The sequence below is a fragment of the Peromyscus maniculatus genome, chromosome 1, assembly GCF_049852395.1.
Source record: "Peromyscus maniculatus bairdii isolate BWxNUB_F1_BW_parent chromosome 1, HU_Pman_BW_mat_3.1, whole genome shotgun sequence".
Lineage (NCBI taxonomy): Eukaryota > Metazoa > Chordata > Mammalia > Rodentia > Cricetidae > Peromyscus > Peromyscus maniculatus.
In genome coordinates, this window is record NC_134852.1 from 141,331,424 (window position 1) to 141,388,652 (window position 57,229).

General features: G+C 41.1%; 1 protein-coding gene across 8 annotated transcripts; it reads left to right on the forward strand.

Moving 5' to 3' along the window:
- The first annotated feature begins 540 nt into the window (after window positions 1–540).
- On the forward strand, window positions 541–49,230 carry Plekha1 (pleckstrin homology domain containing A1). 8 transcript variants are annotated; one of them, XM_006976973.4, is made up of 13 exons: window positions 541–680; window positions 13,144–13,304; window positions 17,301–17,357; window positions 18,588–18,633; window positions 26,634–26,731; window positions 32,504–32,629; window positions 35,955–36,098; window positions 38,835–38,903; window positions 41,938–42,002; window positions 42,569–42,632; window positions 46,063–46,152; window positions 47,329–47,399; window positions 48,578–49,230. In XM_006976973.4, the coding sequence occupies exons 2-13, from the start codon at window positions 13,164–13,166 to the stop codon at window positions 48,786–48,788; spliced, it is 1,182 nt and encodes a 393-aa protein (XP_006977035.2). In that variant the 5' UTR covers window positions 541–680; window positions 13,144–13,163; the 3' UTR covers window positions 48,789–49,230. The 8 variants fall into 8 exon arrangements, with proteins under 8 accessions (XP_006977035.2, XP_006977034.1, XP_015851357.1 ...); XM_006976972.4 differs by having other exon boundaries at window positions 47,329–47,369; XM_015995871.3 differs by having other exon boundaries at window positions 47,329–47,476; window positions 48,578–48,714.
- The last annotated feature ends 7,999 nt before the right edge of the window (window positions 49,231–57,229 follow it).

Here is a 57,229-nt window from a genome sequence, read left to right on the forward strand (position 1 = left end):
CTCCACGAGGGCAGAGGCTTCATACCCTGTAGTTGCTCAACAAATATGTTGAGTATTTCTAAATATCTCTCTGAACGGGTTTTGACCAATTCTTTAAATTTCTTTGGCCTCTTACACTATTAACACCATTGTAAGGATGAGGCGAAATTGCATTTCGAGAAAGAAATGGTTATGAGTTGAAAAAAACTGGTGCGCAACCGGTGAATTTTATGCTTCTTGAACCAACTGCGGGGACCGCTTGAAAATTATCTGCAAAGGAACCAAGCCTATTTTTAAAGATCCCCTGCGCCTCGCAGCTCTAGGTGATGACATCAGAGAACCCGGAGTTCCACGTCCCAAGCCAAGCCTCGTGGTCCTCGAAAACTGCAAGCCCCAAGATGCAGCGCGGCACAGGGACCCAGCGCCCCGCGCGCGGACGCGAGCCACCGCCCTAGAACTAGGAAGACGCCCGACTCCTTTGCCCGCCACGCCGCCGGGCGCGCGCGGAGCCTGCCGGGACTTGTAGTGCCCGCGGCTGGGAGTGCCCGCTCCGGAATCTCAGTCGCCGTCTGGTGGGGTAGAGGCGGCGCGTGCACGCGTGCGCAGTGCGCGGGCGGGCCGTCGTGGGCGCCGCTCCCGGCAGCTGAGTGCCTGAAGGAGCCGGGTCCGCGGCGGCGCGGGTGCTCCGGGCGGAGGCCGCGGTAAAGTGGGGCGCGAGGCGCGCAGCTCGGGTGTGGGTGTGTGGATGGGGGAAAGCGGGACGAGGGACGCGAGGCTGAGGCGAGTGTGAGGCGGCCACCGGCGGCTGAGGGGGCGCGGGGCCGCGCCTCGTCCGTCGCACGTCCGCGGGAGCGCGTGCACCTGGGCGAGGCCGGGCTCACCTGTGCACGGGCTCCTTTGCGCCCCGCGGCCCTCCCTGCGGGGGTGCCCGCCAAGGCCCACCGCCCCTCGGGTCCTCGCTCTCGCCGCCAGGGCTCGGCCCCTGTCCGGGATCCCGGCGACGACGCCTGTCGGAGCGGCACGGCTCCTGGGCCGGGTCCGCCTCATCCCTGCCGCTCGCTCCGGTACAGCCCGGCTTCCCCGCGTGTGCGGACAGCGGGTGGCAAGATCGGGAGTGCCTCGGCCAAGGTCACGCGGGTGGGACCCGAACCCGGGGCTCGGGACTTGGAGGAGGGTAGCCTCGGGGGGCGGCTCTGGCCGGCTGGGGGTCCCTTTCAGATGCTCTCTAGGGACCCTCCCGGGAGAGCGTCCGGGAAGAAAGTGGTGTCAGGTTGAAAGCGCCCTGCTGGTCGTGCTGCTCCGCCTTTGCTAGAATCCCCGTTCTGCTACGACAGCCAGGCAGAGCCTCGAGCGAGGCCAAGTCAGTTCAGAAAGTGACTTGCTGTTTGGGGTCAGGTCCCGAGGACAGGTTTAAGGAACAGGTGGTTTATGGCATTTCGTTTTCGAGTTCGCCTTCCCATCCTTTCTAATACTTGCTTGGATGAGTTGACTGTTACCTATTTTAATAAGATTTTCTGTACTCTAATGAAGTCGTTGCCCTTTGTAAATTAGTTTTCTAACTAGAAAAGCTTATTTCCTGTGTGCTTTATGACCGGAACAAATAGCCCACTCCAAGGTTTATACCATTGTCTTTTATCTTAAAACTGTAGAGCAGGCTGCTTTATTTCCCTCCTAGGAGCTAGCATCCATGCTTTCTGCGTTGACTGCCACTGGAAGAATCTCCTGCAAAGTTGAGGAGAAAGTTCAGTGACTCAAGCTTTGCGGGTAAAAATGAAAAACCATTTTTAGTTTACAGCTGGAGTTGAGGAACTATTATTTCAAAACTAGTAACATGCATTTTGAATACAGTGCGTGCGTCTTAGTTTTTCTTACCAACACACTTGTGGCAAGCATTTCCCCCTCAAATTTAAATATTCCATATTTTGTACTAACTCTCTTAGGGAAAGTTAATTTTTTTTTAAGAGCAGGGATACGTTTAAACAAGATATTAAATCAGGCAGAATTCAAATTAATAGTTTATTTTATAGTGTTATAAGCCCTACAGTGTGTCAACTGACGTTTCTCCTGAAAAACCCTGTGTCGATGGACATACGGTGAATCTGCTTGTAGTAAAGCCACTGCAGGGAAGCGATGTGGACATGTTGCTTTCTATCTCCCTTATCTTGTTCGCTAATAGTTTCACTGTTGCTCTTGGGGGAAGAGGAGCAGGTTTGTATCTTTTTTTCTGTCTCGGTTTAGCAGTGTAGCAAAAGAGGAAAGAGGTGCTGTGTACATCTGTTTGGCGGAGACTGAGACAGTGGGACAGGATAAGTATACAATTGTGAGGAAACGGCCATGAGTTCATAAGCAGGAAGGACCTTTTTAGAAGTATTTAAGGATGTTAAGAATAGCATTGGATTCTTTTCTTTAAACAGTAATTGTGGGCAGTATTCAAAGATGGGATAAGATGCTGTAGGCAGTGCCCAGGAAGATACTCCAGGAACGTAGAAACTTACATCTTTATGTGGACTCTCCCACTGAAAAACTGGCTTCTGGGCCTAAGGCCGAATGAAAGTTCTTTACTATTCCGCACCTAGTCAGATTGCAGATCCCACTCTTTCCCCCTGTATAATTTGTAAGCCAGAAGGAAATCGAAGAAATAATTTATGAGTATGATTTAAGTCGGACTTTGTCACGGGCATGTTGTGTGGCGTGCACTTGTTCTTGTCTAAATAGCTGTCGTACAGGAATGAGGAAGATGGCCTTTTGGTGGACTGTAGTGACTGGACAGATGTGCTAGGAGCAGCTCTGCTGTGACTGGAAAGTTTCAAGCGCTGCGGTAGTGATGCTTTTAAGCACCCAGAGGATGCCAGCTGTTAGCTGAAGATACACAAATAATCACCTTCCACATGCCCAAGCAATGCATTTTTTTTGGCATAACAAGACTAAAATTTCAAAAATTATTTCAGATCTACAATAATGAAATACGATTGGTTCGGTACGAGAGAAACATCAAATTTTAGTTTTATTAGTTAATTTATTCATTTATTCCGACTATTCATGAGTATGCAGCAGATTGACTTTGTATGAAATTACTTCATGTGGCAGAAACATTAAGTAGCTTTAGATGTTTGCCTATAATACTCAGTTGTTTTTAGAAATACTTGCGTGGAATGTTTTCATATAAGAAAAAGACATCCCATTCAGGCTGCCTTTAAACTCAGCACTTGAGAGGCAGAGGTAGGTGGATCTCTGTGAGTTCCAGGCCAGCCTGATTTACATAGTGAGTTCCAAGACTCAGGACAGCCAGAGCCACATAATAGAAAGAACTTGTCTTAAGAAAAAAAAAAAAAAAAAAGACATCCTGCTGATAACTTGCTACATAACTAGGACTCTGTTACAATTAAAGAGTAACTGAACAATTTAAGAATTAGTAGTTTTCCTTGGAGGCTCTGTGTGATTCCTAGAATATATTTAAGTGAACATTTGTTTGATGAGCCATTGGACAAATTGAATAGCTTTGATTTTAAATGATAGTGTTTTGGCAATTTTTATATCACACTTTCTTTGGACTGGAATTTTTCTTGAATGTAAAAGAAAATTAGAGTCATTTAGAATTTGAGTGTTTTTTAGAATAAAATACTGTTTCCAAATAAAACTCTTAATTTGACTTGTCAGTCTGATAGCTTTACACTCCAAAAGTTGTGATAATGCCCTTAGGCAACCTTGCTTCTTTTAGTTTCACCAGTGAGTTCTTGGTTCTGGATTCTGTTTCTCCTTTTGAAGAAGAGATAGTGGTTAGCAGTGCCAGAGTTAGGAGTGATCTCAGAGGACTTCTGATGCAGCTTTCTAGCAGGTACAGTAAATCCTCCCTGAGAATTTCCATGTCAGGAAATTCCCATTACTAAGGGTGGTTATGCAGGTCCATATGCCATTAGATTATTGAGAAGTCTGAGCTAGCGACAGTAAACGTAAGACAGTTTTAATGTTCACTATTTCAGTCGTGTTTGAAGGATCTTTCTCTTTTTCCCTCGTATCCCACGAGTAAGGATAGTTTTTCTATCAGTACAGCTATTAAAAACTCAAATCAGAGCCGGGTGTAGTGGCATACTCCTTCAATCCTAGCACTTGGGAGGCAGAGGTGGGCAGATCTCTGTGAGTTCCAGGATAACCTGGTCTATATAGTTCCAGGACAGCCAGAACTACATAGTGAGACCCTGTCTAGAACTCCCCCACTCCCCCCAAAAGCTCTAGTCGAATCTATTCCAATTTAAAACATCAGTCTGATACTCAGTTTAGAACTCATTTCCTCTTACCCAGAGTCTGACTGCTCTTGGGATACAGAGGGATTGCTGTTTGCTACTCTGTAACCTTTTGCTGTTTCTCTTTGGGGATCTGCTTGGATAGGGACTGGTCAGAAGACTGGAAAAATGCACTTATTCCTTATCTGTTTCTCTTTAGTGGCAGGTCTGAGACACAAGCTGATATTTCTGGTGAGATTTTGCACTTTCTATGGCACAGTTTTGGTGTATGAAATTTCTGTGGCCAAACCTTTTCTGTTCCTCACTTTTCCATTCCTCACCAGCTTGTTCCCTGTGTGGGGACGAAGAGGATTAAGGATCCTTTTCTCTGTAGTCAGGTTTTTTGATAATGCCAAGACCACTTGAGTACCGGTATGCCTACAGTTGCCACACAGTCCACTGGAAACTCACTTCTTTGCTTGTAGGCTGCCTAAGACTGCCTTTCTGTGCCCTGCTGCTTTTATTAAGAAAAGAAAAAAAATTTATACTCCATTCTCATTGTTCCCTTGCTCAGGGAGGCAGAATCTGTTGCTTGGTCTATTAAGCAGGCTGAAATTGAATTGGAAGATGCAACACCAGTCTCCCTGTCTCCTAGACATTCAAAGTTTTAGTGAATAGAATACCTTAGAGCCGGCGGTGGTGGCACACGCCTTTAATCCCAGCACTTGGGAGGCAGAGGCAGGTGGATCTCTGTGAATTCGAGGCCAGCCTGGTTTCCAAAGCGAGTTCCAGGAAAGGCGCAAAGCTACACAGAGAGACCCTGTCTCGGAAAAAAAAAAAGAAAGAAAAAAAAAAAAGAAGAATATCTTGGAGACCCCTACCACTATTAAGTGGTGAATTCTTTCTGTCTTGTTCTCTCTGAAGATGTAGAACATTTCTTTCCTTTCTCTCTCTCTCTCTCTCTCTCTCTCTCTCTCTCTCTCTCTCTCTCTCTCTCTCTCTTTCCTCTCTCCTCTCTCCTCTCTCCTCTCTCCTCTCTCCTCTCTCCTCTCTCCTCTCTCAGTTGCTTCTATTAAAGAAAAGGATGTTAAGGTGGTACTCCAAGTGCCAGAGCCCTGAGAGCTAATGTGACAGGTAGGTGAAAGCCATGCCTAACTGTATAGATGTCTGTACAATGTAGACTCTTTGTCCACAAATTGAGCCACCTATAGATTGAAAGGATTTCATCTGTTGTAAGCATGCACAGGTTTTTTCTTGTCATATTGCTATATTAACAGTCATTTATATATCTGTACATATGTATTTATATGTGTTCAGTGTTGTAAGTAATCTAGAGGTGCTGTGCAGCAGCAGGAGAAGGCATGTGAATTATGTGGAAATACTGTGCCACTTCACATAGGGCCTTGAGCAGCACAGACCTTGGTGTCAGTGGGGGTCCTGAATCCTCATGGGTAAGGGAGGACAACTGAATGTTTCAGCTTTGTCTGTGTGGGATTCTGGTCCATAGAGCACCTAATTAACAAATACTATGACATTCTGAGGAGGTCTTTCAGTATAACATTTACATTTTCCTTCCTCTTTCCTCTTCTCTGTCTGATTTTGTTTTGTGTCTTGCCTTTGCTTTTTGGTTTCCAACTGATGAGATGGCAACTGTGAATGTTAATTTGTGACTGAATTTTAAATCCATCTATGTCTTAGTACATGTATCAAGCTGAAAAATAGGTTTGAGAAGGTGGGTTGATCATGTAATTTTATGTTTTTTTCTGATACTTGCTTTACTGAGACTATAAATTCAGATATGAATATAGATAGTACTGGGGCCTTTTTCTTTCTGCCAACTAAACAAACCAGTTAAATCTGGTACACAACTTTTTATCTGATGAGGAAAAAGCAGCTTTGTATCTGGAAACCCTGAGCATTTGATGCAGTAATTATGAGTTACTTCACACTTCATTCAGAAGGGAGTTTGTGAACACCTTCCACCACGCTGTTGTAGATTTTGGAGAAACAGCAATGAGTTAACAAAAACAAAAATCCCTGCTCTCATGAAGGTTGCATTCCGGAGTGGGGAAATAGACAAGATGCGGGTAAAAAAATAAGCCCTCATCTGCTAGATGTCGATATGTGCTAAAGAGAAGAATGAAGCAGGGAGGGGATGAGAAGTGGGTTTGGAGGCTCTGCAACTGTAGCTTTGTTCTTAGGGATGTCTTCACTGGAGGAAGTGAAGTTGAGCTAAGAGGCCCTTCCCTGCCCTGTGCTGGGAGCTTGTTGGGTTAGTCTGATGACAGATGAATGAGTGGGGGGGTGGGGGGTGTACTGGGACGGCAGCGAACAGGTCTTTGTAAAGGCCCGGGTTCTTACTCTGAGTGACTTGGGATCCTGTTGAAATGACAGTGTTTCAGAAGCCTTGAGTGAACGGGAAGGTACTGGTGACTGGATTTAATCCCAGAATCTCCTCTGTAGTTGGTCTTGAGGAGCTAGAGTTGGGCATCATCAGGCCATCCAAGGCATCAGGGTTTTCAGAGATTCGGAGGTAATTTTACTAAACAGCTGAGGTTGGCATCCACTTTACTGCAGCTTTTTGAGTAGTAAGAGATACTATGTAGTATTAGGGGACATGGGCTCCCCTGATTTGAATCCTGGCTCCTGCCTCTTCCCAACCCTGTGGCCTTGGGCTATGATTTTCTCATCTGTAATACTGTTATAAGGATTAAACTAATATTTATTTATAACAGCACCTAAAAAGAGGCAAATATCTGTTTTAATTGAGTAAACACTTGAATTGTGTTTTATGAAATTATGGGATTGCTTTGATTGTGGTTTGGGGAACTGGTTGCAGTGGGGCAAAGACTAAAGAATCAAGGCAGTCCATGCAGTAATCCAGGTAGCAGCAAGAATGGAAAGTGGAAGGAATCTGTATATACTTAAAAGATGGAACCAACAGGGTTTATTGATGTATTGGACATGGAGTGAGAAGGGAGAACTTTAATCAAGTGTGACTGTGAGATACTTTGCTGGAACTATTAGAAGAAGGGCATGCTGGTTTTCTTAGATGAACAAGACAAGAGGGTCAGGTTTATGAGGGGAGTGTGTAGGTTCAGTTCTGTGAGTTGGAGATGTATGTTAGGGAAGTAAGTGGGTTCTATAGTGTAGGCAGTGTATCCATGAGTCTAGAGTTCAAGGATATTTAAAACTGAAGGTAACAGTCTGGAACCTTTACTATTTAGACATGTGAAAGTGAGCTCACCAAGAGACCAGGTTTAAGTAGAAATGAAGCCTTAGACCATACCATCATTCACAGGTCTGGGAGAGGAAATAGCCCTGAGGATTTCTGATGCTCTCTAGGATGAAAGACAATCATAATTATTTCATTTTTAAAAGAGGCTTTATTTAGCTATGACTCAGTATAATTCATCTGCTTAACGTACAGTTCATTGATTTTACCAGAATTTTGAATATTTGTATCACCCCCGCCTCCAAAAAAAAAAAACAAAAACAAAAACCACATACCTTCCCATCCTCATTTTCTCATTTCCTGCCCACCCTCCTGTAAGTAGACAACTGCTAATCTACTTGCTTTATTCTGGGTATTTCATACCAGTAGAATCGTACAGTGTACTCTGAGAGAGGAGCCATATCCATTAAGACCAAGTTCCTGGATTCATTAGATTTTAAAACACTTGGTAAAGGTGGGGCTATAGGATCCCTCTATTGAGAAAATACATTTTCCTCTTTGATTAGTAAGAAAACTGTAGGGTGATATTTTGAAGTTATATGATTAATTTTCTCCCTGACATTTCATCTGGTGGTTTTATAAAGTTCATTGGAGGTGTTTACATCTGCTCACTTAGTGGTCGGATTACACACAGTGGTGATTTGCTTTTGCTCTCATGTTTTCAAAGAGTTCACAGAATTTCAGATTCAGATACATTGTAGAGAGGTTTCTCTCTTCTGTTTGCCCTTTTCTAGGCCCTCAGGCTACAGTGCTTCTCTGTGAGGAAGCATACAAAGTTTGCTTGTATCTTTTTCTATGCAATATCTATTGGTGTCTGACTCATTTTTTTGTTGAACTTTTGGTATATTTTCCTTGATATTTCTTGGCACTGAAAAGTAGCCCTTTGTGGAATAAGTTGCAAACACATTCTTTTGACTTTGATTATGCATATTAATTTTTGCCATTCAAATTCTTTAAAAATTACTTGTAGTTATTCATCAGTCATTTCCTAAAATTGTTACTGTTTTATGTATTCATTTATTTATTTATTTATTTATTTATTTATTTATTTATTTATTTATTTATTTATTTGGGACAGTGTCTCTTTCATAGCCTTAGCTATCCTGGAACTCACTTTATAGATGAGCTTAGTTTTGAACTCAGAGATCTGCTTGCCTCTGCCTCTCAAGTGCTGGGATTAAAGACGCGTACCACCACACCAGCTTCAAGATTGTATTAACCTTTCAATTTGCTTTTTGATATTAATCTTCCCCCTTTTTCCTTTTCGAGACAGGGTTTCTCTGTGTAGTTTTGATGCCTGTCCAGGATCTCGCTTTGTAGACCAGGCTGGCCTCGAACTCACAGAGATCCTCCTGGTTCTGCCTCCTAAGTACTGGGAATAAAGGCATGTGCCACCACCGCCCGGCTCCTAATTTTTTTCTACTTAGTATAATAACGATTTTGAAATTCACCCAAATTGTTGCATGTCAGTAATTACTTTGTACTATAAACCGGTATTCCATCATTTAGCTGTGCTGCATTTATTATCTATTCACTTGCTGAGGGGCATCTTTGCCTCTAGTTTATAGCCTGTAAATAAAGCTGCTCTGAGCATCGTCAATCTTTCTATGTATACATGTTTTCATTTCTCCTGGGCTAATATGTGGGATAGGATGAGTGGGTCACAGGGTAGAACTATGTTTGAAGTGGCTTACCATTTTATATTTCCCATCAACAGTATATAAATAAATTATGGATCTTTTATGTTATTGATGATACATTACACTGTATTGCCAGTCTGCTTCATTTTAGCTGTTCTGTTGAGTATGTATGTTACTATTTGTTTAAACTCGGGATAACTGAAATGTTATTTACTTGCAATCAATTTTACCCATTTTAGTGTACAGATCTGTGAATTTTGGTATAAGTATGCAACTGTGTAACTACCATAATCAAAACACGGCCCTCAAAAAAATGTTTTGAGTCTTTTGTAGTTGGTCCTTTCCCTAACCAAGTACTGTGATCTTTTCTACCGTGGTGGGTTAGCTACTTCGTTCTTTTTACTTTGCATGAAGTTCATTCTTTTAGTATATTTTTCTTTATCTTTTACATTTTCATACATATATACAGTGTATTGTGGTTATATTCACCCCCGTTACCTTCTGTGATTTACCTTTTCTCTTTCAACTCCTTATTCTCCCCAACTAGTCCCCAGTGGCTGCAGGAAAGCTTGTCATGAAAGGATGGAGCCCCATAGGAGCTTCCTCTGTCTATGATGGAGTGTTGAAGGACCTAGTCTTGTGAAGGTATCCATAGCTGCTGTTCATAATTGCAATGGCAGTGTCATGTCTGGATGACAATATTTTGTGGCACTTCCCTTCCTCCCTCCAGTTCTTTAATTCCTTTCACCCTCACTTTTTTGTTTTTGTTTGTTGAGACAGAATTTCTCTGTATAGTTTTGGAGCCTGTCCTGGAACTCACTCTGTAGCCTGGGCTGGCCTCGAACTCACAGAGATCCACCTGGCTCTGTCTCCTGAGTGCTGGGATTAAAGGCATGTACCACCACCGCCCTGCTCACCCCCACTTCTTCAATGGGTCTTGAGAAGTGATGGTGATGTATATATCCTAATTAGGACCGAGCTCTCAACAGTTACTGTTTCTCGGCATTTTGGCCAGATAAGAGCCTCTGCATTAACTGTGGTTGCCTTCTGCAAAAAGGAACTTCTTGGTTCTAGGCTTCCAATTACACTAGTCTGTGAATTTATGGTAGTTTGACAACATGTCCATTTAGGGCATCAATGGTATAGTACATTCTTCCTTTGGACCTCTGGCCTCTCCATTAATGGACTTTTGACCAGGTTATAACAGATGTGCATTCCTTCCTGTGGAGCAGGTCTTGAATCCAATTACAAAGTGGTTGGTTATCCCTAAAATAATTGGCTATTGTTGCTCCAGGGGGTGTATCTTGCCTGGTGCTCAGTGTTGTAGCACACAGGCCTACAGGTGGATGAAATTCTTGTTTTTTTCCTTAGCAGCCTTTATAACACCTTTCAGCACTATGAACTTAAGCTAGCAGGAAGGACTCTACAACTCAGTTCCAGCTTGGTTTCTCTGTCTTGTAGCATGTAGACCTTAGAGCTCTGATAAGTGCCCAGTTTGTATTTCACAAGTAAGGTACAGAACATTCCATTTCACCCTAAATTTACCACTTGAAGCCAACCTCTTCTTCACCTAGTGATCTGTTCTGTCTCCATAGCATGTTTAGTTTGCCTTCTTTCACGTAGCACAGTACAGATGAGACTTCTGTTGCTCCGTGCATCAGCAGTTCACCCCTTTCCAAGTGTAAAGCTCCATTGCACCAGCTAGAGTGCTGTGCTCACTCAGCAGCAGGTCAGTTGGGTTGCTTCTGATTCTTGACACTTAGGAGTAACAATTGCTTACAGAATTTTGAGTGAACAGACCTTCATTTGACTTGGATAAATAACCGGGAAGTAGAATTTTTGGTTTGTAGTGTATGTATTTTTAACTTTATTAGAAGCTGTTGCTAACTTGATTTTCAGAGTTGGTAAACCATTTTGCATCCTAGCAGTGTGTATGAAAGTTTGCTTGTCTCTCATCCCTGACAGTGGGTATTAGGTGCTTTGTTAGTTTGTTTGGGCTGTCCTAGGAGGCATTAAGAGCATCTCAGGGTTGTTTTTAGAAGTCTGTCATATCTTCCTGAATAATGATGAGCATCATTACTTATACATCTTTGCTAGCTGAACTGATCTGTTAAGTTTTTGCCCATTTTACTGTTGTTTGTTTTATTGAATTGTAATAGTTAACTGCTCTTAGATATCAGTTATCCGATAGAGGTATGCTGTATTTGTTCTCCCATGTTTGTGGCTTCTTTTCCTTTATTTTTTGCCCTGGTGGGGCTAGAACCTACGTTCTTGTACATGCTGAGTGCTGTAACACTTTTAAAGATTTATTTTTATTTTATTTGTGTGGGTGTTTTGCCTGCATGTGTGTGTGTGCACCATGGGCATGCAGTGCACAGCAGAGGCTGAAGAGGACATCAAATCCTCTGAAACTGGAGTTACAAACAGTTCTGAGCTGTCATGTGGGTTCCGGGAATTGAACCGTGGTCCTGGAGGAGCAGCCAGTGCTGCTAACTGCTGGGCCATCTCTAACTCCTCTAACAGGTTCAATCTGTAGCTCCTCTTTACTTTCTGAAGAAACTGGATTGTGTGTCCTTTTGTTTCCCAGTTTTTGCTGGTTGAATTTTTGTGGAGCAGTTGAGTATCTTCCTGTCATCTATGTTTCTTGTAAATTGGTAGTTGAATGTAGGAAAATCTAGTAACTCAGTCAGATTTAGATAAAATCTTTTATCATGTTGGTTTCACGGGTGATGTTTGAATGTCTTCCATCAGGAAATACGGATACCTGGTCCATCTTTCTTTGTTGTTTAGCTGTTTATTCTGATTCATTTTATTTTGAACAGTTTAAAGAATGCTTGATAGGAGTCTAGTACCTAGGAATGTGTGTTTAAGCATTCATTATATTCCTGCTGTCTTTTGTTTGTTTGTTTGTTAGACAGGGTCTCTTCACATATATGGCTCAGGCTGGCTGGGAACTCTCTCTGTAGACCAGGCTGGCTTTGAACTCACAGAGATCTGCCTGGCTCTGCCTCATGAGTGCTGGGATTAAAGGCGTGCACCACCACTGTCAGCTGCTTCCTGATATCTTAGTTAGAAAGCTCACTTCCTCTGTCAGTTTTGAGTTCTGAGAAGTGGAAATACTGATGCCTGTTCATAGGATCTCTTTGAAGATTAAGATTATGCTTAGAAGAGAACGTGCCACAGAGGCTAGCATATAGCAGTGCTCAGTAAATGTTAATTATTGTGTAAATTTAAAAATATTCTATAGGATTAGAGAGATGACTCATAGGTTTAAGTGTGTACTGTTCTTGAAGAGCACCCAAGTTCGAATCCTAGCACCTGTACCAGGCAGCTCATAACCTCTTGTAACTGTAGTTCCACGAGATCTGGCACTGTCTTCTGAACTTGGTACCTGCACTTGCATGTGCACATCCCCATACACAGACACACACACAGACACACACACACAGACACAGACACACAGACACAGACACAGACACAGACACACACACACACACACACACACACACACACACACACACACATCAGTCAGACGTGGTGGCACATGACTTTAATCCTAGTACTCAGGAGGCAGAAGCAGGAGGATCTTTGTTAGCTGGAGGCCAGCCTGGTTTACATATTGAGTTTTAGGCCAGCCAGGAATACATTGTGAGACCTTGTCTTAAAACAAACAGAAAATAAATCTTTTAAAAAAATATTAAAACCATGAGTAATCTTAAAAGGTAGGTCATCTTGATTTGTGAGGAAATTAAAATTTGAATGGCTAATTTTTAGCACACTTGGTTTTATTTTAGGAGATCAATTGAGTTATTTAATTGAGAGGAATGGCTCTTCTTTGTTCACACCAGTTTGAAGTTGGATTTAGTGCACATTTGTGGCGAACTTAAGTCCTAAAGTGCCTTCTGCCAGTGTGTCTGATGTTGGTGTGAGTTCTTGTTCACTAGTCTCACATAAACTGGAAAGTGTGCTGCTTGTGGAATAGACTGTACTGTAGTCCAAGTCTAATCTTGATGTCCACTTAGAAATCACTTCTTTCTAGGAGCTTACTGTTCCTGTTTTCATTCTACAGTGTAATGTTCAAGCCCAGAAATGCCTTATGTGGATCGACAGAATCGCATTTGTGGTTTCCTAGACATTGAAGAAAATGAAAACAGTGGGAAGTTTCTTCGACGGTATTTCATCCTGGATACCAGAGAAGACAGCTTCGTATGGTACATGGATAATCCACAGGTTTGTAAAAACCAAAGATTACTTTATAACCTCATAAAGAAGTTGTATCTATTACAGTATTTGATATAGATTATGAATTTGAAATCGTACATATTTATATTTATTTCCACTGGTTTAACTTTCTCCCCCTGTTGGTACCTGTGACCTGTACTCTTGTTTGAACTCCAGAGGGTAAAATTAAGTTTATTTGATTGAAGTTAAAATTTTTCCATGCATATGTATATTTTCCCTCTTGGAAGTACTCGGCTTGTAGAAAAATTCTGAGTAATCACAGATTTAAGATACTCTGCCGAAGACTATGAGCGTTACTGTTTGGAAAAGCTACTGAAATGACTTGATACTCTCTGGCACATGTAGTTCTTTGATCGAGTGAGTATCAGTCGTTGTGATGAGTCTGTGACTGAAATTGACTTTAATTTTGTTGTTTTCTTGCAAATTTTTGGGATAGATGTAAAAAGTTGAAAAATAGAATACTACTTTTAAGGGCTGAGAGTTGGCTGGGTGAGTAAAGGCACTGTGGCCAAGTCCAAGGACCTAAGCTCTATTCCTGGAATCCACATGGTAAAAGGGGAGAACAGACTCCCAAAACTGTTCTCTGACCTCCGCACATGAGCCATGATGTGCACACCCTCGCTCCTACCCTCCTGCCCCAATAAATATAATATAAATTTTTTAAAAAAATCCCAGTTTTAAGATCAGTGAGAGACCCAGAATTAAAAATTGTCCGCTGAACAGTTGAAAACTTCCTGCCTGTGGAACTCTTTATTTCAAATCAAAATTATTCTAAAAGCTAAACATGGAGGTATGTGCTCCAGTGGAGTATGTGGAAAGTAAGGGGTGAGTCTGGCCAGCTTCTTACCCAGTGTGTTGATGGTATGGACTGGGATGGAGCAGGAATTTTAGAAAGTTTACCATGCTTCACATAATCAGAAATAGGTCCCCTGTAATTAGTCTATTCTTCCTTACCTGTACTGCTATGGTAACATGTAGGTATTCATTTATATAGACCGGGGGTTACAAATGACCTTAGTATTAGTTCAGTCTCCTCAGTGAAGGAAAGCATCTCCCCATTCTTCAGTTTGGTTATAGCTTGAGTGACACATGGCTAAAAAGTATGTATCATATTTGAAATTGTCAGTTATTATTTTTGTCAACTAAAATCCAGTTCTTTGGCTCTTCTCATCAGTCTTGATTTTACACTCTGATTCTCTATCATGTAGGTTTAGCCCTTTACTTACAGGCAATCTTGGAAATTTAGGTGAATGGGATGGGTTATATTTTAATTCAGTTTATATTAGCTGTGTACTCACTTTGTATGATGAGGCTTTTTAGAGGGCAATAGCATTCTCTGTCACTGTCCATGCAGAGCTTATTGACACTTGGTTTTCTGCCTTTACCTCTGGGTCTAAGGACCTTTCTTGGGAGGCAGTTACCTGCCTCAGCAGCTGCATGGTTATTATCTTCATTTACTTGGTCTGAGTCAGTGGGAGAAATAACAGGGCAGCAGAAATCAAAGGTTTATGTTGATTTCTTTTCCTCAACATGTGAATCAGATTCTTGTCTTTTATGGTCTTGTGTGTTTAGCTGGGACATGAGTCCCTCAGAGGTAGCACTGAATCCTCTTTGCAAGATCTCAGCTATTGGTTCCTGCAGAGCCAGGGCATACATTGTCAGTGTTTCTCCTTAATTGGCCTCTCTTTGCAGAGGACCTTACATATGGTTCTCCTGAATTCTCCATAAAACTCTTTGTTATCTTTTTTTTTTATTCTTGTGCAAATTCTTCTTAGAATTCTCCCTTTTACCAAAACTTTTCACTTAACAGGTATACACAAAGATAGATACACATGAAGTGTATTTGTTACCATGTATGAAACACAGACTTCGAATCAGAAAAAGGCAGAGTTTTAAAAAAAGCAGAGGGAGCTGACATACTGGAGATGGTAACATTTAAAACTAACCTGGAAGATTGGATTTGACTTTGGCCTAGAAGTGGAGAAGTGACGGTTCCTGGATTCAGAGTAGCAAGGGCAAAGGGTCATTGTGGGTGTCTGCAGTGTGTTTGGATTATAGTCTGTCTTGGCAGGGAGGTGTCTTCTAAGCTTTGCACTCAGCTGGGTCTTTTCACAGAGACTTTTTGTGCATAAGAGGGCGGCGTGTAAGGCAGGTGCCGGTGATTGTCCCAGCTATACTAAGCTCAGGCTATTCCACTGAGAGCTATACTTCTAGCCTTTTTCTTCTCTTTTCTTTTCCCTTCCCCTTCCTTCCTTTCTTCCTTCTCCCCCTCCCTCCCTCCCTCCTTCTCTCCCTCCTTCCCTCCCTCCCTCCCTCTCTCCCTCCCTTCCTCCCTTTCTTTTTTTTTTGACAGGGACACATAAAGCCCAAGCTGGTCTTAAACTATAGAGCCAAGGCTGGCCTTGAACTGTTGATCCTCCTTCCTCTACCTCCTGTGCATTGGAATTACAGGTGTGGAGAACTATACCCAGTTCACATGAACTTTTTTTTTCTCCCGAGACAGGGTTTCTCTGTGTAACAATCCTGGCTGTCCTGGAACTCTCACATGAACTTTTAAAAAGACATTTGTCCTTTTTGTAATTAGTGTATTGAGTTTTCTGAACCTTGTATATAAAGTCTTTTTTCAGTCCTTACAGTTTTCTTTCTAGCTTAAGAGAACTTTTTAAAATCTTGTTTCTATCAGCCAGTATAATAGTCATCAATACCAAGTTTGTTTCATCTTTAAATATAAAGACTAAGACATACATCTTCTTGAAAGCTTGCTGAAACTATTAGATTAAGCCATATGAAATTGCAAATTTAGAGCCATTTTGAATTACTGAGAAATAGAAACTTCAAATGGTTTCATCTCATTGCGTATGTCCAAGTGCTTAAGAGCTTTGGTTAAAGTAAGCAGTTTGTTTCACCTCTCCCTGGGGAGCCACTTCCTTTTTTTTTTTTCTGCTTTCTTTGCCACTAACCATCAGTTTAAAAATCCACTCTAGTCTATTATAAGAACTCACTTTGTGGCTATGTTTTGCTGAGAAAGTTGATAATGATACAGAATTAATGAAGTATCTATACTAGGAAGGGAACTTGAAGAGACTCGAAAAGTTTCATATATGGCAAAATGAGCCAAGGAACTTAAAAGTATGCACAGCACATTTCCATTTAAAAAGAGTATCAGTTAATATTTTTGAAAAAAGCATTAAAGTAGATGATAGCGTAGCACTTAAACCATTTAAATGATGTGTCCTCTGGCTCTCACACTCTTTCTGCCTACTCTTCTGCTGGGTTCCCTGAGCCCTGAGAGGAGGCATTGGATGGAGAGATCCTGTTTATGGCTGAGTATTCCAAGGTCTCTTACTCTGCGTAGTGTCTGGCTGTGGGTCTCTGTATTTGTTCCCATCTGCTACAGGAGGAAGCTTTTCTCAGGATGGCTAAGCAAGACACTGATCTGCTCCCTGCCTGGTGTCAAAAGGCCAATATTTTTAAAGAGATGTATTTGATAAAGAAGTTTTATTAGATCAATGTAAAATTAATAGTTTTTTTTAAAAAAAAACTTCTTACAACTGTATTTCTTTAAGTCTCTAAATATTCTCCCATTGTGTTCATAAACAAAATTTGATCTTACTTACAAATCTTGATGTTCACAAAAAAGAATATTAGTTTAGCTACAATGAGACAGACAGTTCTTTAGCTGTAGAGTATGCAGGAGAGCAGAGGGAGACTCAGCTCCTTATCCCAGGTATCATCTTTTTGTTTTGTTTCACTTTTTTGCCTGCAGGGGTTGGAACCTGTGGCCTCACAAATGTTAGGCCAGTGCTCTACCACAGAACCACACCCACAGTCCTACATTGTTATCTTGATGTCAGCTCTAGTAAATATGTAAATTGAATGAAGTATATTTGTAAAGTGTTGTTTTAAAAATTTTCAAATGTTTTTGGTATTATAAAATACATAAATAATGCTGGGTAATAATTGTATTTTAATATTTATTTTTAGAACCTGCCTTCAGGATCATCACGGGTTGGAGCCATTAAACTTACCTACATTTCAAAGGTAGACTCTCTATATTATTTTTAAACATTAATTTTTTTGTTGTTCTTTATTTGGTGTTTCTAAGATAAAAATCTTAACTTTGCAGCCCAGGCTAGCCTTGAATTCTCAGCCCTCCTGAGGGCTGGGATTACATGTGTGTACCATCTTGTGCAATTCTCATTGTGTTGCTCTCATATGTGAATTCCTGCCCCCAGGTGGTAATGTGGACAGAACAGAGTAGCTTCTCTCTATCATTTAGCAGTGATGCTCAAGTTCCAGTAATGCTGAAGATTGTCCGCACTTACTGTGACTAGAAGTTCTTTAAGTTGATAAAACTGGAAGTTGTTGCCTTATATGTTTTAAAAGGGGAGATTGTTCATGAAATGAAGTATTAGCTCAGTGAAGCGGGCAAGGAGTGGCCACTGTTTCCCCTGCTTCACCACGCCTCGTTAAACTGTAACCCTTCGTGTAATGCTTCTCCCTCCTCTCTGTCCTGCAGCTTACTGTAGTTTGGGTTGTACAGTTTTACTGCCCCACTTTAGGCATGCTGTTTCCCCTAGAATTTATTCCTAGAACAAACTTCATCGTGTGAATTTGTAGTTGGGATTTATCAGGAACTCCAGACTGGAATTTATTTTGAAATACAAAATATGAGTCCTGTCCCTGGGAACAGCCCAGCAGAGGACATGAATAGGGTCTGAGGGCATCTTACTCAGAGGGATGGTACTGACGTAGTGTGGCTAGCAGTTTCACCTTATGAGTTGAGTTTAATGAGTAAAAGATTGAGTGCCCTCTTGACTTCTCAAAGAGATTAAGGCCTTCTGGAGTTTTGAACTCTAGATAAACAAGCTTGCAGGCCACCATCTTTAATTACAATCGGCTGCCAACGTAGAAGTAAGTTTGGGATACCTGTAGTTTCTGTGTGCATTGAGGGTGTGTTGTCTGTCATGTTATAAGAGTATATGTGTGACATGACACCTCCAGGTGCACTTTTGACTTCTTCACATTTCCTGGAGTAAGAAGTTCATTCAAAGAAAATGTGGAAGTATTATTTGTTTTATAGTACAGCTGGGACCCAGATTCTGTATCTAATTTGCTATCTTTAGGTTGCTATTAAATTTTAATATCAGATTGGTATGCTAGGTGGGAAGTTGTACATGTGGAAGATTGTATAGTCCTTGAAACTGAGTATTGTAGCATGTGGAGGAGTAACCCTCCCCTCCTTTTTTATTTTTTTTATTTTTTTAATAGGTTAGTGATGCAACTAAGTTAAGGCCAAAGGCAGAGTTCTGTTTTGGTAAGTAGCCATATTTACATTACTTTGTCTTCTGAATGATACCATTCCACCAACCTCCTCTTAGTTCTTTTTAAAAAAGTGTTTGTGTGTGTGTGTGTGCGTGCGCGTGCGCGCGCGTGTCACAGCGTTCATGTGGAGATCAGAGAATAATTTACAGGAGTCAGTTCTCTCCTTCCACCGTGTGGGTTCAAAGGATTGAACTCAGGCCATCAGGCTTGATGGAAAGTGCCTTTTCCTGCTGAGCCATCTTTCCAGCCCTGTTATTTTCAATTAGGCGGATATATTATAAAATAATACAGTCACAAGAATCAAACCTATGGCTTAATGGATCTCTGAGAAATTCCTTTATACCCATCATCCAGGTGAGGGAATAAAACTTTGACCCTGGCTACCAACCCCAAGTGCCTTTCCTCTTCTCATCCTGGTTATAACCTCCCCAACTCATGTGTAACTGTTACGATCTCACCCAACAATATTTCAGGTAGTTTTTAGTTCTATACCTTATTTTCTTTATTGACCATATAAATAGTGCAAAGGACCTTGTCTTTTGCAAGGGAATGAAGTATTCACAACTTGGAGGCAGCAGGAGCCGAGGATGTTAGATAAACTGTGAGCAGGTGCTGAGTGAATGACTAGGACACATTGGGCTGTGGGAGAATGAGTATTATTGGTGCCTCAAGGATCTCAGACTGGCTGACAGACAGATACAGTACCTGTCGTTATCATTCCAGCAGTCAGTGGATAGAGGGGATATAGTGTCAAGGGTGCCACCATGGATGAGGACACCCCGTGCTGGGGACCAAGTAAATCACTGACCACTTTTACCACCAGTAAGAAGAAATAAGACCTCATGGGCAGAGGTGTGCAGCAGGGGAGAATGTGATGTAGGAACTGGAGGCAGTTGCCAGAGGCAGAAGTCAGGGTGTGGTATGTTGACAAGCATTCATTTCCTTATTTTGAAAAAGGGAAGAAAGTAGAGTGCCTGGAGCAGACCTGAGGTGAATGAAGGTGCTGGCTCCATGCCTGGGAGTTAAGCAGAGAGATGAGTCGTGTGACTTTTGAACTAATGTACTTAAGACCTTCAACCTGAATGGAGCTGATATAGGCGAGAGAAGCTAGAGGAGCCTTAGGAGAAAAAGTACAGACTCGGAGATTTACATCCACCCAGGCAGATCCTGACTATTAGGAATAGTGCTAACATGGGTTTGCAGGTGTCTCTGTATGCTGATTTCATTTCCTTAGGCATATGTCCAGAAGTGGCATGTTGGGTTTTTTTCCCCTTATATGTGGAAATAAAATGTCCTGAAAGTAGAAAGGGCCAGGGAAGGAGAAGAGAACCTTCTTTTCTGCAGAACAGTGTGGAACAGGATGCTGGGGTGTGATGCCTAATTGATTGTCTTGATTGTCAGCTTATGGAATTTAGAGTCATCATGGAAACAACCCTCTAAACATGTCTGTAAGGGAGTTTCTAGATTAGGTTAACAGAGGTGGGAATATCCTCCCTAATGTGAGTAGTACCGTTACATGGGCTTGAAGAGGAAGTGAGCGGGGCACAGATTTATCATGCTCTGCTTCCTGACTGTGGATGCAATGTGACCTGCTACCTCCTGTTCCTGCTTGCACACCTCCCCTGCCCTGATGGGCTGGAAGTGTAAGCAAGAATAAACTTCTTTCCTTAAATTACTTCTGCCAGATATTTTGTTTCAGCAGTGAGGCAAATAACTAAAACATGGAGCAAGAGAGGATCCAGGGAGGGTGGATGGAGTGGCACAGTGAAATCTCTGGCTTCTACAATTAATGTGCATTAATATTGAGAAATTTAGTGTGTTAAGAGAATGAGTGGTAGGTAGGTCAAACTGAGAAAATTGTCGCCATCTCCATATGTTCAAGTGTGAAGGGACAGAAATTAAGACTAACTGGTATGAAAAGGGGGACTATTTTACATCAAGTTGTTTTTTTGTCCTCTCCCTCCCACCCCACCTTCACTCCCCACCCCCACCCTGAGCTGAGGACCTAACCCAGGGCCTACCACTGAGCTAAATCCCCAATCCCCACTCCCCCTTTTTTTAAAAAGGGTACTTTTGGGGCAAAGTTAATGTTAAAATTTTTTGCTTTCTTCTGTGTGTAGAGGGTGGCTTTCTCCTGCAGGTTGGTATTCAGATAGCAGCCACATATATCCAGTAAGAAAAGCTATTATGAACAGACTGAAGTTAGCCACTCAGAGAAGCTAGTGTGTTTGTCACTACTAAGAAACTTTTGTAAAAGTTATACATTACTGCAGATTAGAATTACAGTTTGAATTGAAGGGTATTAGGGCTCATCACCTAATGGAAAATTCTGTTAGAATGTATGATCACATGCTTATTTTGTAGTGCTGGTTATTGAACCTAGGACTTGGGCATACTAGGCAAATGTTCTACCACTGAGCTAAATGCACCTCCAGCCCAAACGTGCGTATTTTTAACACTTAAGTAATAAACTCAACATTCATAGTTATTGGGCCTAATTAGAGTAGGTGATTTTAGTTGGAATTAAAGAGTAAGATGAGCCTCTTGTTCATCTTTCTGTAGTCATCTGCATCTGTCAGGAATACAGAAGAGATTCATAAAACAGTTACTTTCAGAGAGAGATACTGGAACCCCGACTTCATTCTAAGTGGCAGGATGTCTCTAATTCCCCTGAAACGGGAGAAAAAGAAACACTCAGACCTTATCTTTGATAAAGGTAGGAGACATGAGCAGGTGGCCCTCAGTGTATAAATATGGAAGCAGATGGAGGAATAGCAGCTCCTTTGCAGAGCAGAGAAAGAAAAGCTAACCATTTCTGTGCCTTGCCCCATCCCTCCTCTAATAGGCTTAGGTAGTGGGGCCTGTTTGGGGGATGGGGGAAGCTACAGTGAAGGGGGCCTGAGAACAGGTTCTTTGTTTGGATGTCTTTTAAAACAAAACAAAACTCTAGTCTCTGTCTCCATCTGGCTCATGTGGGCAGCCACCCTTCCCCCAGCCCAGCAGGGAATGGGATGTGTGGCCTGTCCAGAAATAGAAACTAACACTAATCCTGGAGAAGGGAAGGAATGAAGCATGAAACTGAAAAGGAGGATTAAAGGAGAATCTGAATACTGAACAGAGTCCTGTCCTGTGCAGCCCCAGGGAACCTGCAGCCAGCTGCAGCCAGCAGTAGGTGGGTAGAGCCTGATTACCCTCAAGAACTGAGGAATGGTACTGACATCTGGATATTTCCACTAGGGCCTCCCAACCCAAGAGGGTACAACCATCCTCTTTAGTCCCTCTTTTAAAAAGTAACAGATAGCCCAAATTACTTAGGATTTGAGAATTATCAGACAGAAAAAGAAACGAGTAATGCAGAACTCAGGAGCAAACCTTTTTTTTTTTTTTTTCCCTCAAGACAGGGTTTCTCTGTATATCTCTGGCTGTCCTGGAACTCTCTATAGACCAGACTGGCCTCAAGCTCAGAGATCTGACTGCTTCTGCCTCTCTAGTGCTGGCATTAAAGGCATGAGCCACCACCACCCGGCTAACTTTAAAAAAAGAAAGGCAAAGATTCATCAAATTTAAAAAGCGGTAATAGAGAAATTGATGTGGCAATCTCACTTGTAAACTTGTAATCTCAGCATTTCAAGAAGATGGCAGGCCCCAGGCCACCAGCCTGGACTGCATACTGAGCCACTTTCTAAAAAAATAAAAATAAAAAAATCATGAGTGGGAGAGAAAAGCCAAAAAAGTGAGAAAAGACCTGATGCATGCCTCATCACCACCAGATCTGTGGCCACACTTGAGCCACAGCCATTTAGCCCTGGATCATGAGAGAGGGTTATATTAGGCTAATATCTGTGCTGTAGTTTTTATGCATTTGTTTTATTTGCTCTGTTGTAAAGATTTGAATAAAAATGTACTCAGGTGAAAAGGTAGGAAGCAGACAAGCCTCTGAGGACTAAGGTTCATATGATACTCCTGCTTAAAAAGCTTGGCAGCCCAGAGGTATCCTAGCTCTGTGTTTGTGGTAGTCACAGCTTCTTCCTTCCCGTCCGCTCGCTCCCCTGCATTGCATACACACCACTTCCAGGGGACGATGATAAGAGAGGATTATTGTGTCCATTTCTTCACATGCATCGGTCCTTTTTCTCCGGGAAAGGACATGTGACATTGCTGATGCATAGATAAGGAGAGCAGGACTCAGATTGCACAGTGCTTGGAGCCCTGGATGGGTTTATCAGCCTTGCTGAGTCCTGGCTTCTCAGTTTGTAGCAGATGTCTTTGCCCCGCTTGCCATAAAATAAAAGCATGCGAGTTTTTTATTCAAACCACAAGGTATATCAAGAGTTGTGGTTTTTTTTTGTTTGTTTGTTTTAGTTTTGGGTTTGGGGGGCTGGAGATGAAACCCAGAGCCTGTGCATGGTGGGCACACACTGAGTGAGCTACATATCAGACGTCAAGGAGTCTTTAGTTCAGTTATGTTGGCCTCTTTTTCCCCCTTCAAAGAGACCCTCATCTGAATATCACTCATTTGGAAGTATGTGTATTATACATTTGCTTAGTGCCAGCAGTTGTAGTGCACTGTTAGGTTCTATTTATTTTTAAACTTACTGTTTTATCTGTGTGTATTTTGTGTTTTGCTTGCATGTGTGTCTGGGCACCAGGTGTGTGCCTGGTGGTGGCTGTCAGATTTCCCTGGGACTGGAATTACAGACAGTTGTAAATGACCACATGGGTTCTGGAGTTGGACTTGTCTACTCTGGAAGAGCTGAGCCATTTTTCCAGCTCCAAATACTTGGATTGTAAATCTCTTCAGTGTTCCGAGCTGATGCTCCAAACAATATTTTGGGGAAGAAGTCACCATTGAGCTGACACTGGACAAGGTCTGAATGCATACTGTGCTGACTACTGGATGTTAACAACAGAAGCTGTTTGTAGACAGATGCCGTGTCCCAGGGAGTTCCTAGTTATGCTGAAATACACTTAGGATGCTTTTCTATTTTTCTATTTTCTAGTGGTTCTCAACTTTCCTAATGCTGTGGCCCTTTAATACAGTTCCTCTCCTTGTAGTGACCTCAACCCTAAAAATTATTTTCATTGCTACTTCATAACTGTAATTTTGCTACAGTTATGAATCATAATTAAATATCTGTGTTTTCTCATGGTCTTAGGCAACCCCTGTGAAACGATTGTTCAACCCCCAAGGGGGTCACTACCTATATGTTGAGAACCACTGCTTGCTCTAGAAACATGCAGATGTACAATTAATGGTGTGTTACAGTTTTTTACTTTTCAGATGAATTTTTCTGTAGCACTTCATAAGTGCTTTTGATTTCTGGGATCTTCAACTTAGTCTAGGGAGCTGTTTAGAGTAACTTGTTCCCAGGCCCAATTTCAAAATCGTGTGTGTTCCCTTGAGGATTTTCATTTCCTCCTTCTCTTGGTCATGTTCAACTGAGTGCTAGTACATTAATTATTCATTGTTGGGGTGGAGACTTTTGGAAGCTTTGTTTCTTGTTTTTTTTAGTTAGTTAGTTTGTTTTTTGGTTGGTTTTGAGACAGTGTCTCACCCTGTAGCCTAGAACTCACTATGTAGACTGGGCTGACCTGGAACTCAGAGGTAGGCCTACCTCTGCCTCCCCAGGGTGCTAGTATAAAGGTGTGTGCCACCATGCCTGGCCTTGGAAGTTGATTTTATATTTGAACAATTTCAACAGTGTGGCTATTCAGATGCCTTAGCTCCTGTAGTAGTATTTGATTTTTCTAAACAAATGCATATGATATAAATAGGTGTAATTAAAGAGCCCCTTATGACTTGTAGACAGCTATCTGCAGATGTGCTTTATGAAGTACATAGTCCCAGTCCCTTAAGGGGGCATTTATAAATTTCATAGAAAATATACCTTTAATCCCAGCACTTAGAAGGCAGAGGCTGGTGGATCTCTGTGAGTTTGAGGCCAGGCTGGTCTACACATATCAAACTCCGGGCCAATCAAGGCTACATAAGGAGACCCTGTCTCAAAAGAAAAAAGTTGTTTTTGTTGTTGTTGTTAGTTTTTGTTTTTTTGATGAAAGCTTCAAGTGTAACAATATTTGTATTTAAAATACAAAATTTAATTTTAAATACAAATATTATTTTGGGGCTAAAAATATTACCAGGGACTAAAAAAAATGTTTATAAGCTTAAATTATAGAGGTTTGCAAATACATGAAGTCTATAAGATTAAAGGGAAAACTGATAGAATGTTTGTTTAGTCAAAGATACCATGAGCAAAGTGAGAATTCACAGGGAAAGTGCTTAGGATAAAGAAACTGATTAATGGAGAAGCTCCTGCAGGTCAGTAAATTACAACTGAACAGCTCAAGAGAAATGAGGGAAAGAATATACAAAGCTCACGAGGTAAATGCAGGTGCCTAATGCCCATACAGAACTTTTTTCTCAGTAATTAAATTCAGATTCAAACAAGGTCTAGTTATCTACTAATTAGCAACTAATTAGGTTAATAGAGTGCTGTATCAGTTAGGGTCTGTTGAATGAAATACCATTGGAGGCATTTTTTGGTCCCAAAGTAATTGTTACAGGGGATTATTTTCACAAATGTCGGGAGACAGAAAGAGCACAGTGGAGATGTTGCATTGATTAGACATTGGAGACAGCACGAAGCAGCTTCACTCTGGGGTTAGGAGAGAGAGGGAAAATGTAGTACAGAGCCTTGGACTGTGGAGGAGCAGCTACCAGGAAACTATGAAATAACGTTTCAGACTCCAAGCTTCCAAGCTTAAAGACTTTAAAGCAATGGATGTATATGTAGCACAGATGCTAATAACAGTACTGGTGAGTGGAATTAGAGACCTTGTATATACAATTGGGAAGAAGCTTTTGTATAGGGATTCAGTATTAGGGAAGACTATTTATAATGAAAAAGTTGAGTTTCTTTTTCTTTTTTTCCTTTTGTTGTTTGTTTGAGATAGGGTCTCACCATATGGCCCTAGCTGCCCTGGGATTCCTTTGTAGTCCAGTCTGATATTGAACACAAAGAGATCCATCTGCCTCTGCCTCCTGAGTCTTGGGTTTACCGGCATGCGCCACCATACCTGACCCAAAACAAAATTTTTTTAAAAATCAGAATTTTTTAAAATGCTTCTTAAAATAATTTTATTAGTTAGTATGGGTATTTTGCTGGCATGTATGTCTGTGTACCACTTGTATGCAGTGCTCTCAGAGGCCAGAAGAGGGTGTTGGATCCCCTGGAACAGGAGTTACAGACAATTGTGAGCTGTCATATGGGTGCTGGGAATTGAACACAGGTCCTCTGGAGGTGTAGCCAGTGCTCTTTTTTTTTTTTTTTTTTTTTAAAGATTTATTTATTTATTATGTATACAGTGTTCTGCCTGCACGCATCCCCGCAGGTCAGAAATGGGCACCAGATCTCATTACAGATGGTTGTGAGCCACCATGTGGTTGCTGGGAATTGAACTCAGGACCTTTGGAAGAACAACCAGTGCTCTTAACCTCTGAGCCATCTCTCCAGTCCTAGCCAGTGCTCTTAACTGCTGAGACCTCTCTCCAGTCTCTGCCAAAGAAAATTATCCCATAGAAATACTGGTCAAAGTGTGGAGGAAAGTGCTCAAGTGATGTTTCATTGTAATGTTCTTTTTGTTTGTTTTGAGATAGGGTTTCTCTGTGCAACAGCTCTGGCTGTCCTGGAACTCATTCTGAAGACCAGGCTGGCCTTGAACTCATAGAGATCTACTTGCCTTTGCCTCCCGAGTGCTGGGATTGAAGTATGTCATCATGGGAGTCAGTAAACATCACTGACTCACTATTTAACGGTATATACATTTAATGAAACATGACATCATGACAGTGATGAAAGCAGTGTTTTATATGGCCTGTGTATTTTGTGAAATCCAAGAGTTGCAGTGTTGAATATGGTTAAGACTTTTGCAGCTGTTCTCTACATAATTTAGAGGTAACAACTATATTTCATATACTTTTTTTGACAGTTATGAATGCAGGAATGAGAAAATACTTCCTACAAGCCAATGATCAGCAAGACTTAGTGGAGTGGGTAAATGTCTTGAACAAAGCTATAAAAATTACAGTAAGTATGTATTTAAAAATTTTTTCCTTTATAGAAGTAATCTTTACATTTTTAAAATGTGTCTGATATCCTCAACTTACCAGCATGTTGCATATTCAAGCTTGGTTTAAAAGATGGGTTCTGAATGTGAGCCTTTTTTTGTGCATGGAGATGGTCAGCCTGTGAATGCCTTTTACTGTGTCCCTAGTAAGGATTCACATCACTGTTTATGTTGATTGTGTTTTTGTTTTACATCTAGAGTAGGATAAGAGGCTTTGGAACACTTACTTTGGGGATGGGCACAAGCATTCCCCTTTTCTAAGCCTTGTCAGGCAAAGGAGAAGATGGGTGTGAACAAGGGAAGGCTCAGGTCTAAAGATTGAGTCTGAAGAGCTGTGGTAACCAGAGGGTCCTGTCTGTGTGCTCTAGGAATGTCTGAGGCTGTAAATTCCTTCTCTCATCTGCCCTTTTCCCTGGAGGTCCAGGACCTGCTACTCTTCCCTCCTGTTGATGCTACAACTCACTGCTATTAAACTCTTTTAAAATGAACATCAGTACTTACTGATTACTTACACTGTGCCAGCAGACAGGCTTTAGATGGAAAGTTTTCCCTCAGCTTTCTGGAAAGGTTGAGTGACTTGTACAGACTTCAGCACTGGTAAGCTATGAAGCTGGAACCCAGGCAAGCTTGTTGGCCCCTGGACACTGAACTCTGCAGTGCAATGAGCAAAGCCAAACTTTTCTGAGCAAGTTGCTGCTGCTGTTGCTGCTGCTGCTGCTGCGCCCGTGAACTGCCTTGCTGTAGCTTTCATCCTTAGACAAAGTAGGCTACTTGGAAGGGGCTGGGAAGGAACTCCTCCTGTGTGAGGTTTTATGCATTAAAGTTTGTTTTTAGTGAAGTATAGTTATTTACTGGTCCTAATCTCGTCAAAGAGCATGTTCTCGGGAAATCAGTGCATATAGAGTTCATCTAAAGTGAACGATTTTATGTCTGTGCCACACAGCAGCAGCGTTAAGCTAGTCAACCAAGGCTGTTCTTAGTTAGGTCAAATTTTTTGTCTTGCATCAGAACAGCTTGTTACCACATGACAGAAAACGCCTACACACCACATCTGAGCTGTATGTGAAGCAGAAGTTATTTTGGGGCTTGTGCAGTTTCAGGATAGCAATATTTTGAGCAGATTCAGAAGTTTATGTTCTTACAAGGTTTTAGCTGATCATTTTGAACTCCTAATAAATATTTCCTGCCTGGAAGATATCTTTATGAAGTCTGTATGTAGTACTTTACTGAATTTGTTTTTCATAGTCTATAGTAATAAAGCAGAACTGGCTTTTTTTAGTGATTTAAAGAAAAGTGGAATAATGTTCTAATCATTTTACCAAGTTGGAATGCTTTGAATTGTTCTCCCATTTATTTGTGGGACTAAATATTTCTTCATATCATTGCAAGCTTTTCAGCAGGAAGGAAAAACTGATAATATTTAATTAGCTTTAATTAGCTCTTGGGATCTTGCAGCTTTATTTTTTTTTTTTGACATTTTTTACTGTTTTTAGATAAATCTGGATAATGATTTTTATGACTTTATAATTCATATTTAGAAAATATAAATAAAGTAAGATACAGAAATCATCAGTAAAGTAATTATAAATGCAGTGATATAAATATAGAACTGGTAATTGACTGGAGTCAATTTTAGGTAAACAGGGAAATAAGAGAATTCCCAGGCTTTAATAAGATGTATTTTGTTGGGGCTGGAGATATGGCCCAGTGGTTGCTCTTGCAAAGGACCAGGGTTTGGTTCCCTATACCCATGTGACTGCTCACAATTGTCTAGAACTCCAGTGCTAGGGGAAATGGTAACTTCTTCTGGCCTACACAGGCACCAGGCATGTAGGTGGTACACAGACCTGCAGGCAAAACATCCATACACATAAAAATTTGAAGGGGCGGGTGGGGGGGGGGCGGGTGGGTGGGTGGGGGCTGGCGAGATGGCTCAGTGGTTAAGAGCACTAGCTGTTCTTACAGAGGTCCTGAGTTCAATTTCCAGCAACCACATGGTGTCTCACAACCATCTGTAATGAGATTTGGTGCTCTCTTCTGGCCTGCATGCATACATGCAGACAGAACACTGTATACATAATAAATAAATAAGTAAGTAAGTAAGTAAATAAATAAATAAATAAATAAATCTTTAAAAAAAATAACCATCTGTAATGAGATCTGGTGCTCTCTTCTGGCCTGCATGCATACATGCAGACAGAACACTGTATACATAATAAATAAATAAATAAATAAATAAATAAATAAATAAATAAATAAATAAGTAAATAAATAAGTAAATAAATATTAAAAAAAAATAACCAGGTGGTAGTGTCGAACATCTTTAGAGATGTTCCTCCAGCACTGGGGAGGCAGAGGCAGGCGGATCTCAGTGAGTTCAAGGCCAGCCTGGTCTACAAAGCAAGTTCCAGGACAGCCAGAGCTACACAGAGAAACCCTATCTCAGTGTGTGTGTGTGGGGTGTGTGTATATATATACAGTTAAAAGATATAGATATTTTGTTAAATTTTTTAAAGATTTAACCAATTTAGACATCATAGGCATTTTGCACCTTTAAGTATATTGGAGTGTGATATGTCTAATTTCATATCTAAATAGCTAATGATTTACATATAGGATCTTTGAAAGATGTATATTTTCATTTTAGTACATGTATAGTTTTCCTTCCTCTGCAGTCATTCTCAAATGATATTTTGATCAACTATAGTTTAGTGATCTGCTGAGTACTGTGTCATCTATACACTTAAACATACAGAAACTTAAAGGTGGAGTTTTCCAGAGTGACTTCACCTTAGAGATTGTTAGAGCATCGTGGCTAAAGTACGGTGATTAGTTACTGTTCCGACGGTAGTAGTATGTCACCTAGTGCACTGCTTTTCACCGCAGTAGTCTGTCTTTCCTTACTTTCCCTGTCTGTGACATTGTAAATTCTTTCCTAAAGACTTTTAAAAGGTCCATATTAGAAGAAATATTCTTGAAGGACATTTTCAGTGACTTGAGTTTGGAAAATCCAAAATTGGAAGCCTGCTTTCAAATGTGTATTTGTCAACCATCAGTGTAGTGGTTCCTATACTCACAGTTTTTGCCTAAGCAGAAGTCCACTATTTGTAAAATGTCTTTTTCCACCATAACTTCTTTTTTTTTTTTGTTTTTGTTTTTGTTTCTGTTTTTGGTTTTTGAGACAGGGTTTCTCTGTATAGGTTTGTACCTTTCCTGGAACTTACTCTGTAGACCAGGCTGGCCTCAAACTCACGGAGATCCGCCTGCCTCTGCCTCCCAAGTGCTGAGATTAAAGGCTGCCACCACTGCCCGGCCCCACCATAACTTCTAATTTAAAAGTCTACATTAGCTTTTAATCTAAAAACTAGTCTTTTAAAATAGTAACAGAAACTCCACAAGGATTTTTTTTTTAATGGCAACTGGGACAAGTCAGCTGAATATTGATCTAAAGAATGAATGACCTTGCTACCCTGCAGTGTTAACCAAGCCTTTGCCAGCTGGCCAGCTCAGATGGAGAGACTGCAGGTCTTTCCACCAAGGAATTTATCAAACACTTAGATTCTCTCCTCCAGCTCTGCCCTCATTCCTGGCTAACTGAATTTCACTCCCCTGTAACTTTTGAGAGGCCTGTAGCCTTTTATTTATTTCAGTCATAAATGTCTGTTTTGCTCAAATCTTCCTTCTCTAGTCATTATTTTCTTTTCTAATATTGGGACACTGTATTGGGGTCATAGTAAATGCCTGCTAAGAATGTGTTCAGACCCTTCCCAAGAAATAGTCACATAAAAAGCAGGGAAGAAGCAATAGAGCAGAGCCCTGTGAGTTGGCTATTTGATGCTCATTAACAGTTGGCTGATCTGCAGGTGGGGTGTATGTGTTAGGGTGGGGGTTCTTTATCTTGGATTTGACTCACTTTTTATTAAGAATTTTTTGTAAATTCTAAGGGAATTACTTTATATCTGGATAGTTTACTTGCACTTTTTTTTTGAAAACAAGGTAATTGTAATTTTTGTAATCACCGGTTTGAGTGGGGATTGTACTTGCACAGACTTTATTGTGGAGGTTGTCAGGTTGTCAGCGGTGGGCCAGTTGCACAGAAAAGAATTTTTGGTATGATACGAAGGAGAGTGGGGAAGGCAGCATGTATTAGTGTATTTGAAGTTTCGTGAGAGCCTTTTCCTCAGCTGTCCTTGTGAGTAGCAGAACCCTTACCTGGAGGACAGACAGCCGCTGCTCTTCTTGCAGGTCACCACAGAGCGGCAATCTCAGGTCATCTCGGTGGCTTCAGGTTTTCTTACTGCTGTTTTCTATTTTCAGTGAGTTGACAGGACCACACTTTGCAAAACGACTGAAATAAATTATGTGATTCTAGAAAATGTACTAGATTTCATCTGCAGATTGTTCTAGGGTGTGGTGTCTTAATTTTAGCCAACAACTAACACTGTCCACTATTGCAGTCACCTTTAAAAAGCACTCAAGAGTGAGCCCTGTTAGGATCACAGGCATTCAGGATCCACCTCCTTTCCTTTCCTTTCCCCTCCCCCTTCCCCTTCCTTTTCCCTTCCTTCCCCTTTCCTCTTTCTCTCTCTCCCTACCCCCTCTCTGTTTTGGTTTTTCTAGGTTAGGTTTCTCTATGTATCCCTGGCTGTCCTGGAACTCACTGTAGACCAGGCTGGCCAATAACTCAGAGATTCACCTGCCTCTACCTCCCTAGCGCTGGGACTAAAGTCACATGCCACCAGTGCCAGGCTCCCTTTCTCTCTTCCTCCTGTTTCCACCAGTGGCTGACACTGTAGGGGAGTGTGTGTTTGAAACTGGAGGGTGTGGCCAGGGCCCAAGAGAAAGCCTGACAAGGGGGGCAGTGGGAGAGAATGATATTACCTAAGATGTGAGCCATTTTTACCCATGGACAGTTATGTTCATGAGTGTGTGTGGATTGAGATCTTCTCACGCACACAGCCCATGCTTATTCAGTACTTTGAAAAGAACGACTTTGTCAATAAACCCTTGTCTGCATTGTCCACCCGCTCTTCTCCAGGTCTGGGGAGTGCAGTGTGGTGTGCAATGAGAGTACAGTGTAGTTTGTGAAACACTGTCCCTCAAAAGCACCTGTTCCTTCCAAAACTGCGTTTGAGGGGAATGTTCTAGAGACCCATTCTGGGGATGGAGCCTGGGAATGACAGCTTTTACTGATGCTCTGGGTGATGTCTTATGTCTATTCCCTGCCTTGGATGGAAGCACATTAGTACACGCAGGGCCTTTGACTACAGTGTTGGTATTTCCTCTGTAGTTTACAGGTGATGCACAAACAACTTAATTTTAACTGAGACATTTTTATACATTACCGTTGTGTTTGTCCGATAATGTTTCTGGGTGACTGTGAGGATTCCTAAATAAAATGTCTTTTAAATCGCACTCAGTACCTTACTGATGCCGAGTGTGATTATTTCATTTTATTGGCTAGAATGTAGTACAGCAGGGATCTCAACTGCTGCCTCTAAGCCCTGCTTCCTTCTCAAACTGTGTGAAGTAGTGACTGCACAAGCAGTAGGTGGTGGTGGCTGTATCCTGAAGTGTTGTCAGCCCGGAACAACCTGAGAGCTTCAGCTACAGTATTGTAAATAGATTATCATTTGTCATTTGTCTACAGACAACTAGTTGAAAATTCTGTGATGATGGAGAGGGTTGCAAATACAACTCTGGTTGCATGATAATTCATCTCACTTTTCCAGGTACCAAAGCAATCAGACTCACAGCCTGCTTCTGACAGCCTGAGTCGCCAAGGTGACTGTGGCAAGAAGCAAGTGTCCTACAGAACTGATATTGTTGGTGGTGTCCCCATCATCACTCCAACTCAGGTAACAAATAAATGCTTCTGTGAATGTAGGTCTCATGACTGCATATCGATATTTGTATTTTCTTTTTCTTTTCTTTCTTTTTTTTTTGTTTTTTTGGTTTTTCGAGACAGGGTTTCTCTGTGTAGCTTTAGAGCTTGTCCTGGATCTTGCTGTGTAGACCAGGCTGGCCTCGAACTCACAGAGATCCGCCTGCCTCTGCCTCCCGAGTGCTGGAATTAAAGGCATGTGCCACTACTGCCTGGTGATATTTGTATTTTCATCATAACTGAAACAGAATGCCTTTGTGAGTCTTTGTGAGTCAGTGTTTATTAACTACAAAAGCTTTTAATTTAGTTTCCTATCCTGAAAATGTTTTGCAAACTTTTGTATGTTTATTGTAAAAAAGATCGGAAGTTACACAGATAAACACTGGATCCTTCTCTGAGCTGAGTTCTTTGTATTCTCCCTACAGAAGTGGCGATGGGAGTTACATGTTAGACTTTGTAGCAGCATATCTTACATCAGTCATCAAAAGTTATTCTCTGTCACTTGTAATGGCTGAAGAGTTCTTCTGTGGATTTACCATAATTTATAAGCCTCTATTGATAGAGAAATGGAGGGCTTTTTCAAATTTTATTTAACAATGTTGGGATGAACATTAAACTTTAGAGATTAACACTAAGGGCCGCCACATGCTAGGCTAAAGCCTTACCACTGAGCTATATCTCAGTTCTTTTTAGAGTTGCCCTAGTTGTCCTCAAATCTGCTTTGTAGCTCGGACTAGCCTTGAACTATGGCTCCTCCTGCCTCTGCTTCCTGAGCAGCTGAGGTTGCAGGTCTACACCAAGATAAATTAATGCTTGGAAGTAAAGTTGCTGGGTTAGAGTCTGCAAATATGTGTAACTTTTTTAAACTTGTGACCTGGGAACTGCATTCCTGGCTGGATTGTATCCTAAAATACTGATGTGCCTATGTATTAGGAAAAATAAATTTATGTAATTTAAAAGATGAACTTGAAACTTTTATATGAACTTAAGTTTCTTATATTGCTACTGAGGAAATACATTTTAATGCAAATTAAATTAGTAATAGTTGAGAAACGAGAATTTGAAGTGATGGCTATGTGCCAGTGTTGAATAGTCTCATTACTTTTGTCTTTTTATCTTAAAAGATTTTGATGCTTTGTAGACACCTCCCTACCACCCCGCCCCCCCAGGATAGGGTTTCTCTGTGTAGCCATGACTGTCCTGGAACTCACTATATAGACCAGACTGGCCTCAAACTCAGAGATCCCCCACCTCTGCCTCTGGAGTTCTGGGATTAAAGATGGGCACCACCATCATCTAGCATAGACTTTTAAAATTTTAACAAATAACATATTTTTTCAAGCCTTGTGCCAGGTGATTGTGGTTAGTGGGAAGAAATCTTATAATATCAATAAACTAACTTGAGTATCTTTCTCTATGCTTTTCAAAGTGTATATAATAGCACCAGTCTCTGCTCTAGGGAGAGTTTACAGTTATTTATTTATTTTTTGTCAAAGTTGACCTGTTTAAATGTAGAACAGGTTGAAAATTCCTCATGATACACCTGACAGTTGAGACTTAATTGTCTTTTGAGTTTTAAAAATGTAATAACTGACTTATTGTGGGATTGTAGTGTGTGGATGCTGTAAATAGCCAAGAAGTCTTGGGTATGGCTAAGGATTTGTTAACATTGAGCTTTAAAACATAAAAACCATAGCACTTTCAGGAGCAAGCATGGGAAAAAAATCTGCAGGTTAAGGATTAGGCAAAGAGCCTTTGAGTTGACATCAAGCACATTATCCATCAAAGAAGACTGATAACTTGACATCATCAGTATTTCAAATGCTTGTTTTGTGAAAGACCCTGTTCAGAGAATGGCTAGAAGACATAGACTAGCCAGCGGTGGTGGTGCACACCTTTAATCCCAGCACTTGGGAGGCAGAGCCAGGCGGATCTCTGTGAGTTTGAGACTGCCCTGGTCTACAGAGTAAGATCCAGGACAGGCACCAAAACTACACAGAGAAACCCTGTCTCGAAAAACCAAAAAAAAAAAAAAAAAAAAAAACCAAAATAAAAACAAAAACAAAAACAAAACAAAAAAAAAAACAATTCGGTGTGGTGCTTTTCTTGTCATCTTTGAGTAAATTTGTAGTTACTCTCCAGCCTCATATGTATTCTCCTAGTCGTTTATCCTAAAGAAGTGGGTAATTCTGGCCACACAAAAACCTGTATGTGGATACTTATAATAGCTTCATTCCTAGTTGCCAGAAATAACACACACTATTAATTGGGTAGGTGGTTAGCAGCGTGATATGGTGGTACACCCACAGCACTGGATATAGCAGCACAGACGATGAACTGTTGACACCAAGAGCCACCTGAATGAGCTTTCAGAGAGTTATTTTGAGTGAAATTAAAAAAAATTTTTTCAAAAGATCCTTAATGTGTGCTTCGTTTGTATTCTCAAAAAGTCAGAACAAATGAATGGGAGTGCTCAAGGGCAGCACAAGCAGGCCCTGTGACAGTGAGCAGTTCTTTGTGTTGATTATGGAGATTGTTGTTGAGCCTGTAGTCGGATTTTCCTTTGGGCCACCAGCTCACAAGTAGTAACACAGAGACTTTTTATTAATTATGAAAGCTCAGCCTATAGCTTAGGCTTGTTTCTAACTAGCTCTTATTACTTAAATTAACCCATTTATATTAATCTACGTTCTATTACTTGGTGTTACCTCTCTTTTGTTTTTCACCTTCTGTTTCCTGTCTGTGTTTCCTGGCATATACCCTGTGCCTCGATGATCTCCTCCTAGTTCCTCTCTCTGCCCTGAAGTTCCACCTCTACTTCCTGCCTAGCTATTGACCATTCAGCTTTTTATTAAACCAGTCACAGCAATACATCTTCACATAGTGTACAGATATCCCACAGCAGCAGCTGCATGTGGTAGTACCACATATGGACAAAAGAGTGCATATATAACTATTAAAATCTGAATAAAGTTTATGGATGCTTGGTTTGGGTAATGTACCCTAGAAATATGCACTTCCCCTTTGCGAGGAATTTGGTTGAAGGGTATACAGGACCTCTGTTACGTTTTATATTTATTGTAACTTCCTGTGAATCTGTTTAAATGATTTCAACATGAAGTGCCCAACCCCGAGAAAAAGCACTAATGACAGTTCTGCAAAACTATCGAAGTGGATGTCTGGTGTGATCACTGGCAAGGAAGTTGTGATTGAGTGTCACAAATTTTAAGGTTTTCTAAGATAACTTAAATGAAAGTATATTTTAAAGCAAGAAAATAATTTCTTTCGCTTCATTTTAGAAAGAAGAAGTAAACGAATGTGGTGAAATTGTGGACAGAAACAATTTGAAACGGTCCCAAAGCCATCTTCCCTACTTTACTCCTAAGCCACCACCAGACAGTGCAGTTATCAAAGCTGGGTATTGTGTGAAACAAGGAGCAGTGGTGAGTAGCTTAACCAGACCTGTGAAGTCAGGAAGGGCATGTGCCAGCAAGCTTGCAAGTCAGAATTCAAGTTGTGTGCTGCTTTGTTTTTGAAAAGCCCGAGTGGAGAGCAGTCTGTTGCTGGGAAGGGTAGAGAAGGGTTGGTTGCTCCATGTTTATCACACAGCACAGTTGTTTCCTTGGTCTTTGGGCAGCTGGGTAAGTTAATGTATATTTCCACCAACATTGAGTTGAAATGAACTTTCCTAAGTCTAGGTTTATGACAGAAAGGGATTTTTGTTTGTTTTTTAATTAAAAACTTTAGTTTGTGTATGCATGTGCATGTCTGGGTGAGGGAAGGGAGCATGAGTGTAGTGCATGATGCTGTGAGATCAGAAAACAACCTCGTCAGTCCTCTCCTTCCGCCTTCACTTGGATTCCAAGGCTCCAATGTAGGCAAGTGCCTTTCTCTGCTGAGCCATCCTAACCCAGGAGGACCTGTTGATTCCCACACCCTCAGACAGGTTCAGGGTAGAGCCACAGGAGAAGTGGCAGGACCAGGAGCAGTGGCTGCGAGAGGACAGCTCTGAGGCTGGGCCACCTAATCTCCCAGGCTTCCAGTTTGATTTTATGAACCTGTGGTCTGTGGGGTTTGAAATAGGTAAATGAGAGGTATAGTTTTTGACACAGCTCCAGGTGCTTCAGTAAGCACCACAGGTGAGTCCAGGTTGTCCCCATTATTAGCGTCATGGTAGGAGATTTCTGCAAGACAGATACAGTTTCTAAGACTCCAGATATTTTTCTGCCAGGTGCTGTGGTTCACACCTATAATCTAGTGTTTGGAAGACTGAGGAGGAAAGGAAAGAAAGTTTAGGTTAACCTGAGCTATATAGCAAAGTCTTGGGTTTTTTGTTTTCTTTGACTTGTTTTTGTTTTGTTTTGTTTTTTGGAGACAGGGTTTCTCTTTGTAGCCCTGGCTGTCCTGGAACTCCGTAGACCAGACTGCTGGCTCTGAACTCAGAGATCCACCTTCAGAGTGCTGGGATTAAAGGTGTGCTATGCCACCACCACCCAGCTGATGTTGTTTTTCATTTGTTTGTTTTTTTTTTATCAGCTTTTATTTTGTTTTTGTTTTTGTTTTTCGAGACAGGGTTTCTCTGTGTAGCTTTGCGCCTTTCCTGGAGCTCACTTGGTAGCCCAGGCTGGCCTCGAACTCACAGAGATCCGCCTGGCTCTGCCTCCCGAGTGCTGGGATTAAAGGCGTGCGCCACCAACGCCCGGCTTTTATCAGCTTTTATAAAGTTTATTCTGTATGAAATAAATCTTGAGAATCTCAAGAGAAGATAAAGTTTAACATTTGAAAACAAAAGGAAAAAAATGTAAATAAAGAAATACTTCAAACTCTCCTGGTAATATGTTTGATTGTGCTCCAATTTCTGATAGGTTAGCATGGGAAAATTCTTCCTGCCTGTTGGATCATTGGTTCCAGGGAAAGGAAGATGGGGCCAAAGGTTTCTCAAGATAGGCTCTCTGTATAGGTGGAGGCAGAATTCCCCCAGGCTGTGAGGCTTAGTTGTAGGCTAATTAGGCTTTTAAGGAGGTAACCCTTATTCCTAAATCTTTTTTTAAAAAAAATCATTTACAGATTTTTTCATTAATTTTTTTTGAGATTTTATCTATTTTTATTTTATGTATATGAGTGTTTATTTGAATGTACATCTGTGTACCATGTGTGTGGACTGCTAGTGGAGACCAGCAAGGTAGCGTAGGATCCCCCTGGAACTGGACTTAGAGACAGTTATGAGCTCCTGTGTGTGTGCTAAGAATCGAACCTGGGTCTTTTGGAAAAGCATTGTTAACCACTGAGCCATCTCTCCAACACTATTTATAGATACTTTCAGGTGCTTAAAAAATTGACAGAAATATTCCTATGAAAGTGTATTAAATATTTTCTGTATGGGTTTGTTCTATCTTATAGTTATTGCTGACCTATTATATATGAAATACTTAAAATGCATATTGTAGATAGATAAACCTGATAGGTTAATGACATTTCCTGTGCTGATCTTTACCTTGTGGGCTGGGCTGGCAATAAAGGAAGGGAATACCTTTTCTTTCCTTTCCACTGTTAGAGATCAAAATCTGAAATACTGTGTTGGAGAGATGGCTTAGCGGTTAAGAGCACTGACTGTTCTTCCAGACGTCCTGAGTTCAGTTCCCAGCAACCACATGGTGCTCACAACCATCTATAGTGGGATCTGATACCTTCTTTTGGCATAAAGTCATACATGCAGATAGAGCACTCATACATGTAAAATAAATAAATCTTAAAAAAAATCTGAGAGGCTGGAGATATGGCTCAGTGGTTAAGAGCACTGGCTGCTCTTCCAGAGATCCTTAGTTCAGTTCCCAGCAACCACATGGTGCTCACAACTGTCTGGAACTCCAGTTCCAGGGGATCTGGCATCTTCACATATACATGGAAGCAGAACACCAATGCACATAAAATCAAAATAAAGTTTTGAAAAATCTGAAATACCAGAGACATTCATAAACTCTTGAGAGTAAGCTGCCCAAGACTGAGATCATCATTCAAGGCCTGGTTATTAAGGAGAAATGCCATTTACCACTTTCCTCGGGAAGAGCGTGTTGTTTCTGCGTGCTTGGCATTTTTGATTGTGGGTTTTTATTGTAACAACTAAAGGGTGATTAACATTGGACATTCTCTGAAGCCTATGTCTGTGTCTTCTCTGGTAGATGAAAAACTGGAAGAGAAGATATTTTCAATTGGATGAAAACACAATAGGCTACTTCAAATCTGAACTGGTATGCAGTTACTTCGTAAAAATACTTTCAAATGCTTACCAAGTTACACTGTAGTGATTGTATGCTTGTATGCTGTTTTGTTTTTCAAATACTCCGGTTCTGGTTTTGAAGGCATCTGTATTTCAGTCTACTTGGTTGTAATGCATTTAGTTAGTAACATTTTTTTTAAAAATGTGTTTTAAATAAAACAACCATATCTTCAAGGAAGCATTCCATTTCAGTGGATCTGAAATTACCGCCAGCCCCCATATGTGCACCTCTGTCAGAGGGGCATTGGAAGAGGTGGTTAAAGGGATCCCGTAACAGCATCCAGCCCTCTGCATGTCTGCCTTCTCGGCCCTGCTTTTTCATAGCCCTTTCTTTTCCTGTTTCAGATCAACTCTAAGTTGTTTCATTTGAGATACCTTTGTCGTGTTCTGAGGGCAGAATCAAAGATCGAGTGTTGTCCCCACCACCCACCCTGTTTGAGTAATGGCTCTGTTTAAGATGTCAGGTAGTCTGAATCTTACAGTAGATACTACATAAATTAATGAAATTCTATGCCTCTTCTACAAAAATGTGGACTTTTGTATACTCCATGCTGTATTTGAGTGAAGGCATCAGAACAGCACTGTCCAGTCGAACTCTCTGCCCTGCTAGATATGTTCCACACCTGTATTGTTCTGTGCAGGCTACATGTGGCCTTTGAGTGCTGGTAATGTAACCAGTGTGGTAAGGAGGTGAGTTCATTCATTTTAAAATTAAAACCAATTTTATCATTTTAGTAGTTTAAATTTATAGTTACTCATGGGCAATGGCTGCTGTATTAGGAATATTTTCAGATTCGTCTTAGGTGTCAGTTCTTTTAGGAAGCTGTTACGGCGTAAAATGGCAGAAGCAACCTGTACTTGGTGTAGACATTCAGAGCCCACATGTGATGAAGAGGCTGTCCTTCCCAGCCTGAAGAACAGAGAGGAAGGACAGCACAGAGAGTGGATAGTGACAGAGATGGGAATGGTCACACAGAGCTGTTGATAAAATGAGGACATACACCAAGATAATAGAAGCCAAAGTTCCTGGAATAAAAGCAGGAGTTCTTGATATAACTCAACAAATATGGAACCAGACATCAATATTGTGTCCTCATGTGAGTTCATGTGAGTGTAAAATATACTGTGTCTTGGGAGAATGATCATTTCCTCGCCTGAAAGAAACCTGGACTCCACATATCCATGTGCTCATATAGATAGGACTCAGTGATTGAGGGGTGACCAGTTCATGTAACTACAGTGAGGGAAAAGATGCCTAAGTAGGAATGAGAGACCACGCTGTGAAACAGACACTGAGCACAGAGGGAAGAGAGCGGCTGGACAGTGAAGAAGCCTGGCAGGTACCACTTCCATCAGGCAGGCAGGTTGAGTGAACTCCGTTGGTGATGAGGATGTTGAAACCACTTACCATCTGACAGGATATCATGAAAGAACACAGCATCAGTTCTGTGCTGCTCCTGTTACAGGTATTTAGTCACCGGGTGACAGTAGTAGCCACATCCAAGGGAAGGGACAATCTACAAAATAAAGTAACTGTTGTGACCTGCAGGATTCTACGTTCCTCATTCTGGAGGAGTGAGAACTCTTCATACTGAAGGAAAAGAGAGATAGCAAGCAAGCACTCTCTCTTGTAAGATTGTGTGGCGGCCACTTGCTGGCTTTGATGGCCACAACATGAAGACTTTCGGGTAGCAGACTAGAGCAGCAGCTGAGCTTGAAGTGACTGTGTTCTTAAGTCTTTTTGTAAATTTGTGATTATCTCAAGGTTCAAAGAGAGACAGAAAATTGAGGGGAATACCTGGTAGGAAAATAAACAGAAAATCTAAACAAGTCATTTAGAAAGAAACTGGGCTGAGTGTGGAGCTAAGTGGTAGCATGCATACCCAGTGTATCTGAGGCCTTGGGGCCTCAGCACTTCTGAGCAATAAAAATAAAGTAGTTTTCAGAAGTATGTAACAATTCTCAGTGTCACTCAGGATTAGGGAAATACAGATGTGCACTGCACAGATGGTACTCATCAATCATGAGGCTCTGGCTGAGTGACAAGATCACAGATCCGCTGTTCCCAGAGAAAATACGTGGAGAAGAAATAGTGTTTCTTCAAATTCCAGGTTGATATGTATGTGAATGATGTTAGAAAAATCACCATTTGGCAGGCAACTATGCCAATAATGATTTTAGGTAAGAATCCTCAATATTTGGTGAAACTGGTGGGAAGATCATATTGGAAAATGGAGCTCCAAATGTCTCAGTGGTGACCAATATGAGTCATAGACCAGCAGTTGGTCAAGTCCATACTGCGCACCTCCTGGAAGGAATGGCCGAGAAGTAGTCAGCTGCTGTGGTTTCCTTCTAGAAGCATGTGGCCTTCACATCAGGATGAATAAACATCAGAAAGTCCAGACTGAGACACAGTCTGTGAAATAAGGTGACGTTTTACAGCTCTGCAAGATTACAGAAGACCAAAGAAGTAACTGCTCTGAAGTGAAGGAGACAGAGAGAAAGGACAGTAAAGCAAGTCTGCCCTGAAGGATACCATGCGGTAACTTAAGATCAGAACCCGTGGATTGTGGTCATACTGCAAGGATGTCGGGGTTCGGGCTTCATAACTGTGCCATAATTATGGAAAATCCATTTTAGAAGTTAAACTCAATACCTAGTAGTGTAAATACATCATGTCTTTAACTTGCCTGCGGACGTTCCCGAAGTGTGTATTTAGACACATGTGCACAGGCTTATAAAAGCTGGGCCTGTTACACGGTGCCGTCTGTGCCAAGGTAACATTCCAAAAGAGGGAGTAGAGCACTTACTGGTCCACCATGACCACGTCTGCTGCTTAGCGATTGAGACCAGAAACTGAAACAGCAGTGTGTATAAGGGCATAAAACAAGCTGTCCTGCTGCTGCAGGTTTTAGAAGGTATTGTGTCCGAGATTGACTTGAGCTCCAAGTAAGATAGCTAGCCCTTGAGATGAAATGTCCTGTGTCTGTTTGCTCTTTTGCCAGGAAAAGGAACCTCTGCGGGTAATACCACTTAAAGAAGTTCATAAAGTCCAAGAGTGTAAGCAGAGGTAAGGGACTGCCTGATGCTGGCATGCACAGTTTGAAGAACAGTGCCTCCCGTGGTTCATGAGCTTACAGCATGTGCTTCTCCGTTCTTGTGTGGATTTTTAACTGTGGTTAAGATATGCTGCACTTTTGTTTTTTAATCTTATTTTATTTGAAAACTAAAAATTAGGAAATGACTCATTTGTAAATGACTTTTCAGAAGTAGCTCCTTAATGTAAAGGAAAAATTATTACGAGAAACTTCTGAGATTTAACAATTTGAGGTATTTTTCGTATTTCAAAGTGCTGCAGAACAGGTTGTCAAAAGGAGCTGCACCAGCTGTGCGGTGCTGAATTGAATGAACTGTAAACACTTGGACTCTAAAGTTGCTTTATGTATCTTTTCTAAATGAGCTGTGCAAAGCATGTGAATTGTGATGCAAAACTGGGAAAAGATAATGTGGTTTTGTTGGTGTTTTTCTCTAACACTGATTTATTGACACATATTTGGCACTACTCGAGTAACCAGCCAAAAGAGAAACTATCAAACTGTGATTAACATACAACTGGATGATTGTTTTTCCTAACAGTGACATAATGATGAGGGACAACCTGTTTGAAATTGTAACGACGTCTCGAACTTTTTATGTGCAGGTAAGACAGTTACTTGGAGATTATAGATTCTCTTACAAGAAATTAATAACATTTAGGGGTAAAATAAATATAAACAAAGCTTGTCGGTTTTGACAAGTATAATTTACCAGCTTATTGAAAGATGTCAGGTAGTAGGTTGGTGGTGGGGTGCATGCTCAGAAATGGGAGTGTTCTGTTATGAATTAGTGAGATGGATCAGAGTCACATTTAGAAGAAAGGGAGTGCTGTTTTACTTACATTTTATCAGTGCCTTCAAATGTATTAACTTTTTTTTTTTCTTTAATATGTTTGTTAACTTTATAAAAAGGAAAGCCTCAGGTATATAAATGAAATTATTGGAAAGAACATTTGTTTTGTTAATGAGAGTTAGCAGATTTGCTTATTGTAGAAAAGTTAAAATGATAGTTTATAAGATATACATACTCTCACATCCAAGCATTGATCTTACAGCAAGCAAGGTCATACTAAATGTGTAACATCTTGTTTGTTTTCATATATTGTCATTTTTCCATTAAAAGTTCTTTGGAAATAGCTGGGTCTGGTGGCTCATGTCTTTAATTGGGTTTAAAGGCATTCAGAAGACAGATGCAGGTGGATCCTAGTGAATCCGTGGCCAGCCAGGGCTATGTAATGAGATCTTGTCTCCAAAAACTAAAAAAAAAAAAGCTACCTCTGTAAACATTTTAGAATTGCACCACACTCACTCCATGTATGGCTACTCCACAAGTTCTGTTCTTTTGTGACTAAACATTCATTTGCATAGTTTTCATAGTTTACTGTGAAGGTGTGATGACGGGAGCATCTGTGTTTAAAATTTGGCCTGACTGATTTCGTTAGGATGTTTCCAGGTCAGGTTAGCCATCAGCAGTTCTTCTGTTTTGTCACACTGGCTTTGACCACTGTGCTCCTGCTCTGCCCTGTGCCTGCTCCAGGTTCTGCCTTCTGAAAAATGCTCCTTGAAGTTACTGGCATTTGATAGATTCTGGGAGAGGGGGAGTTAGTTTTCTTTACTGTGTGACCCTCGGTAGGCTGACCACATACCAGAGCAGGCCCCACTTCCAATATTAGCAACACACCACAAACTGGACTTGATGGCGAAGGGGGTGTAGATCTCGAAGTTGAGTGGGCCGGATGGGAGAGTAGAGAGGAAGGAGTTAGGAGAGGGGGGTGGATATGTTCAAAATACATTGTATGAAATTCACAAAGAATTGGTAAAAAACAAAATTCAATGTGCAGTTTACAAAGTGCATAGAAAAAAACATGGCCTAAAAATTGAAACAAATAGGGAAAATTGTTTTGCCACAGTAAAGCAAAGAATCATCATTTAAGGGGGGGGGGGAGACATTATTAGCTCAGAAACATTCTATATTTTACCTTTTTGGAAATTTTAGATTCTAGATTCTAATTTAGATCACTTCTCAGGGACTGAGAGGTTCTAAAATAGCAAAAGGTATCTGTTGGTACCTTCTTAGGCTTGTGCTGTGGCTATACCACCTTGAACATTCTGGTCTAATATTTAAATTCACACTGGCAGTCTTTATCAAGAAAGAGAACTATAGCCAGGCATTGGTGGTGCATGCCTTTATTTCCGGCACTTGAGAGGCAGAGACAGGTGGATTTCTGTGAGTTCAAGACCAGCCTGGTCTACAGAGCAAATTCCAGTACAACCAGAGCTGTTAACATAGAAAAAACCTGTCTTGAAAAAACAAACAAAACAAAACAAAACAAAACAAAACAAAACGGAAAGAGACTACCTCTGAATTTGACTACTAGTGCATCTTTAATTCTATGTCCTATTAGAAATTATTTCTAGCCAGGTGGTGATGGTGTACACCTTTAATCTCAGCACTCAAGAGGCAGAGGCAGACAGATCTCTGAGTTCGAAGCCAGCCTGATCTACAGAGCGAGTTCCAGGACAGCTAAGGCTGTTACACAGACAAACCCTGTTTCTTTGTCTTTAAATATTATGTATAGTCTTTTGCCTGCATGTATGCTTGGATGCCAGGAGAGAGCACCAGATATCATTACAGATGGTTGTGAGCCACCATGTGGATGCTGGGAATTGAACTCAGGACCTCTAGGAAGAGCAACCAGTACTCTTAACCTCTAAGCCATCTCTCCAGCCCAAGAAATTATTTCTAAAATTAATACATAAAATGGTGCCAGAATGGTTTTTAAAGTTTGTTATACATGTAGCAGGTTCAGACTATAGCATTTGACAGCAAAATAAGAACTTTCTTTGGTTTCTTCCTCTTATTTCCTTTTAAAAAATGTTCATCATTGACAGTTTTATGTGCCTGGTTTTAAAGCATGCAGTGGCTATCATATGTCTCCATATAGTAACTTGCTCAGAAAAAAAACAGGGTTGAAAATAGTGTTTTTGAGCCAGGCTTAGTGGCATATGCTTGTAACCACAACTGCTCAAAAGGCTGAAGCAGGAATTTCAAGAGAAACCTCGATAAAGTGTGAAGTGAAGGCCAGCCTGAGCAATTTAGTGTGACTGTGTTAAAACTAAAACACACATTTTAAAACAAAGGCTCAGTGGCCGAGTGTTTTCCTTGAACATGTAAGTGCCTCGGTTAACTTCCCAATAACACATACTCATACAAAAAATGCCTTCAGGGCTTGGAAAGATGGCTCAGAGATTAAGAGCACTGGATGCTCATGCAGAGGACCCAAGTTTTATTCCCAGAATCTACATTGGGTGGCTCACAACTGCCTGTAACTACAGCTCCATTGGAGTCCTGCTCTGCCCTGTGCCTGCTCCAGGTTCTGCCTTCTGAAAAATGCTCCTTGAAGTTACTGGCATTTGATAGATTCCTCTTTTGACCTCTGTAGCTGGGGACAGCTGGACCAGTGATTCATGAGTTTACTGAACTCCACTCTGCACACACACACACAAATAATAAATCTTTTAGAGTGTTTTGAAGCCAGGCATGGTGGCTCACACCTTTAGTCCCAGCACTTGGGAGGCAGAAACAGGTGGACGACAAGCAGATCTCTTGAGTTCAAGGCCAGCCTGGTCTACAGTGAGAGTTCAGGACAGCCAGGGTTACAGAGAGAAATCTTGTGTTGAAAAAGAAAACAAACAGGCCGGGCGGTGGTGGCGCACGCCTTTAATCCCAGCACTTGGGAGGCAGAGCCAGGCGGATCTCTGTGAGTTCAAGGCCAGCCTGGGCTACCAAGTGAGTTCCAGGTAAAGGCGCAAAGCTACACAGAGAAACCCTGTCTCGAAAAACCAAAAAAAAAAAAAAAAAAAAAAAAAGAAAACAAACAAAAATAAATAATAGAAATCAAAATGCTTTGAAAACTATTTTTTAGAAATCACTGTCTTTGATTGTGTTTGCAGTTACTAAGGTACGGAATATGTGGAAATAGAAGGTGATTTTTGAGAGAAATTTGACTGAGATATCCCTTTTATTTCCTTTAGGCTGATAGCCCGGAAGAGATGCACAGTTGGATTAAAGCAGTCTCTGGCGCCATTGTAGCACAGCGGGGACCTGGCAGATCAGCATCTTCTGTAGGTTTTTCTCCTCCTTGGGGAGACTCTGCATCCTTTGGAGTTGTTTTCTTCCTCCTCCCTAATCCTTCAGTTTCTTGCTTTGTTGAGATTATTTGCATGTTGACTTTCATACCAATTGGACTTGCAAAAATAATTCACCCTAATTCAGAGCTTCCTTGTAGTGTCACATGTACATAACTTTCTGTGCACATTGTGTTAATGCACAAGCTGGGCAGCTAAAGAGTAGAGCCTTTCTTCCTTTGTTCTTGCACTTAGGTTCTTGTTAGTAGGTCTGAGTGTGACAGTTTGGCACTCTCGATGTGGCGTTGGCCTGACCATTCAAGGCACTTTTGGGTCTAGCAAAACACAGTCTTGGTTTCCCCTTGACTTGCCAACTTTCAGTTAAGATTTTTTTTTCCTTAATGGTGTTGGGATACCACTGACCAAACTAGAGCCTTAAGTACAGTTTTGTGTTTCCATTAATTTTTTTCCTATTTCATATTGTTATTTAAATTTTTTATCAGGTTGATAGAGAAGCTTGTTATCTTTGCTGTGGTTTGATAGTAACATTGGAACAACTAAATAAATGATCTGCTCAGACACAGCAAGAGAAACACTTGTTCATCTGGTTCAAGTGAATCCTAAGGAGCAGTTTTGTTTGTTTACTTTGGCCATTCATCTCCATTCTGAAAATGCAAACCCTGTTGAGAAATTACATCTTAAAAGTAACACTGCTGCCATCTGTCCTGGTGTGCCATCCCTAGCCTTTATGATGTATTCTGTATCTGCCTAGACATCCTGTACTGTCGGTATTTTTCCTGGTAGTAACACTGTCTTTTAGTAGTCTCCTGGTGCTGATAATAACAGATCAGTAGATAGTAACCCACTTTTCCCATTCTTTAATCATTTATCATTGTACAGGTATTCCTTTAGGAATATTGAAGAAATCTCTTTCATGGGTGTTAAGTTTTGTAACTGCCTGCATTTTATGTGACTTTCAACAGTCAAGTATGAGATTCTCTGCAAAAACAATGTCTGTTGGGAAGAGGGAAAGTTGGAGAAGGGTGTTTGTGTTCTGTGCTTTGTGGTGGGGGCAAATCGGACTGTCCAGCTGTGACTATCAGCAGAATTCTCTCTTTTCCTCCCTCTCCCAATATAGGTTAACTCTAATCTTAGCTTTGCACTGTGTTCCAGATGCGGCAGGCCAGAAGGCTGTCGAACCCTTGTATACAGAGGTATACATCAAGAGCTGGTGAATGCAGCACGTATGTGGGCTCTCATGCAAATGTGCCTTCTTAGTAGAGGGCCTGGACTCGCTCCTACTTACAACTGATCCCAGAAGGTTGAGTGAACTGACTGCCTTTTGCAGTTGTCATCACTAACGCAAACTCTTTACTGTAGTCATTAGACTGAATACGGATAGTAAGAAAAGACAAAAGCAACCATGCTAATGGAAGCTTCCGGAGCTTCAGAAACTAACTGACTGAATTGCTGCAAGAGTATTGATTTCCACATTTTATGCATTTTGAGTTTTTTTTATATATATACAACACTTAAAATGTGCCTTTGTTCTGATCCAGGCAAATTTCTGCACGCACCCACGTTGGATAAACTATGTCACCAGAATTGCATGGCATTTTATAACTCTGGTGAAGTTTACCATGTAACGGGAGCCTGTAGTGTTTCCTGATTGTGGTGCTGTTTTCAAAGCAGCTAGTGTTTGTAAATGAGCACACTCCGGAGCTGCACGGCACCCCCAGTGTCTTCAGATCTGTTACTAGAAGTACAATAAAATCAGCATTCCCAACTGATCTTATTTCATCAGAGTTTTAAAAGTGATTCAGTTGTACCCTTTCTTACTTTTAAAATCTTAAACCATGTGAATGTGTACTTACCCAAAATAAACAGTTAAATCGGCTGCAATTAGTCGCATTGAAATTAAGAGAGGCAAAAAACAAGTTGTCAGACTACTAGATAAAATCATGTCTGAAAAGTCTTGATTCTTGTTGATTAACCTATAGCCTTTCATTTTTAGATTTTGTCTTTTTTATTTTTTTAAATACTTGGGATAATCCCCATTACTCTTAAATGATGGTAGACTCTTTTTTCAACACAATTCAGTTGCAGTTGGAACACCGTATTTCATTTTAGGCTAGATAGGCCTTCAAAGTGCCATAAGCTGACAAATTCATTTTTGGTGACAGAATCAGTTTCTTAGTGGAATTGGTTGTTGGCTATAATTGCTTTGAACTCACCCCTAAAATGCATTGCTTTGGGAAGGAACTTGCACATTTATGCTGCATGGCTCATGCTTCTGCTTTGTGTGTGTGTGTGTGTGTGTATGTGTGTGTGTTGTTTGTTTTTCAGAGAATCAAGTCTCACATTGAGTGACTAACTTTGTTGTCAGCGATTAGCTGTGTCTGACCACCACTCCTCTTTCCAGGAGCATTCCGGCTGTCCTTCAGAATCCAAATACACTGTCCGTCCTGCCGGGGCAGCAGCAGCCACCTCACATTCCGCAGCCTCTCGCAGCCACTCTCTGGTCTCAAGCTATACCATGGAGAAGCGAGGATTTTACGAATCTCTTGCCAAGGTCAAGCCAGGGAACTTCAAGGTCCAGACTGTCTCTCCAAGAGAACCAGCTTCCAAAGTGACTGAACAAGCTCTGCTTAGACCTCAAAGTAAAAATGGCCCTCAGGGAAAAGATGGTGAGCCAGTGGACTTAGATGATGCCAGCCTGCCAGTCAGTGATGTGTAAGGTGGGAGCACATGGGCTGCCTGCCCCTCTCATCCCTCAGTGTCCTTTCATGAGGCTTCTAGCCAAAGATGATAGAGGATGGATGGTTTCAGTGCATATATTATATTGTTTCTTGGGTGTACTTTGTAAACTGGCAAACCAAGAATCTAGAGAGTGGCCAAGTCAACGTAATTTCTTTAAGAAAGGAAGGAAAAAAGATGTGCCCATACTGACTGTCCGAAGCTTTATATGTTTGGGTGGTAAAAATGTGTGTGATTTTTTTTTTCTAGTGACTTTGAAATTTTAAATAACTTAAAACATTAAAATTTCTTATTATTTTGATCATTTAAAAATGCTAATATGACTCCCTATGAAATATTTAATATTGACACATTCATATCAGTTAACATTATCAAATGGGACATCGCCAGACAAAAATTCTTAAACTCATGATGTCTGTGGTGCTGCAAAATTTATATTGTGATGTGGACTATTTAGAAATTCTAGCCATTTTTGATATCAGGTGAGTGGTAAATTTTGCATAGAAGATTCCATTCGACTGATGGTGCAGGTAGGGGTTGAAATGGGGGGGCGGCAAAGGTGGAGGATTAGAGCTCAGCTCTAGCTTAGATGTTTTTCTTTTTGAGACAGGGTTTCTTTGTGTAGCCATGGCTGTCCTGGAACTTGTGATCTTTCTGCCTCTCCTGCCTCCCAAATTATAGGCTTGTGTCTCACAGCCTGAGACACTTATTTGAAAAAGCTTAAGACTTACACCTATCAGTATTTTATTTCAGTAAAAATTATTTGATCATAAATTTTGGGAAGATCTGATTTTTTTTTTCCCAAGACAGTTTTTCTGTGTTGCCCTTGCTGTTCTGGATCTCACTCTGTAGACCAGGCTGGCCAAAAATTCACAGAGATCCACCTGCCTCTGCCTCCTAAGTGCCAGGATTAAAGGCGTGCACCACCCACATCCAGCTTTTTTTTTTTTTTTTTTTTTTTTTTTTTTTTTTTTTTTGTAACTAGATCTTATTTCTGAATTTGGATTGGTGGAAGACCACAGTTCATATGTGAAGTCATAACTGCCCTTAGTTGTGAAATTGTTGTAGCCTCTACCTTTTCATCATTAATAGCCTATATTCAAGTGCCTGTGTCTTCTCATCTCATTTAGGATTGTGCTCCAAAGTCCTACATGATTGGCTTTAAATGTTTGAATAAATTAATTCAGTAGTATAGTTTGATATGTTAAATAAGATACCATTTTATGTCAGAGACACCAGAATGTTGGTGTTCTACTACCTGTGCAATATTTATGTCTTGAAAAACAAATTTGAGTATGCATTTAATTGTGGGGATATCCTAAATTAGAAGTACCTCTCTAAGACACCCACAGTTTCTGATGTTGAGTGATAGACTGGTTTGAGCAAGTACTGTTTTGTGGCAAAGTTTTAAGTGTTTGCTTTTCCCAGGCTGCTGCTCCATGGTATTTCCAGTCCCACACACTTCTGTTTTGGAGTCATGGGTGTTGGTGTTTTGCCTTTTTATGTTCTAAGACTACTTGTTGGAGGATGAGAAAATTGCTACCACGTGGGGCCTAGGGGTTAAGATGTGTTATTAAGTTGCCCAGCACAAGAACACACCACTCACCTTTTGTATTCATAAGCTAATATGTTAGAGTTCTATGTCGTTTTCTCTTTTGTAGCTGCATTGGAAAACCATAGGACAACAAGGTTTTTAAGCAGTTAGCACCCTTCTGCTGCCCTGTTCACTACCCAGGCTCTTTTGGAAGTTCCTTTTTCATGAACATACCTAGGAACCCGTGTACAGATACTTGGCAGTACTGATGAGCCTGGCGCTGTTTCCTTTGGTACAGCCTCCCCAGTGCACGTTCATTTTAGCATATTTTGGTATTGGTAATTTGATATATTTCATGGTAGCAAAATATTAGCTCTATTTTGGGACTTTTTATAGAATTACCCTTATTCAAAAGTGTAGGAATATGTTCTTGTGATTGTCAGGGTCTCCTAATATTTATCTCAATTCTTTTATAAGCTTACAGAAATTATTTAATTATTTTAAAACATACTTTCCTGTAAATATGTCACATCTGAAGTGTCAACATTTACTTTGAATACGGTAATATTTGCTGCATTTTTTTCCGTGTGTATAATGTATCTCTTTTCAGAACAGGAATGACCTCCTGATGTTTACTGTTACACCTGCTATCTTTGTATGTCCAATTGGTTGAACACTGTAATGACTTGAGAATAAACTGCTCAGAATTCATTTTCACTTAATTCCAATTTTGTTTGGTTCAGTTCTCATGTGAACAAGTCAGTAGAACTGGTAAGAAACATTTTTGGTTAGTTCATTTGCTTACTTTTGACAAATAAGAAATTTCACATCAGGTGGTGGTGGCACATTGCCTTTAATCCCAGCACTTGGAAGGCAGAGGCAGGCAGATCCCTGAGTTTGAGGCCAGCCTGGTCTACAGAACAAGTTCCCGGACAGTCAGGGCTACAACAGAGAAACCCTGTCTCGAAAAACCAAAGGAAAAAAAAAAGAAATTTCAGATTCTTGAATTCTTGGGGTTTGTTGTTTTGTTTTGTTTTGTTTTGTTTTGTTTTGTTTTGTTTTGTTGGGTTTTTGTTTTGTTTTGAGATAGGGACTTGCTATACAGTCTTAGCTGGCCGGAAAGTCACTATGTAAACCAAGCTGGCATTGAACTCAACAGATATCCTTTTGCCTCTACCTCCTGAGTGCTGGGCTATAAAAGCACGAACCACTAGGCCCAGCAGATCCAGGAGTTCTTTTTTTTTTTTTTTTAAAGACAGGGTTTCTCTGTGTAGTTTTGGTGCCTGTCCTGGAACTCAGCTCTGTAGACCAGGCTGGCCTTGAACTCACAGAGATCTGCCTGACTCAGCCTCCCGAGTGGTGAGATTAAAGGTATGCACCACCACCGCCTGTCAATCCATGAATTCTTAAGACAGTTTCATGTGAAATTGTAGGAAGAAAATGTCTGTGTGTTAAAAAAAGCATGTTCTCAAAAGCAAAATTAAATGTGAAAATTATCTACAGAGCATATGAACACAGAGAAATCCTGTCTCATAAAGAAAAAGAAAAAAGAGGGGCTGGAGAGATGGCTTAGTGGTTAAGAGCACTGACTGCTCTTCCAGAGGTCCTGAGTTCAATTCCCAGAAACCATATGGTGGCTCACAACCACCTGTAATGAGATCTGGTGCCCTCTTCTGGCCAGCAAGGACACATGCAGACAGACCACTGGATACTTAAATAAAAAATAAATAAATCTAAAAAGAAAAAAATTCTTTAAAAAAAGTATTATATTTAAAAAAAAGAGAAAAGAGAATGAATATACTGCTCTTGCAAAGGACCTGAGTTCAGTTCCCAACATAACTACCTGTTAATTCCAGCTCCAGGGAACCTGACCTCCTCTTCAGGTTTGAATGAGAGTGACTCCCATAGGCTCATATATTTGTGTGCTTAGTCCTGAGTTGATGGACTGTTTGAAAAGATGATGAGGTATGGCCTTGTTGGAGGAGTTCTGTCACTGATTTTGAAAGCCCACACCATGCTCAGTCTCCCCTTATCTCTGCCTGCTGCCTTTGGATCAGGATATACGTTCTCAACTACTTCTCCAGCACCATGCCTGCCTGCATACTGCCACATTCCCCAGAATGATAATGGACTGACCCTCTGAAACTATAAGCAGGCCCTAATTAAATTTGAAGATATAGGGCTAAATGTGGTGGTATATACCTTTAATCCCAGCACTTGAGAGGCAGAAGCAAATGGATCTCTTTGAGTTTGAGGCCAGCCTGGTCTACATAGAGAGTTTCAGGCTAGCTGGGGCTACATAGTGAGACTCTGTCTCTTCAAAAAAAAAAAAAAAAAAAAGCAAAGTTCTAATAGCTTAATTCCAGATCTCATATAAAAGCTTGGTGTTGGTAAGGGTTTGAAAATCCATACAAGACATGATTAGAAGCATGCTTAGTTAGATGGCTTTTAATTTTTCAGTTGCTAGTTTTCACATTACAGATACAAAAATTCAATTTTCCCTTTTTCAAATGATTTGTAAAGATTGTATTTTCTCTAAAATGCCTTGGTCCCCTTAGCTTTTAGGCAGGGCAGGTAGCCCTCAGACCTCTTCATAAAATAAAAATTCATTGTATATATGTATGAAATTTTCAAAAAATAAATATACATTCTAAAAAATGTATTTTCCCAAACATCAAGATATGTTTTGGGGCTGGAGAGATGGTTCCGTGGATTAAAGCACTGGCCATACAACACGAAGACCAGTTGTACCCACATAAAAAGCTATTTGTGGTCATCATCTCGTGCCTAGGACCCCAGTGCTAGTGGAGAGCAGGTATATGAGGTTCTTTGGGGCCTGTTGGCTGCCGGGCTGTCTTCAGGTTCAAGGAGAGACTCTGACCCAACAGAGTATTATAGAGTAGGACCCATGAAGTCCCCTGGCTTCCACAAGTGCTCGTGTGTGCACCTACACCCACATATTGTGTACACGTACACTCTCATACACACACACACACACACACACACACACACACACCAAATGAAGTAGAAACTTTTAAATGGCTTGTGTTGCAAATATTGCTGAAGAGGTTAACGTTTACAGCGCTAATTGATGAAATCTCAGAAGTCCACTGTCCTCACATTAAAAAGAGAGACTTAACTATTGTATGTTCATGTGACAGTAGTGCCACCTTCTGGTATTGGTTGCTACACTTAAAGTAATCTGACATCTGTTTTATTTCGCTCTACAGGAAATGAGAGGAGATATGTGGCAGCATAGGATAGCTTTGAAATTCATAGAAATCTGAAATCACCTTTCCCAAATGATTTTAGTTAAACATTTTTGGAGGCAACTCTAGCTTCACATATCTAAGAAATAAAATAGAAAAGCTGGACATGTCTACAGTGAGATGCCATCTCATAAAAAGATAGACTGCAGAAATACCTTGTATGCCCTTTACTCAGTTTCCCCCCAGTGATCTCTTATAAAGTTACAGTACAGTATTATAACCATGATATAGTTCAGAAACAGAACAGTCCCATCACTACAAGGATCCCTCGTTGTCCTAGGAGAGTCATATCCATCTGTTGTCTTACGGTTTGGACACAAACTCATTCTGTTACCTAAAGGCACATTAGGGTTTAAAACAATCTTCAGGGGCTGAAGTTTGGCCCTGAGTCCCTTTGGTATTGCTGCCTGTGTAGGAAGGAGTCTTGAGAACTGCCCTTTTTATCTCCTGATTGGTAAGTGATGGAATTTTCAGTTTGTTGCCAGACACCTATTTCTTTCCTTGTTTTTTTTTTTTAATTTTTTTTTACCTTTTTTATTAAGAAAAATTTTCATTCATTTTACACAATAAAGATCGCCCTCTTCCCTCCTTCCACCCCCCAGCCTCCCCCTCCCGCCCCCCCCATACACCTATTTCAAATGACAGATGTCTTTATACATTCCTTTCTGTTAACTTTGAGAATAATAGGGAAATATCTTGTTACTAAGCACAGTACAAGAGTTCAAGCTGTGATTTTTTTAATGTGGATGTGAGCATGTGAGTGGAGGTCAGAGAACAACATCAGGAGTCAGTTTTCTCCTACCCTGTGGATACTGGGGATTGAACTCAGGCTTAGTGGCAGGTGCCTTTACCTACTGAGTCAACTTGACAGCTCATCAGGCTTTGGATGTAGCTGTAGAGAGTGAATATAAAGATTACCATTTTATGGGCTGGAGAGATGGCTCAGAGGTTAAGAGCACTGGTTGCTCTTCCAGAGGTTCTGAGTTCAATTCCCAGCAACCACATGGTGGCTCACAACCATCTGTAATGAGATCTGGTGCCCTCTTCTGGCCTGCAGGCATACAATATACATAATAAATAAATTAAAGAAAAAAAGATTACCATATATGTGACTGGTGGATGTTTTTCATCTTTTGACCTCTTGGAGTCAGATTCTTGTCTTCCATGTACAGCAGTCCTAAGGAGATAAATTTGCCAAAAGAAATAGAAAGTTCAATATATGGTAAAATCTAATGTGAAAAACTACATTAATGTAAAACACTACTCACCCAGAGGCTAGGATGATCAGAGAGTGATGGCGTGGGTAAGGAGCGGTGTGGCAGAGAGGACTTGTAAAAAGCCCCAGAAGAGCAAGGTGCTTCTAGGAAACTTCTGTATTACATGACGAGGAATTTGCAAATGCTGGTTTGCAATCTCCATGGTCCAAATAGGGGGTAGAGAATTTAAGTCATTCTCTTCAAGGTTCAAGGAGCTTTCTCTCTTCCAGGCTATGACTCACACATCTCTCCTTGCCCTAGTTTTCTTCAGGGGAAAGGTAAGAAAGGGAGAGAATGTGGGGGGAATTCCATGACTCAGGAGCTTGCGCAGTTAAGTCTTCCCACCTGCTATTTGCTCTCTTATTTTCCTTTCCTGCACCATGGTAAAACGCCCTAACAAAAGCAGCATAAGGGGAAAGGCTTATTGGGCTCACATTTCCAGGTTATAGTCCATCACTGCTGGAAGGGGAGGGTGGCAGGAGCTTGAAGCAACAGGTCACACACATCTGCAGTCAACCAGGGAACGGTGAATTAGTGTATGCATGCTAGCACTTAGCACTTTCTCCACGGTATACAATCCAGGATACCCTACTCAGGGAATGGCACCACCCACAGTGGGCAGATCTTCCCACCTCAATTAACATCATCAAGACAGTTCACATGGACGTGCCCACATTAGATGTCAGCCTGATCTAGATAGTCCCTCATTGAGGCCTCTTTCCCAGGTGATTTTTACATTGTGTCCAGTTGACAATCAAAGTTAACCATCACACTGTTATTTCCAAATGGGAGTCTTTGGTCCCAGGGATATCTGTGCTTGGTGACCATATATATCTAGTTTTTAATTTTTAGTTTGATTCTTATTGTCCCTCATCCTTTCTTCTCACTCTTCCTTTTGCCTGTTTATATTTTGAGGGTGAGACATTTTCCAGTGGGTCATGTGTGGCAAGTGTGAGGAAGGGAGGCCCCAGCAGTAAAGGGGAACAGCCCAATGGCCTGAATAACTAGAAGCATAGAGAAGCTGTGAGTGAGGTATTGGCTCTGCAGGTAGGCAGGCTTGAGGGAGAAGCCCACAATCTCAGTACTGAACATGTTATGTTTGAGATACTTAACATCCAAGTAGAAATGTCTAGCAGGCAGTTGGATAAACAAATTTGGAATTGAGAAAAGTCAGCTTGACAGAAGTTAAGAGATTATTTGGGAAGAGGAACCTCAGTTGAGAAAATGCCTCCATCAGATTGTCTTTGGGCAAGAGCATTGGTTAGTGATTGCTGTGGGTAGTGCCACCCTTGGGCAGGTGGTCCTGGGTAGTATAAGAAAGCAGGCTGAGCAAACCATGGGGAGCGAGCCAGTAAGCAGTGTTCCTCCATGGCCTCTGCTTCAGGTTCCTGTCTTGGCCTCTCTCAATGAGCTGTGACCTGGAACATGTAAGTCAAACAAACCCTTTCCTCCCCAGGTTGTTTTGGTTATGGTGTTTATCACAGCAATGGAAACATTAAGACAGAAGTAAATGCATCATGTGTGTGCTTGGTGCCTAGGGAGGGTAAAGAGGGTGTCTGATCCTCTGGCACTAAAGTTACAGTTGTCTGTGTGCTGCCATGTAGCTTCTCTTTACTTCTGAGCCATCTTGCTAGCCTCATGATGTATTGTATTTTTTAAATATTTAAGCCAAGCATGACAATGCCCGCCTTTATTTCCAGCACTGGGGAGGCAGAGACAGGCAGATCTCAGTGGGTTCCAGGCCAGGAGGTCTACATAGGGAATCCTAAGCTAGCCAGAGCCACATAGTGAGACTGTTTCAAAAACCAAACAAACAACACACATACACATACACACACTGTCACATCACATTGTCACTCTACTGCATACACCTCTGATAGCATTCCACTGCTTTGTGTCTCATGGTCCAGGATTTCACTGTAGCTCCAGTTTCTGTTGCCTTGCTTGGTGTCATCACCCTGATTAAGGTGACAGGAAGGCCCCCAGGGAGAGGAGCCAGCATTCCCATGCTGAACATTCTGGTTCTGGAAGCTGTTCCAAGACAGCTTTCATGGAGCCTTAATTGTTAGGGGATTTTTTGCTGACCTAACACAGCTTGGCTCATGATTGATTCTTGTCCTTAAACTCAAAACTAGGACAAGCCTTAATGAACATCGCACAGTGTCTGTGGCTGTGCTCAGCCAGTTTCTTTCCAGCAGAAGAAATAATGTGCTTGATTCAATTTGCTCAGCATTCAAGGGCTTCTCATGGGCAGGAAA

Bases quoted from the DNA above. Each gene is read 5' to 3' on its own strand.
- Plekha1 (XM_006976974.4), top strand. From the start codon at position 13,164: ATGCCTTATGTGGATCGACAGAATCGCATTTGTGGTTTCCTAGACATT. The intron at 32,630-35,954 runs GTAACAAATAAA...GCTTCATTTTAG, and splicing joins CCATCATCACTCCAACTCAG to AAAGAAGAAGTAAACGAATG. The intron at 42,003-42,568 runs GTAAGGGACTGC...TTTTCCTAACAG, and splicing joins GTCCAAGAGTGTAAGCAGAG to TGACATAATGATGAGGGACA.